Source organism: Phaseolus vulgaris, chromosome 8, assembly GCF_000499845.2.
Source record: "Phaseolus vulgaris cultivar G19833 chromosome 8, P. vulgaris v2.0, whole genome shotgun sequence".
Taxonomy (NCBI): Eukaryota; Viridiplantae; Streptophyta; class Magnoliopsida; order Fabales; family Fabaceae; genus Phaseolus; species Phaseolus vulgaris.
This window is the reverse complement of record NC_023752.2, coordinates 10,061,163-10,132,677: the sequence shown is the minus strand read 5'-3', so window position 1 is coordinate 10,132,677 and position 71,515 is coordinate 10,061,163. Positions and strand designations below refer to the sequence as shown.

Below are 71,515 nucleotides of genomic sequence, written 5' to 3'. Positions count from 1 at the left end.
TCATAAATAGTAAGTTGTGTAAACTGCTTCTTCCGAAAAAATAAAAATAAATTAGGAGTAGAGTTTGCACTCAACATCATTCGAGTCATTTCTTGTAAATATCCATTTTTCCTCTCCACACAACCATTCTATCAAGGTGTTCTCGGAGTTGAAAAATTATGGTTAGTTTTCACAAAATGCTTGAAAGTTTTCATTTTCAATTTTTTCTCCTTGATCACTTCTAGTAGAAACAATTGACAAACCGTTTTCATTTTGAATATGTTTACAAAATTTACAAAGACTTTGAAAGCCTCATTCTTGCGGTTCAAAAATTTCACACATGTTTATCTAGAGTAATAGTCTACCTTGATTAGATTGTATCATTTACCATTGATAGTTCTGCTAGGACCAAACAAGTTCAAGTGTATCAACTTAAGAGGTCTTTCAGTAGAAGCTTCATTGATGCTTTTAAAAGATGTTTTAACTTGTTTTCTTTTCATATATGTTTCGCAAATAATATTGTCTTTGAATGACATTACTGGCAAACCCGTTATGAGGTTGTGTTTTTTTTAGAGTAACCTCAAACTAACATGATTACACTTTTTATGGTAAATCCAATAATCTTCCTTGATCGTCATAAGTCATGAGACTTTTTGAGTTGACAACTTGTTCATGTCAATCTTATACAAATTACCTTATTTATTAGTAGTAAATAATTTAGTCTCATTATAATATTTAATTACTCATTGATCTTTGTTGAAAACATCACACCCATATCACAAAATTGACTTGTGCTAAGTTATGTTTTACATTGTCTACTAAAAACATTTTTAATAAAAGATAAATATTTCATACTTATTCGACCGATTCATATTATTCATTCTTGTTGAATATTATTCATTCTTGTTGAGTGTCTCTGAATATGACTTTGCCTCCTTTCTCGTTATTTATCGTAAGCATCCACTGCCTATGTACTATGATTGAGGTTATTTTTTGTTATTGAGCTAGTTTGCAAGATGAGTTATTATACTTTTAGACTTAACATGACATATACTATTCATTATGATTTTTTTTTCTTATATCCAATCTCATGGGGTATTTTTATTTTCTTATAAGAAGATTAAGAGACTTCTCACCTATAAGATTTGGGTAGAACTTTCTTTAATGAACTGTTTTAGTTAGTGCTTTGAGTCTTAAGTCCTTGTTTCATATTCGTGATCTCTTTACGTAGTTTTTCATTTTTTTTTCTAAGAGGTTAAGGTTTTCATTGAGAGGATTGTCTATTGTTTCAAGTTTAGTTTTTAAAAGCTCAAGATATTTAAATACATTTTTTTAAATCCCTTTGAAGATATTTCAAAGCATTAGTCTTTTTGAAGTATTGAAAATAACTTCATAATATGCTTGAGTAATGGAATGAATACCATTAAAGTTTACCTTATCATCAAAGTCCCTAGAATGTTGATAAGATATTGTGGTTTCCATGAAACAAACCATGAACTTCTTCCTTTCTCTCATCCTCAAATTCAGAGAAGTCATGATCTTCTTCTATCGACATAAAGCTCCTTTTATTGAAGATCTTTCACTTTTTTTCCATCTTGATCTAGACATTATGATTTGAAATGTCCTATTCTCTTGCAATCATAGTAGATGGCTTTCTCCTTTTTCTCCTTAGATTCCTTTGGGTGTATCTTCACCCTTTTCTAAATCTACCATGCTTTTTTAGCATCTTTTTGACATTATGCGTAAGGAAAGAAAAATTGTCATTGTCATCTAAGGAATCGTCTAAAACTTCTAGATTCTTAGATGATGTTCTTTTCATATGATTTACTGTGGACTAGATATTTAGCTTTGTTTCTCTGCGCATCTTGTTGAAGCACTTTCAAGACTTTTGAGTTCTTCCAAGGAAAACTTGTCAAGATTCTTGGAACATTAGTGCAAAAAAGGTCAAAGACAACAATTCTTTTAGCAATTAGACAACGATTTCGAAATCCTTGTCTATCAATCTCAAGGTGATGGAAGCGGCGGTGATAGAGGGCAGCGACAACAACGGTAGGGGGCAAACAGAGCAATGATGGAACAATGAACATGAACCTTAAAAACTGAACCAATGGAAGAATGAGCAATGAACCAATGGAAGAATGGAGGAAAAATAAGATGAGAATAGAATTGGAAAAATAAGCAATGAAGGTAGGAAGAACTTTCAAAGGCAACGACGACAGCGGTGAAGGGAAAGCAGAGCATGGTGGTGGAGCAATGAACAAGAACCTTAAACAATGAACCAATAGGAAGAATGGAAGAATAATAAGCAATGGGTTAGGAAGAACTTACAAAGGCAATGAGTGAAGAGAACATTCAAAAGAGTTACTGAGAGAGCACAAACAAGAAGAAAGAAAACATAGAGAACAAAAGCGTAAGTGGCGCGGGGCTTCGAATTAGGGTAATAACGAGGGTATATATAGCGGTTGTAAGAGGAACTACTGTCTATTTAAATTTGTGATTTAAATAAACAACAGTTGTTGGATTAGAATCGTTGTCTATCTACCCGTTTTAATTTAAAAAATGCCACCACATTTTGATAGACATCATTTGATAGTGAAACGATATATATTAGCTGTCATAAATAAGCGTTTTTGCACTAGTGGAAGCTCGTAGGCTGTTTGTTAAGATCTTCATTGCGGAAAAGAGTTCTTAGGATTTTTTCGAGAACATTATAGTTATTGTTAGAATAATTTTTCTTGGTTATATAACTTAACTTGTTTAAATTGGTTAAGTAGTCTTCCCTAAAATGTTGTTTTGCTTATTAGAATTAATTACCAAGATATAACCTTTTCTTGTACCTCTTTGTATTCTTGATATAATTTTCTTCTATAAATAACAAAGATTAGCAAAGAGATAATCAACCTCTCATGTTTTTTTTTATCATATTTTCAATGTATCAGAGTGTGAGTCGATCCGCTATGCTAATTTTGCAGTTTCCACTACCACACCATCATCCTTCGTTGCCACTATTTCTCCTTAGTCATTGTTTTGATTCGAGGAACACTTAGTTCTTTTCATTGAGATATAGTGAATACAATGCGTTTTGTCACCATTAGTCATCGTTCGTTATCGTCGTTTTCATCCTTTTTCTCTGACTACCACCGAATGTAGTGCATCTTGTTGTGCAACGTCCAACCCACCTGATCACGTCCCTTACTTCTTCGCCATGCCACATGCGACATCTCCATTCGTTGCAGTGAAGGTCATGTTGATTAGTGTGCTAACTTGTTGATTTGGGTGTTGATCTAGACCTTATTTTTTTGCTATAATTATGATTATTGGTGGATTCTTCTTTCAATATGTCTTCCCTTTCTCAATGCTTCTTTTGTAGGATAATTGAACAAACTCAAAATAAATGTTTCTCCTTACATGATTTTCATAACAAGACAACAACCACATTTCAATCTAATAAGGTGAAACCACATTTTTTGATAGAGTATCAAGAATATCCCAGTTTGAAGTCTGTTAGCTAAGTACAGTCTTTCACTGGTTTTTCGGAAGCTTGCATCTCTCAAACCTTGAAATGTCAAAGTCCATGAATAATTGACTTAGTTGCTAGAAATTATATTTTTTGTTAATGCTTCCTTATTTTTTTTTCCATTTCTAATGCTAAAATTATCCATGTTATTATTACTTTAGCTAATGGATCCAAAGTCACTTCTCATGGAATTGGTCAAATATCTCTTTCTCCATCTTTGAACTTAAAACATGTTCTTTTTCCCTTATTGTACTTTTAACCTAATTTCCTCAAGTCAATTAATAAATATTTAAATTGTTTTGTTATACTATGTAGAACATGTCGACTAATTGATGAAAGATATAAATCTTAGGGACTCAGCTATCTAGGCACTAGACCGTCAATGTCTTGTTTAGCATCCTCTTCTCCCAAGCTTCTACATGTGGGTCATCCACATTTATCAAAATTAAAAAGGATGGTTTCCAAACTTAGCAAACTCCAAGTGTTAGAATGTGAGTCATGTCAGTTAGAAAAACATATTAGGTTTTCTTTTTTGAGAAAACTAAAACAAGAAGCAACCTTATTTTTTTTATAATTTATTTTGACATTTGGGGTCCATGCCGAGTCTCTTGGGTTTTTTTTATTTTATCACTTTTATTGATGAATGTTCTCATTGTACTTAGGTTTACTTGATGAAAGATTGTTTTGAAGTTTTGAATATCTTTGTGTTTAATTAAATTAAAAACAAATTTCGTCAAGCGATCAAGAATTTAAGGAGTGATAATGCCTAGGTATACTTTTCTTTTGGTCTTTTTACTCTTTCACATAGAATTTTACGTCAGATCATATGTCCTTATACACATTAACAAAATGATGTAACAATGAGAAAAATAAATACTTAGTTGAAACTACTCGTACATTGTTGTTTGGTGCCAGTGTACCTTACCATCACTGGGGTGTTGCTATTCTTATTTCCTATTATCTTATTAGTAGAATGTCCTCTTCTTATTTGGACAAAAAGTTTCATATTCCATAGTGTTTCCGAATGAACCTATGTTTCATATTTCTCATCTAGTCTTTGGTTGTGTGTGTTGAACATGATGTGTTTATAGGCTTGGATAAACTCTTAGCCTGAACTATCATATGTGTCTTTTTAGGATATTCTGGTCTTCAAAAGGGTATCATTGTTATTCACCTGACACTAAAAACTATTACATATATGCAAGTGTTACCTTTTTTTTGAAGAAACTACTTTCTTCTCTTCCTCTGCATAAGATGTTAACTTTGTCTAACAGATCTTGCTTATGACTTTAGTTAATCCCTTTGTGTATCCTACTCCTAACATTGTTCCAACATCTCCCAATAATTCAAATTTCTCTCACTAGTTTAGTTCACCTCTACCATCACTTCCTCTTATCACCTCCCAACAACAGACTCAAATGGTTGGTCCAATACCATATGTTGAGTCTTCACCATCGTGTTTCCATACTACATAATACAAACCACCTCGATAGGCAGATGACGAAGGACACAACAAACACTTCAAAATTAGGTCAGTCATTTGAGCATACAAGACCAGGCCCCACCAACATCAGAAGGACCTCAACAAAAGAAGAAATGACATAGGCCAGAACATCAAATATTCTTTCTTCTAGTCTTTTTACAAGACAAGTTTATGTAAATAATTTTGGCTCTTTTTGGAGGTTCCAAATAGAAGAATAAACAAGAGTAGGGTGTGCTTAGTAAATTAGGCTTGTGCCAAGCCCATAGTTGAAAGGAATAGAAAGAAATAGATGAAATGTATTTCTGATGTGTATTAAAAATGTGATTACAGTCTCTATTTATAGACTGTTTTACAACCTAATTAAGGAAAGAAATAATAGGTAATGAAAGACAATTATAATGGTTGTTTAAAGCTATACAAATCAAATAAAATAAAATCACTAACAAATTTGTCCTAATAAATATAAAATGAAATCTGCATTTAATTACAACATAATTCTCTTGATTATGCAACACTCCCCCTCAAGTTGGTGAATGTATATCTATCATTCCCAGCTTGCAAGTAAGATCTTCGAATTGTTTTGTGGGAAGTCCTTTAGTAAACATATATGCCAATTGTAGTCTTGACGGGATGTACTCAGTGGTTATAAGACCATCATCCAACTTCTCCTTAATAAAGTGTCGGTCTATCTCTACGTGCTTCGTTCGATCATGTTGAATCGGATTGTGTGCAATACTGATAGCGGACTTATTATCACACGCCAAGCCCATAGGAGCTTCATATTTTATTTTAAGGTCATCAAGTATGATCTTCACCCATAATAGTTCACACACCCCTTAAGCCATGACTCTAAATTCTGCCTCTGCACTTGATCTTGCAACTACATTTTGCTTCTTGCTCCTCCATGTCACCAGATTTCCACCCAAGAACATGCAGTAGCCTGTGGTGGATCTCCTATCAACAATCGATCCAGCATAGTCAACATCAGTATATACTTTCATGGATAAGTTTTCCCCCTTTTTGAATAACAATCCTTTTCCTGGAGAGGCCTTTATAAGTACTGAAGAATTCTATCTACTTCCTGTGAGTGTCTTTCCCTTGGATCATGCATAAATTGGCTAACCACACTAACTGCTTAGGCTATGTCTGGCCTAGTGTGTGATAGATAAATGAGTTTTCCCACAAGTCTTTGATATTGTGTCTTCTCCACTTTTGGATTTTCCTCATCATTCCCAATCCTATGATTTTGCTCTATTGGCACTCCAGTGGGCTTACAACCCAACTTACCAGTCTCTTTTAGAAGATCAAGGATGTATTTCCTTTGAGAAATAAAGATGCCCTGTCTTGAGTAAGCAACCTCTATCCCAAGAAAGTACTTCAGCTTCCCAAGATCCTTCATCTCAAATTGAGCAGATAGTCTCTCCTTCAAATTTTGTTTTTCAATCTCATTATCACCTGTAATAATCATATCATCTACATAGACCAAAAGTAGAGTGAGTTTACCATTCTGAGAATGTTTTATAAACAGAGTATGGTCACCTTGGCTTTGTTGGTACCCCAAAGATACCATAGCTTGAGTAAACCTTCCAAACCAAGCACGAGGTGATTGTTTAAGACCATACAAGGCCTTCTTAAGTCTGCACACCTTATTTTCTTCATTAACATTACCATAACCCAGTGGAATCTCCATGTATACTTCTTCCTCCAAGCTTCCATGCAAGAAGGCTTTCTTAACATCAAACTGATGCATCTCCAAATTAAAGTGCGATGCCAAGGAGAGAATAATTCTGACTGTATTCATTTTTGCTACTGGAGCAAAAGTTTCCTCATAATCGATCCCACAGGTTTGAGTGTACCCTTTTGCAACCATCCTTGTTTTATATCGATCCAACGTGCCATTAGACTGATACTTCACTGTGTATATCCACCGACAACCCACTGCCTTCTTATCCTTTGGTCTCTCTACAATCTCCCAAGTCTCATTGTTTTCTAATGCCTTCATTTCTTCATTCATGGCTCGAACCCAATTCTCATCCTTTAAGGCTTCTTGTACTGATGTAGGGATTCTAATAGAATCAATAGCTGAAAGAAAACTCTGGTGCTGCAGAGAAAGTTTTTCTGTAGACACAAATTGAGATATAGGATATTTGGCACAAGATCTTTTTTCTTTTCTCAAGGCAATAGGTAAATCATCTAGGTTAGTTTCATTTAAAGTCTCAAAAGTCTCATACGTATGAGTTCTTACCTTCGGTTTAGACAATTGAAGTTGTTGTTCGATCAGGACGGGTTCTTGTTGCCTTCGTTGGTATTGTTTCCCAAAATATCTATCCTCATTATTCTTCTCTGGTAATGATGTTGGCATAGGGTCTTTGTCATTCTCCCTAAGAACGAAATCCTGCAACAAAGGAAAAGGTGGCAACTCAAGGTCCTCAGTTTCTTGAATACTCTCCCCCTGAAGCTGAGAACTAGGAAAGAAAGACTCTGTTTCATGGAAGGTGACATCTTTGGAAATATAAACTTTACGACTTTGAGGATGATAACATTTGTACCCCTTTTTGTTGGGGGCATAACCAATGAAGACACATTTGATGGCACGAGGATCTAACTTACCTCGATACGGACTATGAACATGGACAAAAGCTGGACAACCAAAGACACGACTCTGAAGACTAGTTAACATGGGAATAAAAGGATAGAATGTGGTCATAAGTTGAATAGGAGTAACACCCTCTAGAACCCGAGAGGGTAATCTATTAATCAAATAAGTGGCAGTCAGGACGACTTCCCCCAATAAGATTTTGGAACAGACATTTGGAAAAGTAAATCTCTAGTTACCTCAAGGAGATGGCGATTTTTTCTTTCATAAACCCCATTTTGTTGAGGAGTCTCCACACAGGTTAATTCATGAACAACTCCATTTTCCTGAAGAAACTTTGAAAGGTTTTGGTTCACATATTCTCTTCCATTATCAGAACGTAATCTCTTAATTGGACTTTCAAATTGTGTTTGAACCATTTTGTAAAAATTTACAAACAAGTGAAAAACTTCAGACTTATCTTTCATGAGGAATATCCAGGTAACGCGAGTACAATCATCAATAAATGAAACAAACCATTTTGCACCCGAGATATTAGGAATAGATGAAGGTCCTCATACATCAGAATGAATAAGATCAAAAGGTTTTGAACTTCTATTATTATTCGAAGGAAAAGTTGTTCTATGGTGTTTAGCAAACTGACAAACATCACAATGAAAAGACTCAACCGATAATTTTGTAAATAAAACAGGAAATAAGGATTTTAGGGTACTAAAAGGAGGATGTCCAAGATGTCTGTGTTGAAGCCATATTTGAGAAGATGACCAAGATTTAGTGCCTTGCTGAAGACTAGAAGTGTGTGCCTATAGTTTAGCACATTTTTTAGTTTCTTCCTATTGTAAGTAATATAACCCGCCCTGCTCTTTAGCAAGTCCAATTGTCTTCCCCGTGGCAAGATCCTGAAAAACACAATGGGAAGGAAAAAATGTCACTGCACAATTTAAATCTTGGGTAATCTTATGAATAGACAAGAGGTTATTAGATAGGTTGGGAACATGAAACACATTTTTTAAAGGGAAGGAATGTTGAAGGTGGATATTACCACGACTAGTAATGGGGGTATTGGAACCATTAGCTACAGTAATATGTTGGTTATAAGATAAGGCATTGTAGGATGAAAAATAAGAGGAATGAGGTGTCACATGATCAGTAGCACCAGAGTTTATAATCCAGATATTCTCAGTACCAGAAGCATTAAAGGATAAGAAATTAGAACTCTTACCACTCATGGTTAAAGAACAAGAGCTAGTCTTACTAAGAGAGTTCATGAGAGCTCGTAAACATTCCAACTCTTCTTTGCTGAGTGAGGGGACCTCCTCTGCTATTTAAGGAAAAGGTAAGGTCGTACTTTCAGAGTCAGATGATGCTTGATTAGCATGCCTTTGTATGGTACCTTTGAATCCTCCAGTATGTTCCAAGAACTTCTCCTTTCCATGAAGTTTGAAGCACCTTTCCTTAGTATGACCTGTCTTTTTACAATAACTGCACCAACGATCTTCACGATTAGCCTTTGTGGGAGGCTTTCCAAATGAAGGAAATGAACCTTTTATAGGGCCCTTGCCAGTCGCCATAGCTAAACTATCAACAGAGTAGTTAGTACTTAGAGCTGAACTATCAACGGAGTTGCCCCCATCCAACATTACTAACCTCCGAGTTTCTTCCCCTCGTACAATGTGAAAAACCTCTGAGAGAGAAGGGAAATTTTCCTTTCCCAAAATCTGAATCCTAATTGGATCAAATTCAGGATTTAATCCAGAAAGAAATTTAAATATGCGTACCCTTTCAAGAAATTGTGCTAGTGCAATAGAGTCATCTGTGCACTTCATCTTCAAATTTTGATATTGATCTAATTCGATCCATAAACCATTCAACATACCATAGTAGTTTGTTACTGAAAGGCTCCCTTGGCTGGTATGAAAGATCTTGTTTTCTATCTCGTACCATGCTGCAATATCCTTTTTTCATAGAGTATGTTTGACAAAGGTTTTCCCAAATCTCCTTAGCAGTGGAGAAGAACATACAATTTCGGCTAATCTCTGGCGTCATAGAATTCCATAACTAGGTCATGATAAGAGAGTCTTCATCGTCTCAGTCTTCATATTTCGAATCAATTTTGGCCGGAGGGTTCCCTTCTAGGTGACTCAATTTCTTCTTTCCTTTGAGAGTAGCACGAACCAACTGGGCCCATTGCAGGTAGTTGTTTCCATCGAGACGATAACTGCTTTGCAACATCAGCAAATCAGTGGAGCTAAGAGAGGTTGTGTTGTTAGTCGACATTGGTAAGAGTTGACCGAAATACGACAAAACTGGTGGTGATTCTGTTTGGAAAAAAATGTTGGAAAAAAAAATTCTGGCAGCAGCGGTCAACGTCGGCGGAGGTCAACAACGAAGGTCGGCGTCAGCAACGGTCAACGTCAGTCGGCAGCGAAGGTCGGCATCAGAGGTCGGCATGTCTATCAACGTCGGTCGGTAGCGAAGGTCGGCGTCGAGGTCGACTACGTCGGTCGGCAGCGGAGGTAGAGGTCGGCATCGGAGGTCTGCAACGTCGGTCAACAACAAAGGTCGTCGTCAAGGTCGACTACGGAGGTCGGCGTCAGAGGTTGAGGTCGGCGTCGGAGGTCGGTGGTAGTCGACGGTCGGCAATGGTAGTATTTGCAGCAAGCAATGAAGGTTGCCTAGAAAAGTAATTGCAGCAATGAAGGTTGCCCAGAGAAGTAATTGCAGCAATGAAGGTTGCCCAGAAAAGTAATTGCATCAACGAAGGCTGCCAAAAAATTGCAGAAACAGCGTCTCCCATATCAAGAGCTCTGATATCAAGTTGAAAGGAATAGAAAAAAATAGATGAAATGTGTTTCTGATGTGTATTACAAATGTGATTAGAATCTCTATTTATAGACTGTTTTACAACCTAATTAAGGAAAGAAATAATAGGTAATGAAAGACTAACAAATCAAATCACTAACAAATCTGTCCTAATAAATATAAAATGGAATCTGTACTTAATTACAGCATAATTCTCTTGATTATGCAACACCCACCTTTCATGAGATCTGCACCTTCTAGAAGGTTTCTCACAAATGACACCCCTACCCCTCTCACTCTTGCTCCCCAAGTTACTCTTTCCTATATAAAGCGTGTCTTGCCTCATGTATTTTTACACTTGAATTTGAATTAAGAAGAGGAACTCTGTTAGAGTGTTTAGTGAGATGAATCTCCTAGAATTTGGGTCTTATCTTGAGTGATTTACACTTCAAATGACGACTTTTCACCACTCATCTTGGAGTCTCCTCCCCTTCTAAGTGGCGTGACCACACCTTCATCATCCTAAGCTTCATCTTTTTATTTTTCCATTCCTTTATGTTCTTGTGTTCATCTTTTTCTATTAAGTTTCCATCTTATTTCTTTCCCTTATATGCCCTTTAATTCTGCACCTATTCATCATCAACACCATATAATTGTGTTTTCTCTTTGTCCTCTAGAAGTGAACTTTCACAATTAACCACTTGGTTAAGTTCGTGTCTAGTAAGAATCTTCTTTAGGTTTTTCACCATATTCTACTTAAAATAAAAATGAAAAAACCATAAAGAAAGTGCAACCCATAAAAATGTGCAATTCTAAAATCAACTCACATCACTACATCTCTTGGTACTCAGTCTACACGCAATCTTCTTCCTATTTACATTTTTCTAAGCTATGATTGTTTGTCCCTTTCCTATTGTTCTTTATCTCCATTGCATCTTTCATTACTACTTGATCATCCTGGATGGTGGCAAGCCATGATTGTTGAAATGCAGGCTCTTGAACATAATGGTACTCAAGACATAGTTCATCTTCCACCTAGACAGAAGGTTATTGGTTTTCATTAGGTTTATGCCATTTAAGTTGGGCCAAACAGTGAAGTTGATCACCTCAAAGCTAGACTGGTGGACAAATGATATGCTCAAATCTATGGCCTTGATTATGGTGAGATATGTTTTCTCCCATAGAAAAAATGACTACTATGCATATCTTCTTTGTCATGTCAGTTATACGTCATTGGCTTTTCCATTAATTAGATATAAAAAATGTTTGCTTCATGGTGATCTAGAAAGGAGATATAAAATAGGAGATTTACATGGAGTAATTTCTTGGTTCTATTGCTTAGAGAGAGTATGATTTAGTTTATAAGTTACATCGATCTTTTTATGGCCCAAACAATCTCCTCATGCTTGGTTTGGAAAATTCAGTCACATTGTTCAAACTTTTAGATTTAAATGCAATGAGGCAGATCATTCAGTTTTTTCTATCATTATACCTCTCATGGATAATGTGTGTACTTCATTGTGTATGTTGATGACATAGTTACTACAAAAATCGATGCTACTAGAATTTCACAACTAAAGGAACACTTATACAATAACTCTCAGATCTAAGACCTTGGAAGTCTTACATACTTTCTAGGCATTGAAGTAGCTTGACCAAAGGAAGACATTGTAGTTTCTTAAGGGTAATATGATTTAGATATCTTGGATGAAACAATCATGATTGAGTGTAGACCAATGGATAATCTTATGGACCCAAATAAAAAAATTAATGGCAGATCAAGGTCTTTCTAACTCGGAGAAATATAGAAGACTTATTGGGAACCTTTTTTGTTTCACCATTACTAGACCTAATTTATCTTTTGCAGTTGGTGTTGTTAGTCAGTTTATGCAAAATCTTTGCATTTATCATTGGAATGTTATGATCCACATTTTAAGATAGCTCAAAAAGGCTCTAGGGCAAAGTTTGTTGTATGAAAATAAAGGAAATACCCAAAATTTTGGGTATTGTGACGTTAAGGGTCTCCAATGGATAAACGTTCCACTACAAGGTATTGTATTCTCATTGGAGACAACATTATTTCTTGAAAAAGCAAGAAACAAAATGTGGTTTCCCAATCTAGTGTTAAAGTTGAATATAGGACAAATGATAGAACTTGACTTTCATTTCATTTGAGAGAACATGTTGTCCAAAGAACCTTGTGTTGAGTTTGTTGGATCCAATGATCAACTAGTGCATGTATTAACAAAATCTATAAAAGATTTTTAGATTCTATTTATATGTTTCAAGCTTGGCATGTACAATTTTTATGCTACAACTTAAGAGGGTGTTAAAATAATTTATATTGGTTATATAACTTATCTTGTTTATATAGGTTAAGTAGTCTCCTAAAAGGTTGTTTAGCTTATTAACATTAATTACCTAGATATAGCTTTTTCTTTTACCTCTTGGTATTTCTTATTGTAGCTCTTGGTATTCCTGACATAATTCTCTTCTATAAATAGAAAAGATCAACTAAGAGATAATCAATCTCTTAAGCTCTTTTTATCATATTTTCAGTTTTAAGTGTTATCAATATTTCTTTCAACTATCAGAGTCCATTGATGACTATATGGAATATGTGAAACATATCTTGTATACTTTTGTTTTTTTCCATACTAAATAACTCATACTAGTGTATATGCAAGACCAATGTAGCAAGCAATTTATATTAGTTTACCCACAATTATTAGGTTACAACCAATTCTCCTTTACGAAATTTTTCAAAGGAATCACTCGGTCATATTTCTCAATCTCCTGCTAAGACTGAAAACTCGAGTATTCATTAGTTGTCACCTCTTACAATAAACATTTGATGGATAACAAGAGTAACTCTTAAAGGAGAATATGGCTAGTAATCTCATGGGTGAGTTACTTCACAAAGTGAAGAATACATATTTTAACACTTTTCCACAAAAGAATAGATCGTTTTTGTTAGAATTAGAGGCCTTAAACAAGAGGGGGGTGAATTGTTTATGAAATATTTTCGTAAATATTGAAGGTGGATTGAAAGCCTTTGAGAAACAATCAATTAGAAATTTGTTCAGCTGATTTAAAAAATAGTTTTTCACTTAACAGCAGAAAATCAACCGGTTGTTTTTGTGAAACAACCGGTTATTTATATCAACAGTTATAAAATTTAAGCAAAAACAGATTTAAAGAGATAAGAGATAGAAAGATTCACACATGAAATTTATACTGGTTCACTCTTATCCAAGAGTTACATCCAGTCCCTAGAAAATCTCTGAGTATTCCACTAAGCAATCAAACATATTGATTACACAACACACACCAAAGTGGTGATCTTGAACCCTTCAAGAACACACATCACCTTTAGAAAACAACACCAAAATTCACAGAACAGTCTCTGGATCTGCACAACAACAGTTCTTACAGAAATACAATAGTCAAGAGAGAAAAGTAATGATAACACCTGGTACAATCACATATTGAATAGTAGAAGTATAATGCAATCCTATTCCACTCTTAGAAAGAATCCAAAGCTTTAAGCAATTTTGGAAAAACTTGATCTAAAGTATTCTCATGAATTAGTAACAACCAGGAGCGTAAAACAGATTATATATACTCCAATTAGTTGTTAAAAACATTTAATAGAAAAACCAAATCAATTTTAAAACAAACATAATAGATAAAATTAGTCTAACTGAATTTTGTTAAGGATTTTCAAAATCAACTGATTGAAAACACGAAACAGTTAGTTGAATTGGCTTGACAGCAAGGTCAACCAATTTTCAAGCTTTTTCAAATTCTTTTCAAAAATACTGAGTGTAAAACAACCGGTTGAAACGACAATTCAACAGGTTGATTTTTCACTTCCTTTAGAAAACATATCTTTTTTCAAAAGAACTTGAATCAAGCAACATTGGATCATATCTATGAGTGGATTTATAAATTCAAACTACACAAAACTCACACAAACAAACAACAACAAAGTCTTCAAGCAATCTTCTTGAATTTGAAGACATCAAAGTCCATGTTCAACAAAACTTTGAGCTTTGGATTTGAGCTTTGGATTGTCGTTTCAACAACTTTGAGCTTTACATCAAAGCCCGTGTAAACTTGGTTGATGAATACTTAAAAGTTTTGACCTATATGTAAATCATCAAGAATTTAACTATTGGTTGGTATAATCTTTATTGATAAAATCTCTTTATCATTGACAACATAATCATTAATCTTTGTATCGATGTTGATTAATATAGCCTCTTATTTTATGTCCACCATTAAGTATAAGAGGTTGCACTTCCTTACTTGTTCTCCAAGATTTAAACAAAGAAACAATGGTCAAATATATAACAAATAATGTGTAATAATATTATACATGCTCTACATTATTTTAGATTGAATTAATTCTATACGTGGATTTTCAAACATTAGTGAAATCACAAGTTTCCTTTTTGATAAAATAACACATTGGAAGTTGATTACACAAACCAAGTTTATTTGAACCAATTTGAAATTAATATAATTAACTTTTATGTACATACTTTGTGTGATTACTACTTTAATGCATACTAGATTTATCAGTTAATGATTAAGGAGTACAAAGTATTAGAAGATTTGGCACAATTTTAGTTTCATAGAATACAGATTAGGAAACTCAAACAATATAAGATATTGTGTAATACATCACATTTATATTAGTTATCATTAAAATTTATTCACAGAAAGATAATCTATTAAATTTTATACTAGTAGCCAAACTCATTCACGGCTCATCCATACCATTTGATAATTAGTATGGACTACTTGGTTTTGAAAGTAGATACTAATGTTCATCACACCCTTTTGAATCTTACAACTTTTGAGAAACAATAATTTTGTTTTTCGTTTTTGCCAACCTAAGACTTGTCTAACCCTTTATTTTCACAAACATGTCTGAAAACGAAATATTGAACAACATAAGCATTATATGTACAATCTCTGGAACGAGACTACACAAATATTTACTTTTGAATTATATCACAGGAGACCACACAAACGTGGTCTTGAGCAGAGATGTCTTCCATTAGCTTTGACAATTGCCATAACACCAGCAGTTATTCCAGCACAGAGTACAGAAGAAACATAGTGGTTTGGATTTCGGCCAGCTATAAAATAAACATAAAAAATAGGAAAATGAGAAAAAAAGAAGAAAAGGAAACTAAAACATCTCTTTATTCAGATGCAAGAAACACAATTGTATACCTTGCTGTAAAGTGAAGGTTGTTGCTGTCAAACCTCCAATTATCAAAGCTGATGCAACAGGGAGATACTGCATGTATACAGTTTTCCATAAAACATGTCAATGAAGTGTGATGCAATTATCTGTCCATAAAACGAATTTAAATTTACATGTGCTGAAATGGCTTGACAAGAATTTAGCAGTGTGTATTCTTTCCAAAATTAATTAGTACACAAGAATGTATAATGAAACAATCTGTTTTGTCATCAAATCATAACATAACTGCGCCAAGGGAAGATGATCATCTCATTTATGCCAATCGTACAAAAGCACCACACATGCCTTGTCATCTAGGCAGAAACAGCTACATGGATCAATCTCTATCACAATCCATATAAGCCAAAACATGATCTCCAAAAACTGAAACAACTTCTACATTATTCCATCCTTCTACCATTTGGGTGCTAGGCGAGATCATTGACATCCTAGATGACAAGGTCTCAACTGAAGCCAAATAGGATTATTTGATGAATAAGGGCAACTATGTTTCTTTTCAACCAGGTCAAGGTTGTCTTGTTTGCTTTGCAGGACGGGGAGTTGGTAGAAATAGAAAGATGAGGACCTGAAACTACTCACCGTTAGAGGTTCAAAGTTATTTGACTGGAAAGGAGAAGGAACGTTTCTGCTGACACTATAGTGACCGCTTATCAGATCCAAGGCATCCTGCAAAAGATATGGAACTTACTAAAGACTTTCTAAGATTGAATGCCCTCTAAGAATAATGCACAAAAATGAAGATTGCCTGCCGAATTCCATCATGGAAGTTATTCAAGTAATATCGGGAAAGCGCGCTCAGTCCATCTTTAATCATTCCAGTTATTGTTTGTTTCCCATATCTGCACATTATTTGCAGAATGTATCAGTACCACAGAAGGGAAACATAGCAACACAGGACTTTCAGAACCAAAAGTTCCATACCTAACTAAGTCGCCTTTTAGGGCATGAGTCCCAGCATACTCAAGGCTTATCTCATCACCTTGCTCTGCCCACACTAAAGTATATAGAGGTCAAATAAGTAGGGCAATGATATACAGAGAATGCAAGAACTATTCTGGAAACTCCTTACATATTCTAAATTTTCCATATTCCTCTTCGAACATTGAAATGCACTCAGAGGAAGTCAGCACTCCAATCCTCTGCAACTGAAGATTTAATGATTTCTGGGCCAGATAACACTACAAATAACATAAGGATAATCATATCAGAAATGGATTAAGAAAAGAACAAGTCTTAGCATTCACTAATTCCTATCAACAAACCTGAGTAACATTTGTTCGATCAAGGGAATCAATACAGTTTGCTCTGAAAAGTCCTCTTTGCTCCTCTAATACATTTCCTTGTCTATCTATCAAGAAGTATCTGCTCAGCTGAAATAGCAATAATTAAAAACCTGAATTATAGATTTGCCAGTATACCTGGATTGTGGCAACTAGCTATTGAATATATAAAACTTTATTTTTTTTTCCATTACCTTTGTTTTTCAAAATCCTCTGAGATTTCATCAAAGAGGATTTTCAGATTATCAAAGTTTGAGCTCCCACAATAGTGATGAAAATCAAAAGCAACATATCTGCATTAATTCATTACGTAAAAATATAACCTTAAAAGAGAAAGGAAACTAGGACAGAGAACACTCAAGAACAATGAAACAGTTTTAATACAGTCAAAGCAAACTTCATAATTTCATGGATATAAAACAAGTATATGCAGAAAAAAATTATGTTTAAATTATCACCCCGCGTGTTGCTGCTTTTGCATTTCAGCAGCATATGCTGCACTTAGTTGACCTTCTTCACCATGCTACAACAGGAAAATTAAAATGAATTTACTCAACATAATACACAAAAAGTAACAAGCACTTAAAAAGGGAATATTGGATATGATAACTGGCTGATGATTATTAATATCCGTAAGGACATAACCAAACTCAGCCAAACTTAAAAATTTGGAGCAGAGAAAAGGGTTACTGGAAAGAGAGAAAAAAATCTTTCGACTGGCAACAAATCTTAAAAATCAATTTATTGGTTTAAGTAGAAAGAGAGAAGAATGAAGCCATACTTTATCAGTAAGATCAAGTGCTACAATCTCTCCGTATCTTTGCATAAGATCATGGAAATGACGCTCCACAATCTTGGGCTGGAGTAGGAGTGGAAGGGGAAAAACAAAAAGAAACATTTATTAATTTAAGTCTCATGATAAAACTGTTAAATAGCAAGCAGAATTGAGAGGGTAAAAGTATACTGTTTCCTCATGACTAATAACCCTAAGGTGTGGTTTATAGCTAAGATCAACGATCTGCTCCCAAAGAATAGGAATTGAACCTCGAGCCTGTGAAACAATCAATTGGAGTACAAATCACAAATTGGGAGACTAAAAATATTGATATTTGTTTGTGTGTGTGAGAAAAGTGGAGCATCCCTGGGATGGAGAGGTTTTCAGTAGCCATTGCAGCCAAAAATAGCAAATTTTCACGTCCTACTGCAGTGCTAACATGATAGGGTTCAAAAACTCATTGTGCCCCCGAAACAACATTGTTTAGAAATATTTGGGCAAATTGTTAATCTCCCATTTTCTATGTTACCTGTATTTTAACCACAGTTCCAAGACCATCTTTTTTCCTGTGTTTCTGTCTTCCTTCATCCTTTAGACTTCCTAGTTCACTTTATGCTAATTTTTATCTATTTTGTTATGTTCTTTTTCTACCAATTTCATCATCATTCATTTTTTAATTCATTATGTTCTTGTTGCTCCAAGATTAATGGCGATTGTGTGTAAACTGTGGCTTATTATTTATCATGATTTTTTCAGAGTATTTATATGTGCAGTATAAATTATTTAGTTTGTATTTTAATAATTATAATAGCATTCATTCTGCTTTCCACTATAACAGCTTCAGAACTGGTTGCTATATGTAAATACACATACTTCTATTGGTATGAATACAAAAGCACTGTTAAATTACAGTTATTGGTTGATATTTAATTCCATTGGCTAACGATACCTAGAGGAAGTATGAAATCATTATCCCTACTCGAAACTAAGAAAATTTTAAAATCTCCAAATACACAAAACTATATTTGTAAAGCAAATAAAATAGTGAATCTATACATTCTGCACATTATATTACTTATTATCTATATTCAAAAATTTGAAACTTCATGAAAATACAGCATTCAAAGTCCTTCAGCATGTTTGACAATAGTACAAATTTTCAGAAACACTCACAACATGCTAGTTAAAGCAACATGTATAATAATACCTGCAAAAATGAGAACTTGAATTCTTCAGTTTCAAGCAACTGTTCGGTTTCAATAAAATTAGCAGTGTCACCTTCAAAGTTAGCTCCTCTTCTCCACATTCTTGTTCCTACATCAACATTATAATGAGTTTTTTCTAAAAACATAATAATCTCATTATAATAAGCTTTTTTGGACATTGTACCTAGACGCCGTGTACATCTCCTTGAAAATAATGTTACGATAGCATTTGAATCTTTTAGCTTTAGCTGTGCTCTTTGGAAGCTTAAGCCCAGTTAAGGGGGAACATAGCTGGCTTCTTAAACCAAACAAATGCCTACATTTTATCATATTATTGGCAATGACAGAATGCGGACACACACACACATAAAGAGAAATGGGGGAGGGAGAGGAATGGAAGCAGAGGCAATTTAAACTTCAGGATATTCCCTTGCACTATGGGCACGATGAATCTGTCAAGCTGCCATAAAAAAGATAGTTGTTAAGGAGACTACCTAATGATCATGCTAAGAATGAAAAAAGGGAAGTTCATTAAAACTTCAAACCCTTTTTCTTCATAAACAAAATATTTCCTTTTACTAGTGAAACTAAAAGTACTTTTACTTCATCATATATAGGAAGAACTGCCAAATAATCTAACCTTATGCTCAATAAGCTCTTCGAAAAGATGTTTGTTCCAGACAAATCGAGGATCAGCCTGAAATACGAGTAGAAAATCAGAACCTAAAACTTTCATCAAGTTTCTACTAATAATTTTTGTTGTAAATAGCAGATGATCAGGATAAAAAATATTCTCAATATCTCCATAGTATTTAGGAAAAAAATATCTTCAGAATCTTCCTATTTATTTCAGCATATTTTTATTTCCTTTTTTTAAAGGTTTTTGTTATTGCAAATAGAGATAATGAGAATGTAATTAGTGTAATTGATATCAATAAAATAATTCTTTATTTTCTTACATAGTTCAAGTATTGCATTAAACAGTACCAATGAGATCAAGATGCCTTTATTTGATCTTTCCTATTCTACAATTAAATGCATCGGAGAAATGGTCCAACAAAAGCATGATATAACATGTCGACTCCCCAAGGGTCAAGAAGCGTGGAAGAGTACTACAAAGAAATGGAGCTCATCCTAATGAAAGCCAAAATTGAGGAATCAATGAAAGCCAAATTGAGGAGTCAATGATGGAGGCAGCCACGACAAGGTTCATCCATGGCCTGAATAGGGATATTCAAGATGTGGTGGAACTTTATGACTACCACCACACCTTCGAAACCTAGTTCACCAAGCCACAAAGGTGGAGCTCCAACTTCAAAGAAGGGGGGAACACAAGAAGTCCTCTCATCTAAGAACTTTCCAACCTTGGAAATAAAGAGGTATGAAGGTAATCACTCTCCTTCTAAACCTTCTTCCCCATCATGTCCTTTAAATCATAAAAAGAAAGTCAACCCAGGCAAACCCAACTCCTCCTTCCATCAACATCATTATTCTTCTCAACCTTTTTGTAAGACTTATTCAACAAACCACCCTACTATTACTAGCTCTATTAAATGCATAAAAAACTATTCGATTATGAATTATCAGAATGTTGGAGAGGAAAGCCTCACTTTATGGAGATATCATATGAAGAAGTAAATTTCAAACCACTTAACAATGGATTTGATTACAATTATTCCCAGAAGATCAAGAAATATGTCAACTAACCTGCTTCCAGATTGGCTTACTTGTCCACCCATCTACTAACTTGCTTCTTCTCTGCAAGCTGGTGGACATGATAAATTACATTTTATGAAAATTTCAGCCTTGGTATGATATGAATAAGATATGACTTAGGGTCACAAACTTCTCCAAAAACCCTTATAGGAAAGAGAAATAAGAGAAAAAACTAAATAAGTTTCCCATAAACTAATTTGTAGAAGTTCTCATATAACTTATCTAAAATATAATTTTTAACTTGTGCAAAAACCTTATTTTAGCTTACGAAGAAACTTATTGTATTTTTTCTAGAAGCACTTCTATACATATTTGCCCAAATAATCCCTACGATGATAATAAACCAGCAATAAGTTAGTGATTCTTACTTTAATGTAATATCTGTTTCGTATGAATAGTACAAGCCTGGCATTGACTCCACTACTTTTAATAGGTTCACGAAGTAAGTCTCATCCTTTTTCTACAGAAAGGTAGTATACGAAAGATGTATCATGTATGTGGATCACATTTACAGAATTTTAATAATGCATGAATGATTTCTGACTTTATAAATCCTTACTTCTTGGGCAGTTGAATACCTCAAAGCATCATTACATGCAAGTACTCTCATGGACATCAAGCGATATACTGGAAAACCAAGGAAACTTCCAACTTCCTTCCGAGAGGTTATTACAACAGCATAAGTTCCTATGTCCATGCACAAAACATTGAGCCTAATTGAGTATAAAGGAAGTTATGTTGTCAGACTGAGTGTTTACTGAAAAAAATAATTGAGAGTTCATCTCAATTCTTTTTGCTTGCTCAACTTTTTTACTCCAAAGCAGATCAATGAACATGATTTACTCATGAAGAAGGTAACATATTAGACATGCATGCTTAAAAAGAAAGGTGAAAGAATAACAATTGTATGAACGAACGGCCTCTTTTACCAAAAAAGCATTCCTATGTACAAATATTGATGTGCAAACAGGATTAGATTTATTTCTTCCCTGGCCAACAAACATCTCAACCAAACAAAGATCATCAGAAGGAACAGGACTAGGTTTAGATGTTAATACCATCCAATCTAGAGGATCTTCACATGCAAAGGACAAATGAATCAATGTGACAACAAATGCAAATGCAAGTATACATAAAAATTCAACACGGTAAAGGACAAAAAATGTTCTCCAATTCAAAATAACCATGTTTTGCAAGACATATACAGTAGTGCCATTGCACGGTAAAATTTGTGGCCAAGAACATTGGGTCGCAGGCTTCTGGAACAGTTTCATTATATACGAACTCAAGATAAAAGTGTACAAGCATATCTACCTACAACCAATCTTATGGTTCCCACCACACCATAAATTGTAGATTTCCTCAATGGACTTCCAGAAAGTGTGTCACCTGCAAAAAAAAATAAAAAATCAGAACAGAAATAATTGCAACAAAATGATCAATTTCAAATACTCTTTTCATAATTTGCAATCTAGCATACATGGAGCTGAAACTAAATAAACAACAAAGATCCAACCAAACCAGAGAAGGTAGAAACAGTAACATTTGACAATAACTGATTCATAAATGTGCAAATGTTTATACTCAACATATAACACTACACATGGCACGATCTTCCCCCTTTTCCACAATGACAACCAACCAAACTAACATCCACCAACACACTAAATAAACACCATATCCACAATTAAACAATATATTCATAAAATTCCAAGCACCCTCAAAAAGGTTTCCACTTTCAAAATAACTGAACTTTCAAACTTATTTTCTCTGATCAACAAGCTGTAAACTTCATAGACATTTCCTGCATTTTTCTAAGCAACCAACCACTAAGTGAAGAAACTGAAGCTCAGAAAAGAAGATTACCATCATCAAGTAAATTGATGTTGCCATCGATACGGTTAATCAGGAAGCCCTGGTTGGGGGATAGACGTGATTTGATCACGAACTTGTCCTGAAACTCGAGCAGTTCCAGCTCATCGTAAAGCTTGAATCTTTCGAGTGAACCCGAAGAGGGTTCATTGTCCATTATCACAGAATTGCAGAAACAAGACAACCCCAGAAGGAATTTGGCTGGACAACGTTATTAAGACAATATTTTGCAATATGATGAGAAAGACACAGGGACCAAAATGAGCATTTCCTCTTCAACAACCAAGAACAATTTGGTGACTTTTTATAGTAAATTACTATCATACCCTCTCAATATTCGTAACCCAATATCTTATTCGTAAACCAGATGAACAAGTGACGTGTTGGATTTAGTTTATTACAAGATCTAATCATGCATTACCAATTAAGATAAAACAACCGATTAACAACTAATTATATTAATATTTTAAATATATTTATTCTATTTTTAGAATTGACTATTAACATTCACTACTATATTAAAACAAAGTTGTCAAATGATTTTGTTTTATGAATTGTCAAAAGTATTGTTGGTTTGTCAAATGTTTTTAAAGAAAACCTAATTCTTAACAAATAAATGTTTTCTAAAAAAACTGAACTTAACAAATAAAACAGAAAAAGAAGAATTAGCATACCTGAAAAGTTCTTAGGAAATAAGTTATTAATCCTAAAATTAATAAGCTATAATCTAATAATAATAAGAGGTATTATAAATTTACTGTTTTGCAGAATGGAAAATTATTAATAATACATACATTGTCTATGTAAAAAAATTTTATTGTTAAAAATCACACTGTGACTTTTATGTTAGTTATTTGAAAGGTTTTTTTTAATAAATTGATCATTCAAAATACCAATGGATATAAATAAATAAAAAATTATTGCTCTCAATAGATTAAGATTTTTTTTTTAATTATGTTCCATGTCACCTTGATTAAATTTTTAACAGTGTTTGGTGATTTTTTATTAGACCCTCATATTTGACACTATAAACAGTAAAAACATATATTTAACAAACAGATAAATTAATATTTTAATCTAAAATGTTATAATATTATTATGATGGATTGTTGAATAGTGTTAATCACTATGTACAGTGTGAATAAAACTTTTTTCTTTTTTATATATAAATTTCAAGTGCACAAGTAAGCAAATTGTGTAAACTTTAGAAAAGTAAACTAAATATCATATTGCATAGAAGTTCTATCAAAATTTACTTCTAAAGTATTAGTATTCATAACAATAAAACAGTCCTCTGATTTCCAACGAAATTCTTCTACAATTATTATCGACAATTATTCTTGTGAAGGATAATTTAATTTAATAGCATTTAGAATTTTCCTATAAAAAATATTGCTAACATGGATAGCATTTTTTTTATAACATTTATGTTTTTGGATTATTTTAAAAACATATAATTATAACATAAAATGTAGTTTTCTATATTGATTATAGTTATAACTTAGAAAATCAACTTTCCAGATCAATTATAAATACAACTAATTTCTACATTGATTGTAGTGTGATTAAAATGTCTTGTTTCTTTATAGCACCTGCAATTAAATTGGTCCTAGTTGGATGTAAAAAAAAGTAAAAAATTAAGCCATTTTAAAGTTTTTATGAACTACTATAATTTTTCTTGGTAATATACATATTTTTTAATATAATTAAGATAAATTAGTCTGATATTTTTTTTAAACATTCAAGAATGTTCATATAAGAATAAAAAAACTATGACATGTATGACAAATCACTTACACTAAAAGAAAATTATGAAATATAAAATTAATTTTAAAGACAAAAAAATATTATATTGATTAAATTATATATTATTTTAGAGACTAACAAAAATATTTGTATCTAATTTAGTTTTTATTATTGATAAATAGTTTTCAAATTGATATCTAATTAACTATCAAAGTTTTAGCTAGATATTATCAATGTTATGGTTATCAACTTCAGAATCTAAGTAACTGATAACTAAAACCTTGATTAGCTAATCAGATACAAATTTATAAACTATTTATCAATAATATAAACTTAGATAGCAGTAATTTTTTAGTCTTTAAAATAGTTTCTAATTTAATCAATATAGTATAATTTTTTTGTCTCCAAAATTTATTTCTATTTAATGATTTTCTAGTACAGTAATATATCTCACTTAGTAAATTAATTGCATACATGACCATAACAGATGCTTTAATAAACTTTTTTAAACCTTTTGTTTGATATTTTATTTCATCTTAGAGTTATTTTAAATGCATAAAACGTGTTCTTGTAAAAAATAGAGAAAAGAAAGAGATAAAATTGTATTGTATTCAAGTATGCATATGTGAGTGTATAAAGGAAGAATATAAAGGCACCCAAAACAATAAAATATGTAACTGATAAAAAAAATAGATATATCAATTACCTAGCATTTCCTTATGAACTTATGTTGAAATTAGGAATCACCATAAATTTAAGAAACATAGATGAAGATAGAGGTTTGGTTAATATGTCAATTAGCTGAAATCTTCTAGGAATATGAACAAGATGAGCTAGGCGTTGTTGCATCCAATTATGCACAAAAAGAGATCTAATTCAAAGTGTTGGAACTTGGATTGCATGACAGGATTAACAACCAGATGAACTGAATCAAGATTGTCAGAGTAAATGGTTGAAACAACTGAAACAATGCATAACTCTTGTAGGAGAGACGAAATCCAAACAATGTTACAACCAAGGTAAATGTAAAAACTTGTGGTAGACTTGCAATCATCCAAGTTTGAATCCCAATCAGCCTTACTGAAACCAATGCTGGATGAAGAGCTCAACTGTTTAATAAGTAGACCATGAGTAACCGTCCTTATAAGATAAGATTCACTTGATTGTTTTCTAATGATGCTCTTAAAGGTTATGCATGTACTGAGAAACTTTGTTGACATAGTAAATGTGTAAGGCACCAACGATAGATCTCTAAAGAGTGGGACCTTCAAAGGTTGTTGATCCACCTTAAATGAGATGTAGAAAGGTGACCATAGGTGATGGAGATCAAGCTCAAGAGAACATGGAGGCCAATCAACAAGATTAAGAAGAGGTAGAGGCACAAATGGAGGACGCCCATGGAGGTCAAAGCCCACCTCAAAGGCTTACAAGAAGCATGTTCAAAGCTTTAGGAGCTAGGGGACATTTATTTTCTCTTTTTGTAATTTCTTTAGTTGAAGGTGCTTAGAGGGAAACATTAGAAACCTCTATTGTTATAGCATCTTTTAGTCTTTAGTTAGGAGCTTTAGGGGGGGGGGGTGTTAGTAGATAGGTGTAGAAGTAGAATAGGAGGTGCCAAAGTGAAGGAAGGAGTCACACCTTCCTCATGCTTGGGTTTTGGCGCCGATTCTAGATGATTCTTAGGAGGGAATTTTTAAATTTGTGTTGCTTACATTTCAGCACCTTAGGCTATAAATAGAGGTGCTCTCTTTGTAAAATTCAGATTTGAATTTATCTAAAGAAACTATACTCAAAATTGGAGTGAGCATTGGAGAGCCTTTGAGCCTTCTTCTCTAGTCTTATCTTGAAGGATCCATGGTGTCCTCAAGTGGCGGCAGCACTCTCATCTAGGAGCAACCACACTTCTAGTGGCGAGATCATTCATCATTCATCCATCTTCATGAGCAATTCTCTTCTCCTTCCTTTCTTCTTTGTTAATTCCATGTCTTAGCTTGTTCCTTGTTGTTTTTGGTTCGGCAATTTCAGCTTAATTTTGTGTTGCTTCGGTTCTTTCATCATGCTTTGTTGTTCTTCATCTTTCTTCTTCATTTTCCAGCTTTTTGTTCGGTTCAATTTAATTTCCAGCATTCAAATTCAGTTTGCTTAACTTTTGTGCCTTTTTGTTCGGTTCAATTTGACAATAATTGGATCTTCTATATGAGTTTGTGTTTTGGCACTAGTTTTGGTGAGTTCTTGTTCATAGAACCTTGATCCATTTCTATGAGAAAGTGCCTAGCTCTTAACCAACTCAAGATGATTCCTAAGAATGTCAAGAATCATTCTAATTGTGCTAGTGGAATCACATCAATAGGAGTGGGTTAAGAATTTACATTTAACAAATGTGCTCTATAAAGAAGTTCTTCAATGTACTTTGTTTTGAAAAGATGGAAACTTATACCTCAATGCCAAAAAACTAGTATAAAGAACCAAGGTATTTCAAAATGAAAAGTTAGTTTAACAAAGAAATAAGAGTATGGATATCAAAGGAGGAATTCTCAGCTATTATAATATCATCAACGTATATTAAGAAAAAGATAGTAGAAGCATTAATAAAATGTGTAAACAAGAAATGATCGCTCTTGGTTGGAGAAAAATTGAAAGACATAAGAGCTTGACTGAGCTTATGGAACCATGAACGAAAGACTTTTTTGAGGCCATAAATAACTTTGTTAAGCTTGTGTACCTGATTAGGATTGGAAGAAATGAAAACAAGTGATTGTTGCATGTACCTAGTTTCTTCTAGGTCCTCTGGAAGAAACACATTGTTAATGTCAATTTGGTTTATTTTTTAGTTTGATGAAAAAGCACATGAAAGAATGATAGGAACAGTGGTAGGCTTAATCATTGGAATTAAAGTTTCATTATAACCAATCCCAACTTGCTGATGAAAATCCTTGGCAGTCTAGCTCTATACCTTTGAAAAGTGTCATCAACACTATATTTATTTTTGAACACCCATTACAGCCAATAACAGTGACACAAGAAGACAAATTGGTTAGATTCCAAAGTCTGGTTTTGAAAGAGAATTGTTTACAACTTATGTCTTACTTTTGTTATATAAATGTAGTAGGGAACCAACCACCTATCGTGGGGGTGAGGGTGATGATGTAGAAAAATAATAGTTACAATGTATTGAGATAATATCAAGCGCATAACAGAAAACTTAATTTGCTGCAAAATGCAATGTAGTCCTCAGTAGCTAGAACACGTAGGAATCAAACCAATATCGCACATAATATTGACTGATAAAATCTGAAGTGCATAACAAAAAAACTAGCATGATGAAAAGACAAAGTCAGATCTCAATATCTATAACACACAACAATCAAACTAATTCACTCAGAGAACCACTTGGAATGATTATTGTTCCTACAAGATCTAAACCCTGCAGAACACTTCCTCTTGTGATGATCTTCTCATCTTTTCGGCCTTTCGGTTAGTCTTCTTTCAGCTGGATCTCCTTTGGTTTGGACACGATGGGGGCAGTACCTGCGAAGACAATCCGACGATCAAGTCAGACCGAGAGCTAAGTACCAGAAGAGTGGAGAGTGAATGGTTACCTTGGGTGTTGTGTCTCTTCTGCTATTTATACTGCTCTAGATGGGCTATGGCTGCTATGCGCCTGCTTTAGGGTCCAAACGAAGACCCAATTGTGCCTTAACCGTGCTTATCACCTAAGTTGGCTTGTTTATACCTAATTACGTGTTTAGTTTTGCATCTTGTCGTCTAGTCGGCTTTGTCGTCTGGTCGGCCTTTCGGCCATCCAGTAGTACATATGCCCCCCAGGCTCGAGTGAGTTGGTATAAACGTAATGTAGAGTCGAATTGTCGTGAGTGTTCGCAGGCCGAGTGTGTTCGTGATTGCTCTGTTGTTGGATGTCGAGTGTGGTGAAAGACGTACGATAGATGTAATCTTTGGCCGAGAGGTTTTCTTTCGAACTCTCTTGGCCGAGAGGCCGAGAGGCCGAGAGACTTTTCTTTCGTACTCTCGGCAGGGATTCACTTGGGTGAATTCTTCCTTGGCCGAGAGGTTTTCTGCGAACTCTCTTGGCCGAGAGGTTTTTCTTTCGTACTCTCGGCGGGGATTCACTTAGGTGAATTCTTCCTTGGCCGAGAGGTTTTCTTTCAACTCTCTTGGCCGAGAGGTTTTTCTTTCGTACTCTCGGCAGAGATTCACTTGGGGTGGATTCTTCCTTGGCCGAGAGGTTTCCTGTGAACTCTCTTGGCCGAGAGGCCGAGAGGCTTTTCTTTCATACTCTCGGCAGGGATTCACTTGGGTGAATTCTTCCTTGACCGAGAGGTTTTCTTTCAACTCTCTTGGCCGAGAGGTTTTTCTGATGAGAATCAAAAAGATGTTGTTAATAGGAAGAATGGACAAGGGCCAAATCATTTAAAGTTCTTCTTATTAGTCTTTTTAAAAGATGAGGCCCAAGCCCAAAGCTCAAGCCCAAGAAGGAAAAAGCCCAAAGAAGCCCAAGGCCACGCATTAAATGAAAGAGCATCATTTGAATTAATTTTGTATAGTTGTAGGAGGTGTGAATATTAAATAAAAAGTGTGAATAGTTGGAGGGGGTGCAGACACATTTTAGGAGGTGCTGAAAATAGGAAGCGGGTCACACTTACTTCATGACTAGGTGGCACCAATTTGCATTTGAATTTGGAGGGAACTTTGAGTTTCATTTCAGCCCTCTTCTATTATAAATAGAGAGGTTAGGCTCTTGTAAATTCAGAATTGGATAATTGATATAAAGAAACTCTACTCATTTGGAGAGAGATTTGTGTGAGATTTGGATCTCCTTGCTTAGTCTCATCTTGTGAGCTTTTGGAGAGCTTCAAGTGGCGGCTTCCTTCACTCATCTTGGGACTCCATCACCAAGTGGCGTGAGCAACTCCAATTCCCATTCCAGCCGATCTTCAATCACCTAAGTCTCATTCCTTTCATCTCCATTTCTGTTTTCAATCGGTAGCCTAGAGTTCTTAAGTGTTCTTCATCTTTTCACCGTTTAATTTTGTGTTCATATGCTATTTCTTAAGTTTCTGTTCGGTGCTTTGTATTCTTGGTTCAATTTTGATTTGTAATCTTGTTCCATGGATTTTCACAAGGAGATAACACTCTTATTTGAGTCTGGAACATCATTTGCACGGCTATGTCTCCATTGATGATTCCTTAAGCTTCTTTGAGTCCAATTCTGTTTTCAGCATTCTGTTTTGTTCTTGTTTTCCTTTCAATTCTGCCAAGTGTTTGTGATAAGGACATGGTACTCATTGTAAAATGAGTTTGGCTTCTCTCTTGGATGGCATTATCCTCCATTGAGATGACCTTAAGTCTCCTTAATGTTGTGTGTCTTGTTAAAGTGTCAATCCAACTCATATCATTTTCTTTCGTACTCTATGCAGGGATTCACTTGGGGTGAATTCTTCCTTGGTCAAGAGGTTTCTTGCGAACTCTCTTGGCCGAGAGCCTTTTCTTTCATACTCTCGGCAGGGATTCACTTGGGTGAATTCTTCCTTGGCCGAGAGGTTTTTCTTTCCTACTTTCGGCAGGGATTCACTTGGGGTGAATTCTTCCTTGGCCAAGAGGTTTCTTGCGAACTCTCTTGGCCGAGAGGCTAAGAGGCTTTTCTTTCGTACTCTTGGCAGGGATTCACTTGGGTAAATTCTTCCTTGGTCGAGAGGTTTTCTTTCAACTCTCTTGACCGAGAGGCTGGGAGGCTTTCTTTCCTACTCTCGGCGGGATTCACTTAGGTGAATTCTTCCTTGGCCGAGAGATTATCTTTCAAACTCTCTTGGCCCAGAGGTTTTTCTTTCGTACTCTCGACAGGGATTCACTTGTGTGAATTCTTCCTTGTCCGAGAGGTTTTCTTTCAATTCTCTTGGTCGAGAGATTTTTCTTTCGTACTCTCGGCAGGGATTCACTTGGGTGAATTCTTCCTTGGCCGAGAGGTTTTCTTTCCTACTCTTTTGGCTGAGAGGGTTTTCTTTCGTACTCTCGGCAGGGATTCACTTGGGTGAATTCTACCTTGGCCGAGAGGTTTTCTTTCGAACTCTCTTGGCCTAGAGGCCGAGAGGTTTTCTTTCCTACTCTCGGCGGGGATTCACTTAGGTGAATTCTTCCTTGGCCAAGAGGTTTTCTTTCAACTCTCTTGGCCGAGAGGTTTTTCTTTCGTACTCTCGGCAGGGATTCACTTGGGTGAATTCTTCCTTGACCGAGAGGTTTTCTTTCAACTCTCTTGGCCGAGAGGTTTTCCTTTCGTACTCTCGGCAGGGATTCACTTGGGTGAATTCTTCCTTGGTCGAGAGGTTTCTTGCGAACTCTCTTGGCCGATAGGCATTTCTTTCTTACTCTCGGCAAGGATTCACTTGGGTGAATTCTTCCTTGGTCGAGAGGTTTTCTTTTGAACTCTTGGCCGAGAGGTTTTTCTTTCGTAATCTCGGCAGGGATTCACTTGGGTGAATTCTTCCTTGGTCGAGAGGTTTTCTTGCGAACTCTCTTGGCCAAGAGGTTTTTCTTTTGTACTCTCGACAGGGATTCACTTGGGTGAATTCTTCCTTGGCCGAGAGGTTTTCCTTCGGAGGAATTGATACGTAGCTGGTAAGTCTGATTTCATGAAATGTGGTGCCTCGTTAAAACCTTCTTCAATAAAAAATCCTTGGGAAAAAGGATTGAAGGTAGGAAAGAGTACACCCTTAATACATATTAGCTAAAATACATTTTCAAATGACTGGCTTCAACTGTTCTAGGCGGTATGCGCCGTTTTGAAGATTTTCTCTGACCTTGAAGGGTCCTTCCCAACTTGCATTGAACTTTCCTTCTGCTGGGACTTTGCGAGCTTCTCCTTTCATCCTCCACACCAGGTCTCCCTCTCGGCATTAAGGGCTTCTTTCATGACTCTCGACCTTTCGACCGTGAGGGGGTGTAACGGGTGAAACGCGATCCTTGGGAAAATCTCTAGGCTTCCCGAATTGTGTTTGTCTGCTCCTGTCACCCCTCCTCTCGGGTTCATCAGGTGCCTGAGCCTTGTTTCGAAATTCTTTCAATTCCTTCAGCTGCATGTATTTGGTGGCTTTTTGGCGCAACTCATCCAATGTCGTGGCCGGCTGCATGCATAAACTATCTGAAAATGGTCTCGGCTTTAGTGCAGTTACCATGTGGTGCGTCGCCACTTCGGGACTTAGGATCCGTATGTCCAAAGCCATCTTGCTAAATATGTCCATAAAGGCTCTCAACGACTCTGACTTCTCTTGTCGGATATTCACCAAGGCGATCGAAGTGAGGTGGTGTGGTCGGCTGGTAGTGAACTGAGCTCCGAACATAGTTGCAAGTGTGTCAAAACAATCTATGGACTGAGCCAGTAGTCGGGTGAACCAGCTTAAGGCTTCCCCCTTAAGAGAGGTGGGAAATATTCGGCACCATAGCGCGTCTTCTGTTGTGTGCAAGTCAACCTGGGTTAGGTGCACGTTCACATGTTCGTTTGGGTCTGTGGTTCCATCATATTTATCCAACGTGGGATTGTTCCAAGTTCCCGGCAAAGGAACTTCAAGGATGGTTTCGGTAAAGGGGCTTCTTCGGGGAGTCATGCCTAACGCGTTAGTTGAGGCCAGTCTGATATTTTCTTGATATGAACTCCTGACCTCATGTATATTCGTATTCGCGTTGTCCCCCGGGGGGATATCATCCACGACCTCCAGGATATCCGGCTTCTCAGCGAGCTTTTGTTTCATCCGGGCATTCTCCTTTCTCAAAGTTTCCATCTCCTCCTCACTCCTTCGCTTTACTCCTCTAATCTCTTCTTCGCTTTTTCTTTTTTAGCAACTCCATCTCCTTTTGTATCTTCAAGATCAATGCCATAGGGTCTGAGTAACTGGTTTCCTCTTGCGCATTCCTATCGTTGCCCGTCATGTTCCTCGTAGTTACCATGTGGGTATTTCGTGGGGTTTCCTTCTCGGTCCCACGGTGGGCGCCAAAATGTTCCTACAAGATCTAAACCATGTAGAACACTTTCTCTTGTGATTATCTTCTCGTCTTTTCGGCCTTTCGGTTAGTCTTCTTTCAGCTGGATCTCCTTTGGTTTGGACATGATGGGGGGAGTACCTGCGAAGACACTCCGACGATCAAGTCAGACCGAGAGCTAAGTACCAGAAGAGTGGGGAGTGAATGGTTACCTTGGGTGTTGTGTCTCTTCTGCTATTTATACTGCTCTAGATGGACTATGGCTGCTATGGGCCTGCTTTAGGGTCCAAACGAAGGCCCAATTGTGCCTTAACCGTGCTTATCACCTAAGTTGGCTTGTTTATACCTAATTACGTGTTTAGCTTTGCATCTTGTCGTCTAGTCGGCTTTGTCATCTGGTCGGCCTTTCGGCCATCCGAAATGTTCCTACAAGATCTAAACCCTGTAGAAAACTTTCTCTTGTGATTATCTTCTCGTCTTTTCAGTCTTTCGGTTAGTCTTCTTTCAGCTGGATCTCCTTTGGTTTGGACACGATGGGGGGAGTACCTGCGAAGACACTCCGACGATCAAGTCAGACCGAGAGCTAAGTACCAGAAAAGTTGGGAGTGAATGGTTACCTTGGGTGTTGTGTCTCTTCTACTATTTATACTGCTCTAGATGGGCTATGGCTGCTATGAGCCTGCTTTAGGGTCCAAACGAAGGCCCAATTGTGCCTTAACCGTGCTTATCACCTAAGTTGGCTTGTTTTTACCTAATTACGTGTTTATGTTTGCATCTTGTCGTCTAGTCGGCTTTATCGTCTGGTCGGCCTTTCGACCGTCCGGTATTACAATTACAATTGATTTTGAAGCAATACACAACAAAAGAAGACATATCATGATTATCCATCTTACCTCGAAGATCTGGATGATTTGTAACTGCAAAATAATTTTCTTTAAAAATTTAAACAATCATGAAAATGCATCAATTATGTCATCCAAATGCAAGAGCAAGCAAAGACTGGATATACCTAGTAAATATTTTTGTTGAACAAAAGAAAAAAAAAGGCATGAATGTATTTTGAAAGTTAAGTTCTTTTTGGAGAGTGTATTTTTTTAATACAAAATTGAAGGTGGGTTAGCTTTTGCATGATGTGGAAGCTCTTTTGAACATGTATATTTTTTTATAAATGGATTTGACTACTCTAAATACTTTATTGTTAATATTTTTTTCAATTAAAAGAATTTCATATATTAACTTAAAACAATTATCGTCCATCACTCAATATAAAAACATTTTGGTTGTTACACTTTAACTCACATCTTAGATCTAATTTATGCAATAAACTTAATAGTGTTAGACAAGTGGAAAACGCATTAAAAAAAATATTTTGACAAAAATAAATAAATAACATCTAATTGACAACTTATTATAATAATATAATAATATTTTAAATTAAAAAATAAATTAGAATATTAATTATTAAGATATTTAGAGAATGTTTTTTTAGTGTGAACCTATCACCATCCTAAAAAATTAAATTAAAATTAAATTTTACATTAAGTAGATGTATTTGTTAACATTAGTGATACCGGACGATAGCGTTGTGCCCCTAGACGATAGGTTTCTCTGTTTCGTCTGACGGTTGTTTCCTCTTTTAGTATACGATAGCCTTTTGTGTTAGATAGACGTTTCGTTTTGTTTTGTGTTGTTGTAGGTGCTTGACACGTGTGCTACGTGTTTCTCTATTTCGTGTGACGCCTGTTTTGGCTCATGCAGCCTCGGCTATATGTCTCTGCGCTGCATCTGTCTTCAATCAAATCAATTTCTCTGTTTTCTATCACTGTTCTCTGCTTTCGCTGCGCTCCTATCTAACTTACATGGTTAAAATAGAGTTTTTAAGATCACCAACTTTATTTTATAGTGAAAATTTACATCACTAGTAGAAGAAATTTGAGAATCAAATCCACGTGAAAAATGGGCGGAATTCGGGACTTATGAAATGTGCCAACTTTATATTATTTATTCCATCTTAAATTGGTGGCAAATATGTTAAATTCAAGCCTTAATTCAGAAGTACTTTCAAAATACTCGACAACCTCTACTTTTTATAGTTGGACAATAACTTACATTGATCAAAATATAATTTAACATCATAAACCCATAAACCATGTTTTATTCATTCAAGTAGCACAAATTGCAAAGTATGAACTCCAAAAGAGAAAGATCTTGCATGGTTATTTTATGTGGCATTATGCAGTTGAGTATCGTGTGACAAGACATTCTTCTCAATTTCTTTGATCTTTGAGTCCATAGGCTTCCCTTTAAGAAAATTTGAGTACCATTCAGCAGAGAGCTTAGGTTGCCTCCTTAAGTTTGGATCATTCATATCAATGTAATATAGGCCATAACTTATCTCAAATCCACCCACTAACTCGAATGCATCCATGAAGGACCATACAAAGTAACCTTTTATATTTAATCCACTCCTTTAGATGTGTCAAGAATGAAACAATAATAAACAAAAATCAGCTTTCACGAAACAACCATGCACCCGTTTAACTTGGCTTCAAAATGAAAATCAAAGTAAAAGTACCTTAGAGCATGAACCAAACTTCCAATGTATCCTTGCAAGAACTTCACCCTCGACCAGTCCTTTAATGATGAATTATGAGGTGTTTGTTGGCCTGAAAAAATAAAAAGACTTACCATACAACTATATAGTAGGATGCTGAATATGACAATGACAATAAAAAAGAAACATGGAAGTTTTGAATGATGATTTCAAGAGAAAGATAATGGACATGTTTGTCCACGGGTAATGTAGACAATCCACATTTTTTATAAAACCACATTATAATTCAAAATACTATTATTTTAATATTTTTCATATCATTTAATTTTAAATTTATCATTTATTATATATATTTATTTCTAAATCCATCACATCAAAAATTGTTTCCAACTCATGGTTGTCAAAGTATATTTTTTCTTTGTACACAACTTTTCACACAGGCCATCATAAGATGTGATCGTAGCCACAACTTACAACCTTCAATACAATACTATGTCATGAATAGAAAAATCAACGTACCATTTTCATGTATGTATATTGGTATATTTCCATAAGCTTTCTTTATTGAGTGTAGCACCCCTAGGAAAATATCAGGAGTAATTGGTACCTATAACAACCAGCTGGGTTAGTGGAAAATTTTTCATATTCTTAAAAAAAATAGAAATACATAAAGGAAGCCCCGTGTTCATTCTATGTTACCTCATCTGGAGCTGTGTCCTCTCCACGAACTCCTACAATCAGACAAATAACAATTAGCTATTTCAGTTCCACAAACATTGGAAGGTTTGCTAAACAATTCTCAAGCAATGGCAATTTAAAATATTAAAATTTAAACAGGATTTGTTTGATGACATGAACTATGCTATGGATTCATGATGAGATTTATATGTTAATATTTGTGTTTGTAGAGACACAAGATTGCATACAGAAGAAATTCCATCAGGGTGAGTGACCGAAGGTCTACAAAAAGTATTAGCAAAGTCAGGAAGGACAAGACATATTGATTGTTAATCAAATTTTCTGTCCCAAAATATAAATATTTAACTTATAAATTCAATTATCCAAAGGAAAAAGAAAAATCACAACTATTGACAGACGAACCCTTTAGAACCACAGTTGCTGAAAATCAAATAGCAAGTAATGAAGTAAACTTCCTTGCATGAGAATTTGTTAAGGATGAGAAGCCACAGAATAAATAAATATTTATACATGAGTAACTGGTTGAACCTCGATATAGAATTTGTTATGCAATTAAATTTGGTCAGGGAAAAGGCTTATATCATACTTTCAGTTTCCATTGCTATATCTGCTATGAAATCTCTATCCTCCTTTTCCAGGTTGCCAGGATTGTTTTTAACATAAAATGAGAAGTAAAAGTTTACTCCTAAGAAGTCAATTGAGTTCCTGATCAAATTTGATTCCTTCTTGGTGAAGGAAGGAAGCCTTGAGCCAGCATTCTTTCTCATTGTATCAGGGTAATCTCCGAATGCAATAGGATCCATAAACCTGCAATAAGATCATAGACAAAAAGTCCACTGTAGAAATTAATGTATAAATTAAAAGCTATGCCACTTTTTTGATTGGGAAAAATGTCGGATTTTTATAAAAATCCTTTACTGCCACCTTGTATGAAATGTAAAATTATTCACGACATTTAGAAATGACCCAAGAGTTTAATCATTGTCAACACATTCTTTATAGCTTAACTTACATGCAAGGCAAAGTGGTGTGTGTGCCATCATGATATAAGTTTTAGGGACTGTTACACAAAGGAAAACATTTGAGCATATAGAAATCTTGTTTCCTCATTTAGTAGTTTATTTGTTTATTTTGAAGATCTAGACTTGGTTCTTTGCAATCCCAACATGCAAATTTGTTGATGTCAACAGGTATTAGAAAGAAGTATCGTGACTATATTGTTACTTACCACCCAATATTGAAGTCTCGGGCCCTCTGAGCAGCCCTTATATCATCCGTAGAGTTAGTTTTTGGAAGATAACCAAAAGAAATTATATTTAACCCAATAATGCCATGCTGCATGGCCTGCATCCAAAAGAGATTGTTGACTGAATAAATAAAATGATGATTAACCATTTCAAAATGACATGATGATGATCATCATCATCTTTAATGATATCCTTCCTGATTATGGTTCAAAATGCCATATAGTAGAGTGGTACATTTGTTAGACAATTTTTACCTGGTATTTCTTCCTATACAGCCTAGCAGCTGAAGCATGTGCCAACAGTATATGATGGGCTGCCAAATATGGTTCAGTTGAGGAATTTCCTTTGGAGCAGTTAAATAAAGAAGAGGGAGAACACCGCTGAGGTGGTGAGATTCCTACATCATAGCCAAAAATTGCATATGCATTGGCCTCATTCACTGTAGTCCAATGCTTAACTCTGTCACCAAATTCTCTAAAGCACACATCCGCGTATGCTGTGAAGTCTTCCCTATAAGCATACACATATAAATATGTTAATCACAACAAAAACCATAGCTCAATTTTATAACTGATGTATTTGTGATGATCTCTATCTAGGACAATTAGAGATTTGAAGTTTGGGAACCATACACAACTCTTCGACTAAGCCATCCTTCATATTCATCCTCCAATGTTTGCGGTAAGTCAAAATGGAGCAGCGTAACATGTGGCTGGATTCCTACAAGATGAGGAATTCAACGAAAATAAATATATATAACTTGGAAGAACCTTTCTAAGGCGTTAATCAAAATTTATTCTAGTCTTCACAACCATGGCTTATCAGTTCATTGATGAGGTTGTTATAATACTGTAGACCCTTGGGATTCACTCGTCCTTTTCCATCTGGTAATACATGAAAACAACAGCATGGAAATAACAGTTTGATCAATTGGAGTCAAAAGTCTATTGCGCCTAAACAAAATCAATTCCGTATGTTTGATACACACGTATATAAAACTTTTATTATTTTAGAAAGTGATTTAAGAATGTTCCTAACAATATTTTGAGTGATAACCTGGAATAAGCCTTGACCATGATATGGAAAATCTGTAGGCTTCTAAGCCCATGTCGGCCATGAGCTGAACATCTTCCTGTAGAAAAATCAATGTATGATATTAGCTCAGAACAGAGAACAAAGTTTTTCAGGTGAATTTAAAGCCAGTGGTATATATACATATAAGATGCATCCTGTGTGCATGCCTGCATATATACCAAAATTTCTTTTGGTTCTCTTGAGAGTGACAGACCTTATATTTGTGATAATGATCACACGCAACATCTCCATCACCTACATTCTCATTCACTGAAAATATATTTTGATAATCAATTATTTGAACAAAAGAATAGCATTAAACACTGGAAAGAAAAATTGATGTCAGGAAATGTGAATAGAAGATACTAACCATTTGTAGCATGAGCGAAGGTGTCCCATATGCTTGGCTTCCTGCCATCTTCATTCGCTGCACCTTCAACCTTTCATATATATGTATACATGGTTTAAGACATAATCAGAAGCAGAAAGAAAAGTGTAGGTAGGACAATGAAGTGTGTAGTAGTGAATGGCGATAGATGAAAAGGAATAATGAGAGAGAGTGAAAGATGAACCTGGTAAGCTGAGGTTGATGCACCAAACACAAATTCTGGAGGGAATTCATCTCTGCGCAAGGCATGAACAGCAGGGAAAAGCGCTACGAATAATATTTGTAGAAGAGCAAACACCTTCACCATCAACTGCATAGTGTGTGCTTTTGCTTTTCGTTGTGTATGCTTTGGAAGAGACAAATTCAGCAACATTTATCCTTCTTTTTTCTCTGCGCTACTTCATTTATAAGTAAATTAGCCCTTGGAGAAAGTTGATAGTGGTCAGACACAACTTGATTGAAAGTAAAGAAAATTTCCTATAACTATATATCAAATTAGTATAAAATTTAAAATGAAAAGTAACTTAAATAATAATAATAAAAATGATAAGGTTTAATAGTATTTTCTATTAATACTTTTTTAATTTGGTTTCACTACTTTTAATATTATCAATTTAATTTCATTTTTTTTAAATCAAATTAATATAATATTTTTATGAAATTGATAAATAATATGTTATCAGTCAAAATTGCAAAAATTAACACATGAAACAAATAAAAATTGTTACATATTATAGCAAAATCTGTCAAACTTAAATTTGATAGAAGAAATTAAAAACATTTAAATTACAATGAAATTAATTTTTTTTATCTAAATAGTGAAAGCGAAAAAGCTATTAAACCTAATAATAATAATAAATAGTTAAGTTTATAAGCATTTACAACATAATAATAAATGTCACAAATAATTTTCTAAGACAAGTTTAGAACTAACATGAAGGAAATTATACTTTCAACAAAATAATGTTATTTATTTTATGACCCTTAAATCATAATGTAACGTGATCCTGTAGCAGGGATCCCAGATTCTGGGGAAAGAAAACAATTTATGGTTAATTGAATATAGACGTTGGAACTGTGTTGTACCACTGTTATTATTATTTTTTAAATTGGCGCAAGCACGTTATAATTTGCTTGCCCTTAATAAATTGAGAAACCTATATGATAAGTTTTGTATAATAGAATAAGGCAATAAGCAACAAAAGAAATTGGCAAACATGTATAATCATTAGAGTACGAGTAATAGAACAAGGCACGATGGTGGAAGACCTCTAACATAACTTTGGTCAAATTAGTGGAACATGTTCGTGCGATACACGTTATAAACAATTATAATCATATTATAATTTACAGATTTAAAAGCGTTATAATATTATGTAAAAAAAATAATCGTAAAAGTTTTTTGAATACGCCTACACAGAGAGAAATGGTCAAACAAAAACTGTCTCTGAATGAGTTGAAAAGAAAATTTGCAGAAGAAAAATGTTTAGGGTGAAGATAGATGCATAAGAAACAAATTCCCAAAATACTTGTGCGTACTTACAGTGTGATTGATTCTGGTGTTGTGTGAGGATTCGAAGGCGCCGATCTGCGAGAGAGAAATGAAATGGAATCCTTGGAAGTTGCGAAGAAAGGTGGAGAAGTTGAAGTCGCAAAGAGAAACCTACCTTTTTCTTTCAGCTTTAGACGTACCTACTACTGTCGCCACCTGCGCAGAAGCTTTTGACTTGTGGCCATGGTTGGACTTTATACAGCCACCTTCGACGACAAGGAGATACTCATCACTGCAACACCAACAAAGAGCAGTAGAAGAAAAGTCTTCCCTGATATCAATAACCTTTCTCGCGACAAGAGCAACCATCACCGTCACCACGATGAGAAGACGAAGGAAAAAAACATAGTAGGAATATGCGTAGCGTAGGCGTAGAAGAGATTGATGGCAAGACTACTAGAATCTTCGATTAGGTTTTTTCAAAATCAAAATGCTAAGATGGAGGCAAATAAACCTTCAATAGAGAACATTTTATGTATTTTGTGCATAAAACTACTCATAGAGAGCACAGGAAAAAGTTTTGTTAAGACTGCACTAGTAAATAATACTATTCAACAACCCTTTGTAATAATTTATTTGTTTGCTAGTGTATTATTAGTGTACCATTCAACAACCCTTTATAATAATTTATTTGTTTGTTATGAGTATATTCTTACTGTGTGCGCAGTGTGAAGGTATCAGGGTCATAAAAACCAACGTAAAATGCATTAATAATAATTCATTATAAATACACATTTATTTTGTACTGTACTCCACCAGACAGATTTTGGATTCAAAGATATGCCAACATGGAATTTTACTATACTCACTAGCCCATCAAATGAAGGCAGAATTTCTCAACACCTTGAAAATTTGGTTTTAACATCTTTATAAATTTTAAATCACTCAAGGCATAACATACTTTTTAAATAATATTAGTTGCACCCGTACTTTAGAACCTTTTTTCTAACGCCAACATTTTCATTCTTATTCAATTTTCATTCTTCTTCAACTTGCAAGCGTATGTCAAAGAAGTTACATCATTTGATATATTTTAGTTTACATATGATAAATTCACACTTATTTCAGGGTTCGAGTCTTTTGTAATTAAATTTTTTTTTACAACATTGCAGAAATTCTCTCAAGAAAATAATTATTGTTGCACTTGCAATAGTTTCATGCAATGAACTATTATTGCAACCTAAAACAAATTTTGAACCATGGGAATCAAAAGTTTCTTCTAGAGTCAGAAGATATATTCTTTTTTTACTCCATTTTTACACCTTATTGATTTATTTTTTTTCTGGATTTTGTAGCTTCTGGATTGTACAATAAACGAACAAAAACACAGAGTCAAAAGACATGTACAATAAGTTATTAATGAAAATACTACAAAACTTATTTTAACCATCATTTGAAAATGAAAATGAACGTGTCACACTCTCCATTATACTCATAAGGATATTGTTGGAATTTAAAAAAAATATGAAGGTGGAGAGAAAGAGAAGCCTTACAAAAAAAATTGAATAATTTTTTTATTGGAGTGCGGATATATTAAGAACTCTCTATCATATTAGAAAAATAAGTAATTTTTTATTAAAATCGAACAATTTTAAAATTACATTGAACAAATATCTTTTTTTAATTTTTATTTATTTATTTTTTAATTTTTTTTTTTTACATTGAACAAATATCTCGATTTGTAATATTTTCCTTTCTTACTATTCAACATATTAATGGAAGAAGTTCAAAAGAGCAATGATAATTTGACACTCTTTGTTCCAAATTACACCTCTTTAATTGACAAAAATACCCTTTTACATTTCATAACCTCTATAATGTGGAAGATGTAATTTGGAGCAATGCAAAAAGTGGGTGTCAAATAATATTTGTCCAGTTCAAAAAGCCTATAAATGGACACCCAGGAATACTTAAACAAGGACTGTTTCTTCCTACACCTCCATATCTTCTTCTTCCACCTCCATACACAACATGAAAATACATTTTTATCCTTTTCTTGCCACCCCATAGAGTAACTTTCGGATTATGTAATCCGGAAACGCATTTGAAAAAAGACTTCCGGATTACATAATCCGGAACCTAAAAAGACTTCCGGATTATGTAATCGGAAAGTAATCATGCATCTGAAAAAATTCATCCAGATTATATAATCCAGAAGCTAATTACAATTTTGAAAAATGACTTCCGGATTATGTAATCCAGAATATTACAGAGGGGCATTTTTAAAATACGAAAATCTGTGGAGGTGAGAGAAGAAGGTATGGAGGTGCAGGAAGAAGCGGTCTTAAACAAGTCTCTTACTCCCATACTATTATTATTCTCAAGTTACAAGTGACTTGTATATGTAGACCTTAACTCAATAATCAGACACTACAATCAAAACTCCTTAAATAGTTCATCAATTCAACATAAACTTTACTCCTTTCACAACTCATCTAATAACTCTCCACCATTCAATAGGAACACCCTGATTATTACTTTTTAATTTGATTTAGAAAAATAATTTTTATTGTCAGTCTCAAATTTTTAAGCATGGGTTATATATTTGGCAAACACCTACGCTAAATACCAATTGGTTTTAGATTATATCTCAGAGCCTCTAGCTCATCTTAGTAATAACATATTCCGGCAAGCTCACTTAATTCGATAGACATCATCAACTTATATATTATATGCTTAATATCAATTAGACAAGAATAAAACCTCATTAAATTCTACGAAGTTCAAGTTACTAGCATCCATTATTCAATGATAATCTTCCCAAGTATGGGACCACTGCTCGTGTATGCCATATTTCTGCATGAGAACAGGAAGTTGTTACATTCAACAAAATCTAAAACTTTCATATGATTTTGACATCATAAACCTTATTCGCTCTGAATTTCAAACGTGTTCTGATTGCTTTGTGTGGCACTATGCAGTGAGGGGTTGTGTGAAAGCACACTGGCATTCTTCTCAGTTTCCTTGGTGATCTTTGTGTCCATAAGCTTCCCTTTCAGAAAATTTGAGTACCATTCTGCAGAAAGCTTAGGTTGCCTCCTTAAGTTTGGATCATTCCTATCAATGTAGTATAGACCATAACTTGATTCATATCCAACCAATAACTCGAATGCATCTAAGAAGGACCACACAAAATAACCTTTCACATTTAATCCACTCCTGTCATTGTGTCATAAACAAAGGAATAATATACAAAAGTTAGCTTTCCTGACACAATTGGCCATTATTTTTAAACAATGTGCACACCCTTTTTACTTTCCCACTTGAAAATGAAAATAAAAGGAAAAGTACCTGAGTGCAACAACCAAGCTTCTTATGTATGCATCCAAGTAATTCACCCTCGGCCAGTCGTCTAATGGTGAATTATGAGGTGTTTGTTGGCCTGCAAATCTAAAAATGCTTACCATACAACTACATAATGGGACAGCTGAATATGTTGATAAAAAAACATGGAACTTTTTAATTCCAAAGGAGATATGCAAAGAGCATGTCATGAATTGGAAAATTTCATACCATTTTCGTGTATGTAAATGGGAACATTGCCATATGCATCCCTTAGTGAGTGTAAGATCCCTTGGAGAACTCCTGGAGTAATTGGAACCTAAACCAATCGGCAGGTTAGTGGAAAGTATTGAAGCTACATCCTTAAAAGAATACACAAATACATAGACAAGAATAGCACAATGTTGTTGCTATGTTACCACATTGGTAGATGAATCATTCGTATACATTCCTACAACCAGAAAGAGCATTAATTAGTGGTTTAACTTCCAAAAATTTGGAGGAACATGGATGACATCACAGACTGATTTCATCTACTAACTAAACATGCAATAACAGGAAGTAGTATTACATTTTACAAAGGATTTATTAACCTTTGATGGTGTAAATTATAGTAGTTTAGGGGAAGACTTGAACGGAGAGGTAAGAAATGAAAATGAAATTGTGAATCTGATCTATATGTTAAAATTAATGTTTGAGAAAAAAAAATTGCATACAGAAGAAATTCCATCAGGATGTGTCAAAGTAGCACAGGAAGGTCTTTAAAATATATTAGCAAATATTCAAGATCCAAAAAACCACAAAAATTCTAAGATGAATGGCCAAGCATGACATACTTTCAATTTCCGCTGATATGTCTGCTATGTAGTCTCTATTGTGCACCGGCAGGCTGCTAGGACTGTTCGTGACATAAAATGTGTAGTAAAAGTTTATTCCTAAGAAGTCGATTGAGCCCCTAACCAGATTTGATTCCTTTTGAGTGAAGGAAGGAAGCCTTGAACCAGCATTCTTCTTCATTATATCAGGATAATCTCCAAACGTAAAGGGATTCATAAACCTGCACTTACAAAACGAAGACAAAAGCCCATTGTATCAACTAATGTATAATTGAAAGCTATGCATTTATTTGCATGAGAAAATTATATCGGATTTTCACAAAATTTCATTACTAAATGTGATGTATGGGCTTTAAATCATGATCATTTAAGGAAGAGTAGAAAAGATCATCTACTAGAGAGCATCTAGTAGTATTAAGTTTAGTTAGATCATTTACCATCTACTACCTGTATCAAATGGTGTTTTCTCTTAGCCGTCGTTTTTTATTGTTTCCTTAATTTATATGTAGAGAACATGTAAAAAATGTTTATGCAATATACATAGTGTCGATACGTACTCTATGTATAGAACATTTCACTATAATTAAGTTGTTTTCTTTCATCCTTGTTATTGTGATTGTTGCGAACTAAACAATTGGCACCGCGTGTGAGGAACAAGAGGAAGAAAGAAAAAAAACAAGGTTGGAAGATATGACTACCAAGTTTGACATTGAGAGAGAATGACTTCGAATTATGTAGAATCAAAATTGAAGTTATCTTAATACAAATTGGATGTATTGATGCGACAAGGGACGAGATGAACATGTTAATGTCTTTGTTTCAAAAGGAAAATTCTGACATGATCAACAAAGCCAGAAGCACCATAACTTTGTGTCTAGGAGATACGACACTTAGGGAAGTTGTGAAGCAGAAAACTGTTCAATGTAGATGAAACTTGAGTAATTGTATATAAATTGATAGAAATGCAAAGGAAGCGATTCACTTTTCACCAGAGTAGTGTTGCATATAAAGAAAATCTTTGACACATAGACTCTATTTGAAGCAACAATTGTACTTGTTCAAGATGACAAAAAATCAAGAATGATGATAAAGCAGTTAGCAAATTTTAACAACATACTAAACGATTTGGAGCACATTCAAGTGAAGCTCGAAGATGAAATTAAGACTTTACTTCTTATTTAACGCCTTGCACAAGACATTTGGCATTTTTAAAATGCTTTGTTTCTTCACTTTACAGTTAATTTATTTGAAAGAAATACCATGCACAGATGGTTACTTACCACCCAATGAAGAAGTCTTGGAACCTTTGAGTGGCACTTACATCTTCAGTAGAATTTGTTCGTGGAAGAAGACCAAATGCAAGGAGATTAAACCCAATTAAGCCACGCTGCAAGCCCTGCAATCAAAAGAGATTGTTTTCCGAACTAACTATATGATGATTATCACCTCTAACTCTGTCCAGCTAGACTATGGTTCAAAATGCAAATAGAAGGCCCTTTGAGTGACAATGGAGTGGAACAGTTGTTACATTATTTTTACCTGATATTTCTTCCTATATATCCTAACAGCTGAAGCATGTGCTAACAACATATGATGGGCAGCCAAATATGGCTCAGTTGAGGAATTTCCTCTGGAACAGTTAGCTATAGGGAAAGAGCACCTCTGAGGTGGTATGAGTCCTACATCATAGCCAAATGCTGCTTGCACATTGGCCTCATTTAATGTAGTCCAATACCTAACTCTGTCTCCAAATTCTCTAAAGCACACATCTGCATATGCTGTGAAGTCTTTCCTACAAACATATATATAAATGTGTTAATCACAATAAATACCATTTTTCAATTTCATGCCAGATGTATTTTGCACAATCTCTATCTTGGACAACAATGGAACACAGCTAGAGACTTGAAGTTGGGGAACCATACACAACTCTTCGACTAACCCATCCTCCATATTCATCCTCAAGTGCTTGTGGTAGGTCCAAATGGTTTAATGTAACATGTGCTTCGATTCCTACATTATGAGAAATAAAAAAAAAAAGTAAATGTTCATCAGATAACCTGGAAGAACCCCTCTTAGGTGTTTAATCAAACTTTAAGAGAAAAATCTTGTTTTCCTACTAACCATGGCTTATCAATTCCTTAATAAGGTTGTTGTAATACTGTAGTCCCTTAGGATTCACTAGTCCTCTTCCATCTGGTAATAAATGGTAATAAGATGGTCAGAACAGTTTGATCTTGGCAAGTATATTCAACTGGAGTCAGAAATTCATTTCCCCTAATTTAAGTAAGTGTATCTACACCAATTGCTTTTGACGTTTTATTTTAGAAATTGATTGAAGAATATCCCTGACAAAAGTTTGACGATCTCACCTGGAAAAAGCCTTGACCATGATATGGAAAATCTGTAGGCTTCTAAACCCATGTTGGCCATGAGCTGAACATCTTCCTGCAGAAACTCAAGGTATGCTATTCACTCAGAACAAACTAAGTCTTTTCAGGTGAACAACATGAATATAGAGCAGTGGTGAATATAATTCATGTTGTACATATATGTATGTATTCAACAGTTTCTTTTGGTTCTCTCTAGATATACTCCAGGATCACTGACCTTATATTTATGATATTGGTCACATGCAACATCTCCATCACCAGCATACATATCCCCTGAAAAACATAATTTGTTCGTTAAATTTCTCTGATCAAATAGTAACATTAAACCTTAAAAAAAGACATGATTTCAAAAGAAATGAAGCATTTTATACATGTGAGTGAGAGTAGGGTAATACCATTTCCAGAATGGGAGAAGGTGTCCCATATGCTTGGCTTCCTTCCATCTTCATTTGCTGCACCTTCAACCTATCAAACCACCCCAATTACAAATTCATAACATATGAATACAAAATGAGCAACAGAATGAGAAGACAAGAACAATGAAGTATTATAGTACTATAAGAGGAGAATAGAAGAACCTGATAAGCTGAAGCTGATGCACCAAAGACAAAGTCAGGAGGGAACTCATCTCTGCTCAAGGCATGAGCAGTAGGGTGGACTATGAACAATACTAATTCTATAACTGCAAAAACCTTCAAAATCAAGTCCATACTCTCTATGCTCTTCTTCTTTATGCCCTTTGCAATGTGTTAGTTTGTTGACAACCAAACACACTTCTTATGTTGCTGCTTTCTTCTTTGGATACAGTTAAAATAAGTAGTTAAGGGAAGACTGGTGAGTTAAAATATTTTTGAGAGGGAAGAGATAGAATGAATAATGACAAATGATGAAATGAAAGAATGTCTCTTGTGATAATTTTAAAATTTAGAAGATAAAATAATAAAATAAAATATATTAATAAGGATAAAATTTAAAAAATTGTGTAAAAAAAATAAAATTGTTATGAGTAGAATTCTCATTATATATATATATATTTATAAACTACTCATTTATGATTGTGTGTTCGATTTTATTAGAAATTAAAAAATTATTTATAATGTTAAATGATAATTTGGTGAATTCTCAAAATTGAATTACGGATGTTTGTTCCTTTATTTTTATTTAAAAATTATAACTGAGTATTGTATAATTTTTATTACTGACTATTTTCTTTTTAAAAAATATTTTAATTATAATAACATAAAAAAAGAAATGAGAAATCTCATACACTGTTGCTACTTGCTACTGTATTAAAAAAACCTCTAGATACAAAATGTAACCTTCATATATAATTATTTATTATTTCTAATATAATATTTATATTTCTTCAAATAAATGTTTTGTTCAATCTATTTTAAACACAAGTAAATAGTCTCTATTTGCAGATTTTAAAATTTATATTGTATTTCTAAATGAATCCATGCGTTGCACGGGTCGTAGTAATTCTTATACATAAAATAAGAATATATTTTAGAGTGTCGATTGGCAACTTTTTAAATAAAATATTAATTTGTGTCTCTATTGATTTGATCTTTCAGTATATGATTACTTCAGTTGATTTGTCAAAAAGCAAAGCTAGTTTGACGAATAGACAAATATACTCCGTGTTTTGTTTGTATTGCATGGTGCTATGAAATTATTATTTTCCTTAAAATTTTAAAATATTCAAACGCATTAAAAAAAGTCACATTTTATGAAGAAAAAAAAGTTGTATTTGTATTGATAGAGGGTGTGATGACTTATTCTTTATTTTTATTAGTATTTTAATTTTATTGTTATGTAGAATTTGATATTGTTATTAACAAAATATTTAAACAAAATATTGTTATTAACTAAAGATGTGACCCTTTAGTAGATTGATATTTTTGTAAATGTTTACTATTCGTTGATTATAAATTCTATCATGTATACATTAAAATCATCACTATATATTTATTAATTATTTTCCTAGTAATTGAATAGAAAATTATTAGCATTTTTGTGTTTGATTGAAATGTTTATTAGTAACAAAAATAAATGAGATAAATGAGATAAAAATGTTTAATTCATTATTCATTGTTGATAAAAAAAACAAAAATAAATGAGATAAATAAATAATAAAATTAATAAAGCAAGTTATTTAAAAAAAAGTGAAAGTCTTGAACCAAAAATCTTACTTAATTCACATATTTTATGATTAAAAAAATAAAAGGAAGTTGACAAAAATAAAGAAAATTATACTTCCCTATTTTAAATAACACTCACACAATCTAGTTTAAAAATAAAGTATATCTTCTTCATATATTTAATAAAATGATAACCACATTTCGTTCTAATTTTTAAATGAACATTTATCTTCCCTATATGTTTTCGAATAAATATTTCTAATGTTTTTAATAAAGTGACGTTCTTTGCCTTATTTTATTTAAAAATAACATATATTTACTAGAACTTATATATAAAAACTAAAAGCTAAAGTAATAAACATAAAAGAATTAAATGAATTAATAATAGAAAAATTCTTTTAATTTTCTCAAATGATATTCATACATTGTTGGAAAATTCATTTAAATGAAAGTTTGTATTCAATGAGTAAATAAAACATTACTTATTATATATAAAGATTTTTTTTTTCTGTGTCATATTTATTGAAAGAACTTTTTAATGGGTCTCTCCTCTTTCGAAGTTTTTATCATCTCTTTTCTAAGCTTGATCTCTATATATATGGTCTCATTAATAGAACATTTTTTTTTTTATCTCACTAAATAGGCTAAAAGTTACATTAGATGTTTGGTTTATTATGTCATAGTAATATATTGATAAGATATATACTAGTATACACCGGCATAAGTAAAGAATCAAAATCTCACTTATGTAAGATTGATTAGAAATGGTTTGGGTAAATAATATTGTGTGAGAAACAATTTCTTCCTAGATTAATGAGAGTGTTTAATGTGGTATGATTTTTAGTCCAGAAAAAATTATTCCCTCCTTCTTATGTTGTTGCTTTTATAGATGATTTTGTCTTGAATAAAATTTGGAATTGTCCAAAATTTCCAAGTAACAGTAAAAACAAATTAAATTTCAGATATAAGTTGTGAATCTTGTTAGAATCTCGGTAGCTCCACGAATATAGCTGAGATTGAAGGAGTTCATCCAGAAACTAATTCTTACTAACCACATGGTCATCTAGGACCGATTCACTTAACTCACCACTTGGTCGTCTAGGGATCGATTCTCTTAATTCGCTCATCTTTTGGATATAATGCTCACAAAGTGATGATGACGTCTCAAATTATGTGTAATAATTGATCGCTAGAAACTTAGATGTCACACAATCTTCAACTTCGAATTGAGTAGGCGAAGATGCTTATCTAACAAAGTTTATGAAAAACAAATCATATACATTAAAAATAGTAATTACAACTTTACTTATTTAAATTTCAAGCTCAACTATACCATGTTAAAGGTTGAGAAATTATAGTTTTCTAAGAGTAATCTATGTGGTTAACATAAAATTATTTAGAAAGTATGATAATTTGTAAAATATTTTTATTTATTTGTCAATATTAAAAACTTTGAGTGAATGTATTTTATAGTTATTTTTTATGAAGAAAAAAAGTTGTATTTTTTATGAAATATTTTTTCTTTGTTCAAATCTTGTAAAGACATTAGTAAAAAATTCAATCAAAAAATAATTTTATTAAAAAAAAACACATTAATGATAACTAATGAGAAAATAATGAATATGATTAATGATTTTAAGAAAACCAATTAAATTTGTATATTTTCACAGATTTGTATAATTTTATTTAAAGAAACAAATATTAGAAAATATAAAGAATAATGTTCTTCCTTTAAATAGAATAACTGGATTTAAGAAGACATAATCTATCCTCTATATCAAAACATTATATTATTGTAGTTTGGCAGATAAAAGGATGTAATCTAAGAAAATGTTCTGCCTCTAATTTGCAAGTCCCACATTGAGCAAAATATAAATAAGTCAAATCTTTATAAGCATCTGACAAAAATGTCAGCTCGCCGAGTTGGGTAACGCCAACTTGTGACTCATGTGAGGGCAATATGGTGGTGGGATAGAACTATGGCTTCATTTGGTTGGGCTTTGATTGCAAAATGCAGGCCTGCCCACTCCAAGTTGAGAGTTGAACCATGGGACCTAAGCGAAGGCTTGGGTTTCTTGGTTCCTAAAATGGAGGGCACAGCGTGAGGCTGGATTCACAGAGCAGCGAAAACTTCCCTCTCCCGACAGTGGAGGGATAACAGGCTGCTGCAATCTCTGCCCTGTATGCCTAATGAGCCTGGTTTCCTTAGACCATCACTTTTTTTTTAATTTTTTTATGAACTCATCACAGTAGTGGTCTTCAATTCATAAGGTTAGTTGCGTGTATGCATTCTTTATTGATCTTCCATTTATACTTTTGTGCCTTGTTCTGTGTATGTGGTAATTTCTGAGTAAGAAATTTTCAATTCCAAATCCCTTTTCCTGACAGTGCATGCAGGGAAATTTAGTTTTGGGACACCCCCTCATAGCTTGTTGTTGCCATATAATGAAAGGGAAGTAGCATTTTTGAATATTCCGTTCTTCAGTATTTCACCTTCAAAATTATTATATGAAAGATTTAGATGCTTGAGCTCAGTGAACTCCCCAAGAAACTCAGGAATCTTACCAGACAAGTTATTTCGTGAAAGATCTATGTCAACTGAACCTCTCAAATTCTTTAAAGTTTGGGGGATGTTTCCATCAAAAGAATTTCCCTCCAAATGCAACTTTTCCAAGCTAATGCAACTGCCAAGAGAAGATGGAATGACTCCAGAAAAGTTGTTCTCAGACACTGAGTTTGTTGCTATAAAGGCTGAGTACCAATAAATTTTGGCAGTTTCCAAGACTATAAGGGTTCTTCCCTCAAAGTTGTTCTCCTCTAGAAAGAGTTTTATTAATACAGACAAATTTCCAAAGGAGGATGGGATTCTACCTGAAAATTTGTTGACATTCAGATACAATTCTCTCAGATTTTTCAGCCTACCCAATGCATCAGGAAGACTACCAGTTAGACGGTTTCCTTCCAAAGCTATGAGGGCCAGGTTATCAAGATTGCCAATTCCAACAGGTATGTTTCCATGTATTCCATTGGAATTAAGGGCAAATGTGTTCATTTGGCTTGAGAAATTAGCAATTGCCTTAGGCAATACTCCACCAAAATTATTTACTCCTAGACGTAAAACTTGTAGAACAGTGAGCTAACATCATCTGTTTTCCCAGTTCCCAGTCTGCTGTGTTCAAAGCTAAGTCTAGTTAACCTGTTCAAGACCCCTAAGTTCGTTGGCAGTGCTCCAGTGAGACCATTCAAGGAGAAATCAAGAATCTCTAGTTTTGAAGCATTTAACAATGATGCAGGGACAAATCCTGTGAGATTGTTGGCCGCACCAACAAATACTTGAATGTAGGAAGAGTAATTCCAACATCATCTGGTAAGTTCCCATGAAGATGGTTTTGAGTAAAAGTGAAATAGTATAATGAAGATTTGTTGTAGATTGAAGAAGGAACTGAGCCAGACAAGTAATTCCCATATAGCACCAGATATGTCAAGCTTGATAAAAGGTCTATCTCGTGTGGTATGCTTCCAATGAAGTTGTTTAACCCAAAGCTAATTTGAGACAAAGAAGAAAGGTTTCTAATCCAAGTTGGGATTGTTCTTGTAAGATTGTTAGCTCCTGCAGCTAGTACTTTCAGTTTTATGCAGTGACTGAGATTACTTGGAATACTCCCACCAAAGTTATTATAGCTGAAGTTTGGATGTTGCAGGTAGAGTAAACGACCCACCTCATGAGGAAATTCACCATGGAAGCTATTGTTTAACAAGCTTAGTCTGTTGAGGAATGTGAGGTTTTCTATGAATGGTGTAAGAGTGCCTCCTAGTCTCAGTTGCTCAAGGCTAAGGTCCATGATCCTTCCATTGGAGATGTTGCATGTGATTCCTTTCCAACTGCATTGACGGACGGAGTCATTCCAACTTCCAAGAGCTCAAAATTTTGAATGGATCTTCTACTATCCTACTCTTGAAGTCAACTTCCAAGAGCTCAAAATTTTGAATGGATCTTCTACTATCCTACTCTTGAAGTCAAGTAAGGATTGCAAATCAGTTTCATTTCCTGCAGGAGTTGCTGCAAATCAGTTTCATTTCCTGCAGGAATTGTTTCAAGAAAATATTATATATTAATTATGGAATTATTTGCTACAACTTTTTTTTATAACATGATATTTTTTTCTTGAAATGTAATTAATACAAATTATAGTTAGTAAAACTTAAGTATTCCAATCTATTACTGTAAAAACTTACGAAATTTATTTTAATTTTCTATATTTATAATTAATTATTTTGAATATATTTATTATAAAAATAAAAAATAAATAAATAATATTTATGTAATTTTTTAGAACCATATATAATATATAAATTAAATCAATTTATAATATATAATTTATAATATATAAGTGAAGATAATTCTCTTTAAATTTGTGAGAAAGTTAGACTTTAATAATTTTAACTATAAAATCAAATTATTTAATTTTAATATGAGTTGAATTGAATTTCATATGTTAGTGTAATTCAATTTTAACATTATATTATTATTGATTTGTTCTCTAAATTTTAATTTTTATGTATATTTTTTTAATGTTTGTAGTGTTTGAAGAATAGCTAGTATTGTTGTGGAACCTTGATGGACCATGGACTCTCTGCAGATCAAATTTAGTTTCAACAATCTGTGAAAACTCATTTTATGAAGCTGTCTTCTGCTATCATTTCTAGCCATAGATCTTTTCTTCTTTTCACAACAAAATTTAATTAAACTAGTTTAATAAATATATAATTAACTTATTCATAATTTAGTCACATTTACTTTGTATATTTACTTAGATTATATATATATATAAATACTTTATTGTTATAACTTTTAGACGTATAAAATGATTATTTAAATAACTTAATTTATAATAATAACTAAATAAGAAATTTAAAACTATACATTTAACTAAAAATATAATATAATTTTAAATAATATTTTTTTATCTATTATTATAATTAAAATATAATATACCACTTACTATATACTTTATTTAAAACATGGATGGTAGTTAACCATTTTGAATTATTTTGCAATGTCATATTAACGTAAGTAAATTTAAAGGAAAAAAAAAATTTACGAAATTTCTTAATAATTAGGAAGATTTTTTTTTATATTTGTGATTAGCTTTCAATTGTATAGTTCAAAAGTCTTTTCTGGATATGAGATTAACTTTCAAATTATGTAATCTTGAATATATCTAATCACAAGCAACTCTCAAATTTAGAAAAGATTTCTCAATTATGTCATCCAAAATACCATTTTCTATAATATCTTTCGAATTACATAATTCGGAAACTATTTCTGGATCTGAGATTAGCTTCTCAATTATGTAATCTGAAATATATATATATTTTTTTAAATTGCTTCTAGATTTTATAAAATTGGAGAACATTTTCATATCCAAAGATATCTTATGGATTCAAAAATGTCTTCTAGATAATGTAATTTGGAATGTTTTTAAAAAATGAAAAAAAATGAAAGACATTCAAATCAGTGACAAACCAATGTAAGAAAAGAATGAAGGTTCTTGGGGTGAGATAAAATGGAAGAAGAAAGAAGGTGTGTGAGATTTTAAAAGTTAATTTATTTTTTTATTGAAGAACAAAAAAGTGTTTTTACATTTAGTATGCCGCAAAAATGTATGGAGGTGCACGAAGAAGCAGCCGAAATATCGGTTAAATAATGAAAGTGTTGGGAGTGAGAATATTAACATGAGGAGTTCAGGTAGGGTCCAACGTGAATATAATTAGTACATGTGTACTGGACAGAGTGCTCGGGTGCTCGGACCTCGATGCACGGACGTGGGTAGGTCAACTCGGTTTTTGGGTCCAAAGGGTAGGTGATGAAGACCAAGTAGAGGAGGTGCCTGAGGCCCAAGCCCAAGAAGCCCAAGCCCAAGAAGCCCAAGCTCAAGTGAGGGCCCAAGCCCAAAGAGCTCAACATCCTTCATGCCTCAAAGGATTACTAGAAGCAAAGTCAAGGCTTTGGGAGATGAGCATCAATGGATGTCTCTTTTTGTAATTTCTTTTGAGTAGTTTTTAGAAGAACATAAAAGGAAGGTGTAGATATAGATATAAGGGGTGTCAATGTACAAAGATAAGTCACACCTTCCATGTGACATAAAAAGAAGGTGTAGGTGTAGATTTAGGAGGTACCAAAGAAAGAAACCAAGTCACACTTTCCTTGTGACTAGGAAAAGGTGCCGAATTCAAACACTTAGTATTTTGAATTTTCCCTCTTCAAATTCATCCCTCTCACACTATAAATAGAGGTGTCATGCTCATGTAAAATTACATTGAATTTTAAGTAAAGTTACTATACACAAATTGTGTGTGAGTTGTGAGAATTGTTTCTCTAATCTTGTCTCATCTTGTGAGTGTTTGGGAAGCTCTCAAGTGGCGGCACTCTTGCACTTATGTTGGATCAATCACCTTCCAAGTGGCGTGTTCTTCCCTCCCATGGCTTCAACCACATAAGTCCTTCTTGCTTCATCTTCCATTTCCATTTTCGCACCTTAATCTTCAATTCTATTCGGTTAATTGTGTTTGTTCTTCATTTCTTTTCGGTAGTTTGTGTTCTTTGTTCAATTCAATCGGTTCATTTGTTTTGTGTTGAGTTTTTAATCGGTTCATTATCTTGTTCTTATCTTCTTTAAGTTTTTGCACCATTACCTTGTTCTTGTCTTCTTTAAGTTTTCGCACCATTACCATGTTCTTTTGTTGTTCTTGTGTTTTTACTTTTCAATTGTTGTGTAAGGAGATGACACTCATGTTCATGACTTTGGTTCATCATTTGGAAGACATTGAACTCCATTGATGTTTCCTTAAGCCTCCTTGTTGTGCCGCATCTTGTCTTAAGCATTCACCATCTATAATTGTGTTTTTACCTTTGGTCTTTGGAAATGAACCTTCACATCTACTTAACACTTGTTAAGTTAATGTCCAGTGGGAATTTTTCTTAGACTCTCCACCTAAATTGCTTAAAGAATTTGATCCTAATTCTAAGAAAGTGTCACCAAATTAATGAATCTAAAATCAACACACATCAGTAGGTCATGAGTTTGGCCCAGTTATATTGGTAAACCTGTTAGAGAATAACTAAAATAATATTCTTGTTATATATTAATATAAGGATATTAGTAGAATATTTCGTAACCTAAAAGATAAGTGTGAGTGGTTGTTAAGTTACGTAAATACATGCATACAGTTGTTGGTTGAAAAGATATAGTTGTTAAATAAGAGAAGCACTGCGTAAACAAAATATTTTCCTACTGTTAGCACATGAAGATAAGTGGTGCCCCGTTAGCAGGTGGTTTTTCTGTTATTATTTTATGCTTTCAGTAGAGATAAGATTCTCATGAGAGAAAGCTGTTACAAAAGTAGTTATAAAAGGGGCATGAGACCCTAGGTAAAGGTACATTGTTTCTTAATACTAGATTGAAACTGAATACTTCTCTTGTTTTGTATGCTCTCACTGACTTGATCATCAGAGTGTGATCAATAGGTAAAGCCCCCTCTATTTCAACGGAGCCACGTTCCAGTGCAACGAGAAGACGTAGAATAGATTCTAGAGGAGACAAATCAGAAATGGAGCTTCTCACCAGAGTAAACCGGTGAGAAAGTCAACCAACAAGAACATTTGGCGCCCATCGTGGGGCCCGATAAAACCTGATCCCACCCACATTCATGTTTAAAGCTTTCAAACGTGATGAGGAACACTAGATAGTGACCTTTTGGATCCGAAGGAAGTGAAGCCCCCACTTTACAGCAACTCATGGAGACCATGAGGTCTCTCCAGGAAGTCAATGAACAGTACAGGCAGGAGAAGGAATGGATTCAACAAGAAGCTAAAGCCGAGCAGGAGAAACTGCAGGCAGAGACCCGAGCTGAGCAAATGCTTCTGCAGGATCAATTGATGGCAGAGATAGAGGCTTCCCGAACAGCCAATGAGGAATTGTGCAAAACCAAAGAGGACTTACGCAAGACTCTACAACAGCGTGATTGACGAGGGTTGAATTTTCCCTTGAGGGATCGTCCCAAGTCATTTTTGCAAGCGATCATGAATGAGCCTATGCCACGACTCTACATTATGCCTAAGATTGTTTTTATAGGGGTGGAAGACCGTGAAAATCATCTCGCGAAATTCAATGCCCAGATGATTGTTTCTGGAGGAACGGACGTTGTTCAGTGCAATATGTTTATGAGCACGTTCACAAGTACAACCTTGCAGTGGTTCAATGTGTTGAACATGGGAGCTTTGATGTTTCAAATCCACATGAAACTTGAAGTTGTGCTGCTTTCTGAGTTTGGGTTTAGATTAGGATGTTTAGAATCTTTGTTTAAGATAAGTTCTTAAGCCTATGCAAAGCTTGATCAAAACTGTTTTAAGAAACCAAGTGTTCTTCTAAGCAAAGGGAAAACAACTGGTTGCATTGTCGAAATAATCGGTTATTGGTCACTTAGCTGACTGGATGTTTTGAAACTGCTTTTTGAATCAGTTGTGCAACTGCTTGACTCATTCAACTGGTTAAATTGTGGTTTCAACCAGTTAAATGTGTGTTTTCATAACAGTTTTTTGAAAACTTGTTTTAACTGATTTGGCTGTTCAAAACTGCCTACAACGGCTGCTTTTCAAAGGCTATAAATAAAGCTTTCGTTCAAATCAATTTACATACAACAAATACAACAAGTATTAATTCAGATTTGAGAAAGAGATTTGGTTTTGAAAGTGTTTTCAAAAAGAGCAAGATTGCTTTTAAGCTTTGCTGTGGTGACAAGTGTTGATCATAGGATCTCTGGTTCTGTAAATCCAGGTGTTTTCTATCCTTGCTTAGTGTCTTGTAATTGTACTTTGTTTACATACTGTTTGTTGTTGAAATCTTGTAAAGACAAAGGTTGTTCTGTCTTGAGGTGTTAAGTGTTACAAAGGGGGTGAGTAGGCTTTGTGGGATTCCAAGTCACCTCTTTGTGGTGTGTGTTGTAATCTGTGGTAATTGTTAGTGGAAACTCAGAGGATTGTCTGAGAACTAGATGTAGCTCAGGGATTGAGTGAACCAGTGTAAAACCATTGTGTAAATCTTTCTTTCTTTCAAACTTTCTAATTGTTTGATCATTATGCTGCTATAAACAACCGTAAAATTCTGACATCTGATTCTTTTGGATTGTTTGATTGCCTTCCTTAAGTGCTTATATGAGTTGTTTGTTAAAGATTCATTTTAAACCAAGTATTTGTGAAACTCTTTTATAAAAAATTCACCCCCTCTTGTTTAAGCCATAATTTCTTACATAGTGGGTTTCCCGATGGCGACATCACCTCTTTTGAACATTTCACCAGACTGTTTAGAGAACAGTTCTCTGTTAACCAGGTCAAGCCTCCAGTATTGTATGACCTTTTCAATGTGAGGCAGAAGGAGGGGGAGTCATTGAAGGATTACCTAAGTCGATTTTGGGCACTTATGGTAAGACTCCAGACCCAGGATGAAGTTGTAATGGTCACCGCTTTCAAACAAGGGATCGCGACAGGACCATTCAATGATTCGTTGATCAGGAATCCGGCTAAGACATTCTCTGAGGTGCGAAAACAGGATGTTGCCCACATCAATACGAAGGAGGTTGTGGCCACAAAGTGTGACAGCTCGTTTTCAAGGCAGCCAAAGCCAAAGGGGAGTAGCCAAGCTCGACCTTTGAGGGTTAACGAGACCTCAGCGGGGAAGAGAACGAAGTCGAGGTACGTACCATACCCAGCCAGGAGAAAAGTGCCCAAGGCGATGGCCAGAGGGGATTATCATTTAAACCCAAGTTTCGAGTATCCTGTAAGGAATTGCTAGGCGTGCCAAGAGTTGTGGAAAAGCTGAAGTTTCCTCAGAAGACTGATAAGAATCTGGGACCACGAAAGGAGGTCTGGTGAGAATTCCACAAAGGATTTGGGCACGACGTGAAGTAGTGTATAAGTCTGGGTCACCAAGTGGCGAATTTGTTGAAGGAAGGATTCTTGAAGGAATACCTTGAGGCCGATCAAGAAGAGTCGAAGGGAGAGGTTGCTCTCAGGGACCAAGCACACAAGATATCGGTTCATGGAGAGTTGAACACCATATCGGGAGAATTTTCTAGAGGAGGGAGCTCTTCTTCTAAGCGTAGGCAGTACGCGCGAGCAATAATGTCCTTGGAGGCGAGGAGGCCCGACCACCCACTAGAGTCGGCTCTCTGCTTCACGAGCTTTACTTGGAGGACGTGGTTCCTCACAAGGATGATCCAGTGATGATTTTTGTTGACACTGTGGGAAGGAAGGTACACAGAGTTCTCATTGACCAGGGGAGCTCAGTTGACGTGATGTTCTGGTCAACATTCAACAGTTTACAGTTATCTCCCGACCAACTAAGGTCGTACAATGGGTGCTTGATTGTCTTTGCGGGAGATTAGGTGGAGGTACGGGGGTACATCGAGTTGATAACGACTTTTTCTGATGGCACCTCATCTCAGACGATTTTTGTAATGTACATTGTTGTTAATGCTTATTCAGTCTATAACTTGCTTTTGGAGAGACCTTCTTTGAACAGGTTGGGTGCGGTAGCCTCCACGAAGCACATGAAAATGAAGTTGCCTTCTTTTGAAGGAGGAGTAATTACCATCAGGTCTGATCAGAAGATGGCGCAAAAATGCTAAAAGAGTAGCCTGAAGAGCAAAAGGGTGTTGGTTGGCAAATGTGGTGTTGGTGCAGAAGGCCAACGGAAAGTGGAGGACGTGTGTCGACTTTACTGATCTGAACAAGTCCTTTCCCAAGGTTTCTTGAATTTTTGCTAACTGAGAGGGGTATAGAGGCGAACCCCGACAAATGCGTTGAGATTATAGGGATGAGAATTCTTGTCAATGTGAAAGAGGTTCAGCAGTTAACTGGACGTATTGTTGCCTTGTTAATAAGTGCCTAATTTCAGTAATATTTCATATTAAAATATAGGCGCTTATGAGGATTTATTGCTAATTTACATATAAAATAATCTTTAATTTATGAATTTATACCTTTTTACATTTTTTATGAGCTTTATTTGAATAAGAGCATTTTATTCCCAAATTTTGTGTTAATTGCAAATTTCTAGGGAGGATTGAAGATTTGAAGTAAAGTGGAATAATTTGAGCTAAAAAGAGAAAGCTGGAAGGTCCCAAAATGGAAAAAGATGCAAAGAAAGATTGGGCCCTTTTTATGTTTTATCGTTTAGCCCATTAGTGCGACACATGAAGCAACCTAACCCTAGAAAACTAGGATAAATAGAGGGTTAGAGGCTCAATCCTAGTGTGCCAGATTGAGAGGAAGACACCATAGAGTGAATTGTAACCCAATTGGGAGAATGGAAGGTGCTAGAAGTATGCGTGACTAATTCTACCCTTTGGGATTGGGAGTAATATGTTCAAACTCTTATGTATTGAGGTGATATTTTATATATTAATATTCAGTTCTTGATTGATTATTGGTATTGTTGTTTTACTTTTAACTTTCCGTGACAAATTGAGAATCTTAAATCTGACTGAGAGGTATTTTTAGGGTTCATACCTAAACATCAATACTTAGCATATTTGAGTGTTAGAGATAGACTTGAAATGTTAATTGCCATTAACGTCTGATTGAGATTTCTAAGTTGTTTTTATAAGTATGCGAGAGATCGATATTTAGGAAACATTCTTAAGAATTTTATATGCGAGAGATCGATATAAATGAATTTTCTACGGGCATCAATTTCAATCAAAGAACTTAATATTAACATGTTAATCAAAATATGTGAGAGTGAGAGAGATGAAACCTAAACCCTAGTTTTCCAATTGAAGCAACTAATTCTTTGTTTGTTTTCTTATTGATCAGTGTCAACATAATCACTTCAAACTCTTTTTATTGTTATATTTAGCGAATATTGTACTCGATAATTCACTGTTTCTTGTGGGATCGATATTCGTCCTTAGGGACAATTATTACTTTTGACAAACGCGGTGCACTTGCCGTAAAAAGTCATCACCTGTCTCGATTCTTATCCTCTAGTGGAGATAAAGGGTATCCATATTTTTAGTGCCTCAAGAAGAACAACTATTTTGCATGGACTGGTGAGTGTGAAGAAGCCTTCATCAAGTTAAAAGAGTACTTGGCCAGTTCCCCTGTTCTTTGTAAGTCGCTTCCAGGTACACCCATTCTCCTTTATTTTGCAGTCATAGATTGATCAATCAGCTCAGTCATTGTGCAAGATCAAGATAAGGTCCAGAAATTGGTCTACTTTGTAAGTAAGGTACTGCAGGGACCAGAAATGCGATACCAAGCCATTGAGAAGGCTGCTTTGGCGGTATTCACAGTTTGGCATATCTGCCACTATTTCCAAAGCTTCACTGTGATTGTGATGACTGATCTGCCCATTCGCAAGGTCCTCCAGAAGCCCGACATAGCAGGTCGAATGGTCCGATGGGTAGTTGAGTTGTTTGAGTTTGATGTGCAGTATGAACCCCGGGGACTGATTAAGGGCCAGGTGTATGCTGATTTCATGGTAAAGTTGTCACCTGAAGGTCCCCAGCCCGATCTTAATGATTTCCAGTGGGTCCTTTCGGTGGATGTATCCTCTAATCAACATGGGAGTGGATCTGGGGCCATCCTAGAAGGGCCAAATGGGTTGTTAATCAAGCAACCTTTGAGGTTCGCTTTCAAAGCTAGCAACAACAAAGTTGAGTATGATGCCTTGATAGTCAAGATGTTGCTAGCCAAAGAGTTGGGTGCTCAGAGTTTGTTGGTGAAGAGTGACTCATTACTTGTTACTGGGCAAGTCATGGGTGAAAACAACTTTCTCTACGTTCGAGTTAGTCGATGTCCCTAGAGAAAAAAACTCCCGAGTAGACTTGTTGTCCAAACTAGCAAGCTCGGGGAAGGGAGATCGACAGAGGTTAGTCATTCAGGAGACCTTGAAGTCGCTTAGGATTGCAGAAGGGGAGCCAGCCAAGGTCAACCGCGTGGAGGTATTGGGGTAAGCTCGGAACAAGGAAGAGGGCACTGATTGTTGACTCAGGAGACCTTGAAAGTTCCCAGGGTGACCACCTATAGGTGGTTGGGAGGTGAGTCTCTAGAGGTGTTGCAGGTCGGCACCTTAGAGGCTTTGATAACTCCCCAACAGTTTTACTTAGCTGATGGTTTTCTTCATGCAGAACCTACGGAGGCTAAGACGGTTAAGAGGAATGTGAAGAAGTATACCCTCATAGATGGCAAGTTGTTTTGTCATGGTTATACCCATGCAATCCTCACAGGTGTAAGTGGGGATCAGTGTACTCGCATCATGGAGGAGCTCCATGAAGGCATTTGTAGAAGCCATGACGGAGGAAGAGCTCTCTCGTTGAAGGTCATCCGAGTTGGGTACTATTGGCCGACTATGAAGGAGGATTGCATGAAATATGCACAACGATGTGAGCACTGTCGGAAGCATGTTGATTGGCATCACGCACCAGTCGAGGAGTTGCGGTCAATTTATAACCCATGGCCTTTCCATATCTGGGGAATAAAGATCTTAGGTCCTTTCCCTTTGGCAATACATCAGATGAAGTATCTCACAGTGGCCATTGAATACTTCACGAAGTGGATCGAAGTCGAGCCAGTCGCACAAATAACTGCTCACAAGGTGCAACATTTTGTGTGGAAAAACATTGTATGCCGTTTTGGGATCCCTAGACACTTGGTGTCCGACAACAGAACCCAGTTTGCAAGTAAAAAGTTGCACAAGCTATGTTCAGAGCTCGACATAAAATAGATATTTAGCTCTGTAGAACACCCTCACACGAATGACCAGGTTGAGTATGCCTATAGAGTCTTGCTTAGAGGGTTGAAGAGGAGACTAGAAAAGGCTAAAGCAACTTGGTTAGAAGAAGTTCCCCGAATTTTGTGGACTTATCACACCACTCCTCAGTCAATAACTAAGGAGACGCCCTCTAGTTTGGTATATGGGTCAGACGTCGTGATATCGATAGAGATCTAAGAGAGCTCTCCTCGGTTCCAGAACTTCGTTATTGAATAGTCTAATGAAGGAAGGAATGTGAACCTAGATCTGCTAGATGAAGTGCGCAAACAAGCTCACATTAGTTCTGAGGCTTTAAAGAGAAGGGTGGGATTGAGGCAAAAAAAAAACAGGGTTTTTTAACGAGGTCACCTAATGAAAAAATTGTTCTTGAAAGGGGGTGCATTAGTTTTGTTTATCTGTTGTCAGGTAAGACGACCTGTCTCGGTAAGACTATCAGAGTAGGCTCCTTAAGTGTAAATTGATTATCTTTTGTCAGTTAATACAACCTTTCTCGGTAAGATGATCCAAGTAGGCGCCCTGCATGTAAATTGATTATCTGTTGCACATAGCATGGGACCCTAGGTAAATGTATGTTGTTTCTGAATACTAAATTGAAACTGAATACTTCTCTTGTTTTGTATGCTCTCTCTGACTTGATTGTTAGAGAGTGAACAACAGGTAGAGCCCCATCTATTTCAACGGAGCCACGTCCAGTGCAACGAGAAGATATAGAATAAATTCCAAAAGAGACAAATCAGAAGTGGAGTTTCTCACCAAAATCAACTAGCGAGAACAACATATATGAACAAAACAAACAGAAGAAGTCGTAATGTCTATTTTTAGGCAAATTCTTCCAGCACCTTCATCCCTTCTTCCTGTACATTCATATATTTTTTTAAAATTTTCAACCCTATTCTTCTCGATATATGTTAAGACTTTTTTTTATTGATAGAGAGTGTGATGACTTTTTTTTTATGTAGAATTTAATATTCTTATTAACAAAATATTTAATCAAATCTCTTAATTTTAAAAATGTAAGGATGTGACCCTTTAGTAGATTGATATTTTTGTAAATGTTTACTATTCGTTGATTATAAATTCTATCATGTATACATTAAAATCATCACTATATATTTATTAATTATTTTCCTAGTAATTGAATAGAAAATGATTAACATTATTGTGTTTGATTGAAATGTTTAATAGTAATAATAATAAATGAGATAAATACAGAAATAATAAAATTAATAAAGCAAGTTATCAAAAAAATAAAAGTCATGAACGAAAAATCTTACTTAATTCACATATTTTATGGTTAAAAAAAATAAAAGGAAGTTGATAAAAATAAAGAAAATTATACTTCCCTAATTTAAATAACACTCACACAATCTAGTTTAAAAATAAACGTATATAATCTTTCATATATTTAATAAAATGATAACCAGACTTCGTTCTAATTTTTAAATGAACATCCCTATATGTTTATCGAATAAATATTTCCAATGTTTTTAATAAAGTGACGTTCTTCACCTTATTTTATTTTAAAATAACATATATTTACTAGAAGTTATATATAAAAACTAAAAGCTAAAGTAATAACATATAAAAGAATTAAATTAATTAATAATAGAGAAATTCTTTTAATTTTCTCAAATGATATTCATAGTTGGAAAATTCATTTAAAGGAAAGTTTGTATTTAATCCTCACTGTATGTAAAAGATTTGTGGAGTAAATAAAACATTAATTTTTTATTATATGTATCCATTATCCATTATCCTATTTTTCTTCCTTCTACCTACACCTCCATATGTTAGTGCTCCTAACATTAGAAGCAAAAAAAAAAGTTGGGTTTTTTTTTAAAAATTGTGCAATTCAAGAGCATGAAGGCATTCACTTTACTCAATTTAGAATCTATTATCTCATACTAATATATTGATAAGATATATGTTAAGTATAAGTAAAGAACCAAAATCTCACTTATGTAAGAATGATTAGAATTGGTTTGGGTAAATAACTGTGTGAGAAACAATTTCTTCCTAGATTAATGAGAGTATTCAATGTGGTATGATTTTTAGTCCAAAAAAAACCCTTCCCTTTCTCCTTTTTATGTTGTTACTTTTATAGATGATTTGTGCCTTGAATAAAATTTGGAATCGTCCAAAATTTCCACGTAACAATAAAAACGAATTAAAAAGTTATGAATCTTGTTGGAATCTCGGTAGCAGGTAATTACTCCATGAATATAATATAGTTGAGATTGAAGGAGTTCATCTAGAGACCAATTCTTACTAACCACATGGTCATCTAGGATCGATTCACTTAACTCACCACTTGTCGCCCAGTGATCGATTCTCTTAATTCGCCCATGTTTTGGATATAACGCTCATAAAAAGATGATTACGACTCAAATTATGTATAATGATTGATCGCTAGAAACTTGGATGTCACACAATCCCTAACTTCGAACTGAGTAGGCGAAGATTCTTATCTAACAAAGTTTACCAAAATTTATGAAAAACAAATCATATACATTAAAAATAGTAATTACAACTTTACTTATTTAGATTTCAAACTCAACTATGTGATTAATATAAAATTATTTAGAAAGTATGATAATTTGTGAAATATTTTTATTTATTTGTCAATATTGAAAACTTTGAGTGAATGTATTTTATAGTTATTTTTTAATGAAGAAAAAAGGTTGTATTTTTTATGAAATATTTTTTTGTTCAACTCTTATAGACATTAGTCCAAAAATCAATTAAAAATAATATTTTTATTCATAAAAAAACACATTAATGATAATTATTGATATTTGCAAGTCCCGCATTGAGAAAAACATAAATAAGCCAAATCTTTATAAGCATCTGACAAGAATGTCAGTTCGCCGAGTTGGGTAACGCCAGCTTGTGACTCAGGTGAGGGCAATATGGTGGTGGGATAGAACTATGGCTTCATTTGGTTGGGCTTTGATTGCGAAATGCAGGCCTGCCCACTCCAAGTTGAGAGTTGAACCATGGGACCTGAGCGAAGGCTTGGGTTTCTTGGTTCCTAAAGTGGAGGGCACAGCGTGAGGCTGGATTCACAGAGCAACGAAAACTTCCCTCTCCTGACAGTGGAGGGATAACAGGCTGCTGCATTCTCTACCCTGTATGCCTAATGAGTCTGGTTTCCTTAGACCATCACTTTTTTTTTAATTTTTTTATGAACTCATCACAATTGTGGTCTTCAATTCATAAGGTTAGTTGTCGTGTATGCATTCTTTATTGATCTTCCATTTATACTTTTGTGTCTTGTTCTGTGTGTATGTGGTTAATAGTGCACTTGGTAATTTCTGAGTAAGAAATTTTCAATTCCAAATCCCTTTCAGTAGTTGATGTAGGAGTTTTCTTTTTTGATCTTTTAACTATGGGGAGCAGTTTAAGAAAACATGATAGAATTAATAGTAATACAAGCGCACAAGCTATAGGGATAGCCACCTTAAGAGCAAGAAGTCTTCTTGCCAAAGAAGCTTTCCTGACAGTGCATGCAAGGAAATTTAGTTTTGGGACACCCCCACATAGCTTGTTGTTGCCATATAATGAAAGGAAAGTAGCATTTTTGAATATTCCCTTCTTCAGTATTTCACCTTCAAAATTATTATATGAAAGATTTAGATGCTTGAGCTCAGTGAACTCCCCAAGAAACTCAGGAATCTTACCAGACAAGTTATTTCGTGAAAGATCTATGTCAACTGAACCTCTCAAATTCTTTTAAGTTTGGGGGATGTTTCCATCAAAAGAATTTCCCTCCAAATGCAGCTTTTGCAAGCTAATGCAACTGCCAAGAGAAGATGGAATGACTCCAGAAAAGTTGTTCTCAGACACTGAGTTTGTTGCTATAAAGTCTGAGTACCAATAAATTTTGGTAGTTTCCAAGACTAGAAAGGATACTTCCCTCAAATTTGTTCTCCTCCAGAAAGAGTTTTATTAATACAGACAAATTTCCCGAGGAGGATGGGATTTTACCTGAAAATTTGTTGACATTCAGATACAATTCTCTCAGATTTTTCAGCCTACCCAATGCATTAGGAAGACTACTAGTTAGACGGTTTCCTTCCAAACCTATGAGGGCCAAGTTAGCAAGATTGCCAATTCCAACAGGTATATTTCCATGTATTCCATTGGAATTAAGAGCAAATGTGTGCATTTGGCTTGAGAAATTAGCAATTGCTTTAGGCAATACTCCACCAAAATTATTTACTCCTAGACGTAAAACTTGTAGAACTGTGCAGTTGACCAAACACTGGCGCAGAAATGTAAAATAAATGCGGTTATTTTACATTTACAAATGCGGTTATAAAACCGCATTTGATCAGCACGCATTCGTAAATCGGAGATATACAAATGGGGTCATAGAATCGCATTTATAAATTAGATTTACAAATGCGGTTATTTTAAATAACCGCATTTGTATATTATTATGAATGAGGGATGAGGGTTTAGGGGTTTAAGATTTACGAATGCGGTCTTGGTAATATCCGCATTCGTAAATCACATTTACGAATGCGGTTTTGGTAAATGATCGCATTTGTAAATAGGTAAATCACATTTACAAATGCGGTTTTGGTAAATGACCGCATTTGTAAATAGTGTTTTTTTTTTAAAGTGCAGTTTGTATTGTGCATAAACCATATAAATTAATAACCTACATAATGATCAAACCCAGCCAGACAAATACAGAAATATAGTAATCAATTGAGATCATCAAAATTTACATTTACAAGTAATCAAATTACATATACATAAAACCACTATTGTTTACCTACGCTAGAGTTATAAAAATTTATGAAATATGTGGACCCAGAATCTCTAACATATGAAATGCCTTCCTCATTCATTGGTGTTTCTTCTGTGAATAACTGCATTGCAAAGTTGACATAAATTAGTTTTTAGATATATATATATATGTGTATATATATATATATATATATATATATATATATGTTCAAGAATTATAAAAATGATTTAACATATATAGTACCTCTTTCCAACCAGTTTTAACACCTAGTCTTATAATGGTAATCATCCATTGCATAATGTAATAGCCACACTCATAGCTTCCTGGTTGTTTATTACACTATAATTCAATAAAAAGTAATATGTTAGTTTATTGATAAACAATGATAATAGAGAAAGAAAAAAATTACAAACTTTTATTCTTATCCAATTCAAATTATTTGAACTTGATCGACCTTTTAGGATGTTATATCCACGCCATGAACTGGTTAATACAAAAAACCTCGTTAGTAGATGGTTAATTAGTAACATATACAAAGTTTAGTTTATAATGTACTTACGTATCAATGATATCCTTAAATTTTGTGGGAATCTTCTTGTGTAGGGAACAAAACCACACAGCAGTCTTATCAACCATTGATAAGACAAGTAACTGCCAATGATGCCTATATCATCAATGAAAAGAGTTAGTAAATATTTAAAACATGAAATAATAATAATTAATGACATATAATTAAACTTACTCATTAATATAAGGGCATAAATAAATTTGTTTTCCCTCTTTTTTCAGGGTGTTAGTGATGTATGCTTGAGTCTCAGATGAGTTTGGTCCAACGGGATTAGTATATGCAGGATCTAAGAATCCATACATATTTTCCTTCCCCTCAGTGATACAGACTCTATGCAAAAACCTACAAGTTTTTAGTTAAAGCATAATCAATAATAATTTAACATAAAGTAAATTGAATAATAGGTAAAGATACTTACATCATAAAAAATTGAACTATACTTATATTGAGCTCCTGTTTCCCAGATATAAATTATGATAAATCTGTGTTGTAAATCATCAGTGGCAGTTCAGTGTTTATTTTGAAAAAATGTATCATCCCACGGAACTGGAAAAGGTTCATTGCCAATCTGACTAGCAATGAGACGTAAGGAAGCTAGAGGATCGTCAACTGGAACCTCACACTTCTTTTTCGGACTTGGTGGCCGAAAAGGTTTCTACAAGATAAACAACATTTGTATTAAATTATATGTAATATATAAATATAAATAAAAAATAATATAATGAAATGAAATTATTACATGAGGTTTGGGCATAGATCGAATGAGCTCTCCGGGTCAGACAACGAATGTCTAAAATGCATCGGCTACAGTGGTTACCTCATATGAAGGTAGTGAAACGAGCATTAGGAAATCGTACTTTTTCAACTGTTACCTTCGCCACATCAGGGGAGAGAGGAACGTTATGTAAGGTGGTGGCGTTTTGATAGACTTTTCCAAGGGCCACCACCCGAGGAAGTTTGCCGCCCACTACCAGTAGCTCACAATCCTCCGTCTGCCCATTGATATCATCCCCTGATGTTGGAGGATCCACACAACTCCCCTTTGTGCTCTTGGGAGTGGGACTAACAAGGGGTTCAATCGGCTCAGCACAAACTTGTTGCGATAGAAACTCTTGTCGCATTCGATCATTCTCATTTTTCATCTCTAGCCACATCAAATTAGTCTCCTTTCTCATCTCCTCCATTAATTCTTCATGTATCTTAGTCTTCATTTGAGTTTCGTTCTCTTTGGAGGAGGAGGATGATTGTCGTTCTGATACTCCAAAATATAGTTTAATTTCGACCCCTTGTCCAGCTTCACGAACACGACCAGAATGCTTAAGTCGTCCAATTGCTTCAACTAGGATATCGTGACGACCTTCAGCAACAAATTTACCGTCGGATTCCAAGGAATCCTGCAAGAGTACACAAAAATCATATTTTCAAGCATTAATATAATTAATGCTTTAAAATAAATGAAAAAAAAACTAAAAATAACTTACAATTTTTTCGATGATAACCCCGGATTGCTCAGAACTTGGTGCACCCGACTTTTTAATTCGGTCCCTCTTCCATTTTACATGGCGAAAAGGTGGTGATGGAGGAGAAGTGACCCCTGTTTCAACATTCTCAGACAACGTCCCCTGTTTAAATTTCTCCTTTTCCACTATCAGTGTTTGCTTAAGTTTTCGATACCCCGAACGAGACATAACGTGCGGGGTAAGATTATTCAAAGCTATCTCTTGAGCTTTCTTCCGACGATCCTGTCATAATTGAAATAAACAAACTGAAGTAAATAAGATAAACTTATTAATGTTATATAAACAAAAAAGTTACTTCACTTACCATCCAAGCCTCATTTTCATGGCTTTCTTTAAAAAGACGCCATGTCTCTTCATCAATATGTTTGTACTTTAAACATGGATTTTCGTCTTTAAGGTCGCCAAAAATGTATCTCGAAGTCAGTCTTGACTTAAAGGTACGAAATTTGAGTCCGATATTGGATATAATCTTTGATCAAAGCGGTTCCACATTAGGAATTTCAAAGATTGTCTGCAAAATAACATCAACAAATTAAAATTAATCAATGAATATTAACAAGCATTATATCAAAATGTAAAGCTTACCAGAACATCCTCCCAGATCATGTTACGGTCGACCTCTGACACCTCATCCCATCAATTAATCAGAATGGAGAGCCTCTCATGAGAAACAACTCCAAGATAGCTCATAAACTCATCTGCCTTAGGACCAAAAGTCACTCCAGTGTTGACGTCAATGTCAACACGTGTCTTCTCACCAGCAACACGTCTCAATGCGAGACACTTCAATCTAGTAGGTCCTCTGCTGCCTCGTCCGGATTGAGGTTTGAGTGGGGTCTGATCGTCATCCATGTCTTTGTTAAAAAAATTAGGTAACAAACATTAGTTAATCTGCATCGAATTAAAATCTTATAAAAATAATACATAAAAATCTAAATCTAAAATGCTTATTTACAGGTTGCATGGGGGTTGAAAATTCATATGTAAATTCCTTCACTGTGGTCTTTACGGGTTGCATGTACATCATCAACTACATCGTCATCTTTATTAATTATCTTTGGTGTGAATGAACAGGAGTCACCATTTTCAATATCATATATGGTCTCCCCTTGTTTTTTGCCGTGTAAAACGACATACCAATGTTCTGACGTAGGATCTTTCACGTAGAAAACTTGAGATGCTTGTTGAACCATTATAAATGGCTCATCTCGATACCCTATCTTTCGAAAGTCCACTAGTGTGAATCCTGAATCATCAATTTTAACCCCACTTTTATTGTCAACCCATTTACACTTGAAAACTGGAACGGAAAACTTAGTGTAGTCAATCTCCCATATCTCTTCTATAAACCCATAGTATGCCATTGATCCAAGTACTGGATTTGTATCTTTCGAAGTCGAAAACTGCATTGACTCGGCTTAAAGAGTAACACCAGAATTTTGAACTGTACTCTTTTCATCCATGGACTTCGTGTAAAATATACAATTATTCACTTCGTACGCTGTACATGAGATGACATCAAACTTCAATCCAGCAGCCAACCAGGTCAAGGTCTCTGATGCCGTTGAATCCTTGAACACCTCGTCTTTAAACCAAGGCATGAAAGTTCTATTATGTTTCATCAAGACTGATTTCTCTGCTTGTCTTGGGTTATTTGCCTTCACAATGGCTTTATGAGCTTCTATGTAAGGTACAACTTCATTTGTGTTATTCAATATGTACAAATGTGCTTGCAAGACTTCTGATCGAGATTTGCTTACAATATTCACACCACGTAAACATTTACTTGTAGAACGCCTGTGGTGCCATGAATTAGCTGGAACACCTATTGGATTTGCTTTTGTCATGTACTCTGAACAAAATTCAATACTTTCTTTAGCTATGTACCTTTCAATCATTGAAGCCTCTGGACGATAATGATTTTTCACATAACCTTTCAAAATTTTCATATACCGCTCAACAGGATACATCTATCTTAAGTACACTGGTCCACATAATCTAACCTCTCTTACCAGATGCACCACTAGATGAACCATGATGTCAAAAAAAGACGGAGGAAAAAACATCTCCAATTCACACAAGATAACAACAATTTCATTTTGAAGTTCATCTAGTTTTGAGGGATCAATGACTTTACAACAAATGGAAGAGAAGAATGAGCACAAACGGGTTATGGTATGTCTAACATTTTTTGGTAAGATCCCATAGATAGCTACTGGCAACAACTGTTGCATCAAGATGTGATAATCATGAGACTTCAACCCAATTAACTTCAAATCTTGCATTGACACTAGGCTCTTCACATTTGAGGAATGTCCTTGTGGCACTTTCACACCTTTTAGACATTGACAAAAACTAATTTTTTCATCTTTTGACATTGTGTAACAGGCTGGGGGCAAATATGTACGCTTACCCATTTCTAT

The 71,515-nt window shown here is 34.6% G+C and overlaps 5 protein-coding genes and 1 pseudogene across 12 annotated transcripts; 1 reads left to right on the top strand and 5 right to left on the bottom strand.

Moving 5' to 3' along the window:
• Positions 1-15,093: 15,093 nt before the first annotated feature.
• LOC137823414 (phosphoinositide phosphatase SAC8) lies at positions 15,094-22,796 on the bottom strand. The gene is made up of 20 exons (XM_068628533.1): positions 22,501-22,796; positions 21,949-22,023; positions 21,194-21,321; positions 21,003-21,094; positions 20,626-20,683; positions 19,559-19,615; positions 19,335-19,378; positions 19,103-19,173; positions 18,921-19,027; positions 17,903-17,989; positions 17,720-17,797; positions 17,397-17,461; positions 17,133-17,231; positions 16,921-17,020; positions 16,728-16,836; positions 16,580-16,652; positions 16,404-16,497; positions 16,238-16,324; positions 15,625-15,691; positions 15,094-15,527 (listed from the first exon to the last, which is right to left on the bottom strand). The coding sequence occupies exons 1-20, from the start codon at positions 22,661-22,663 to the stop codon at positions 15,400-15,402; spliced, it is 1,782 nt and encodes a 593-aa protein (XP_068484634.1). The 5' UTR covers positions 22,664-22,796; the 3' UTR covers positions 15,094-15,399.
• An 8,364-nt stretch (positions 22,797-31,160) lies between these two features.
• On the bottom strand, positions 31,161-32,042 carry LOC137824546 (uncharacterized). Its single transcript, XM_068630208.1, has one exon. It carries the CDS (start codon positions 32,040-32,042, stop codon positions 31,161-31,163), a length of 882 nt encoding a protein of 293 aa, XP_068486309.1.
• Positions 32,043-34,308: 2,266 nt separating this feature from the next.
• On the bottom strand, positions 34,309-40,347 carry LOC137825500 (beta-glucosidase 11-like). Of its 8 annotated transcripts, none has more exons than XM_068631179.1 (15): positions 39,871-40,347; positions 39,747-39,791; positions 38,388-38,601; positions 38,186-38,255; positions 38,030-38,085; positions 37,798-37,873; positions 37,554-37,625; positions 37,374-37,461; positions 36,996-37,251; positions 36,723-36,838; positions 36,081-36,301; positions 35,495-35,526; positions 35,315-35,402; positions 34,817-34,907; positions 34,309-34,709 (listed from the first exon to the last, which is right to left on the bottom strand). In XM_068631179.1, the coding sequence occupies exons 3-15, from the start codon at positions 38,574-38,576 to the stop codon at positions 34,463-34,465; spliced, it is 1,602 nt and encodes a 533-aa protein (XP_068487280.1). In that variant the 5' UTR covers positions 38,577-38,601; positions 39,747-39,791; positions 39,871-40,347; the 3' UTR covers positions 34,309-34,462. The 8 variants fall into 8 exon arrangements, with proteins under 8 accessions (XP_068487280.1, XP_068487282.1, XP_068487275.1 ...); XM_068631181.1 differs by having other exon boundaries at positions 39,896-40,343; XM_068631174.1 differs by having other exon boundaries at positions 38,388-38,598; positions 39,871-40,291.
• A 2,094-nt stretch (positions 40,348-42,441) lies between these two features.
• LOC137825502 (beta-glucosidase 11-like) lies at positions 42,442-47,154 on the bottom strand. The gene is made up of 13 exons (XM_068631183.1): positions 46,845-47,154; positions 46,662-46,731; positions 46,484-46,539; positions 46,246-46,321; positions 45,998-46,069; positions 45,799-45,886; positions 45,413-45,665; positions 45,154-45,269; positions 43,874-44,094; positions 43,457-43,488; positions 43,269-43,356; positions 43,047-43,137; positions 42,442-42,914 (listed from the first exon to the last, which is right to left on the bottom strand). The coding sequence occupies exons 1-13, from the start codon at positions 46,974-46,976 to the stop codon at positions 42,623-42,625; spliced, it is 1,587 nt and encodes a 528-aa protein (XP_068487284.1). The 5' UTR covers positions 46,977-47,154; the 3' UTR covers positions 42,442-42,622.
• Positions 47,155-50,718: 3,564 nt separating this feature from the next.
• On the bottom strand, positions 50,719-54,940 carry LOC137824544 (putative receptor-like protein kinase At3g47110; annotated as a pseudogene).
• Positions 54,941-60,718: 5,778 nt separating this feature from the next.
• On the top strand, positions 60,719-62,197 carry LOC137824543 (uncharacterized). Its single transcript, XM_068630207.1, has 2 exons — positions 60,719-61,232; positions 61,602-62,197. Exons 1-2 carry the CDS (start codon positions 60,719-60,721, stop codon positions 62,195-62,197), a joined length of 1,110 nt encoding a protein of 369 aa, XP_068486308.1.
• The last annotated feature ends 9,318 nt before the right edge of the window (positions 62,198-71,515 follow it).

What these genes read in the sequence shown, in the direction of transcription:
- LOC137824546 (XM_068630208.1), bottom strand. Translation starts at nt 32,042, where the DNA reads ATGGAAACTTTGAGAAAGGAGAATGCCCGGATGAAACAAAAGCTCGCT.
- LOC137823414 (XM_068628533.1), bottom strand. Translation starts at nt 22,663, where the DNA reads ATGGACAATGAACCCTCTTCGGGTTCACTCGAAAGATTCAAGCTTTAC. An exon ending in GTAAGCCAATCTGGAAGCAG is followed by an intron (nt 19,616 to 20,625) that starts GTTAGTTGACAT and finishes CTCGTATTTCAG; the next exon opens with GCTGATCCTCGATTTGTCTG. An exon ending in CACTTGATCTTACTGATAAA is followed by an intron (nt 17,462 to 17,719) that starts GTATGGCTTCAT and finishes TTCCTGTTGTAG; the next exon opens with CATGGTGAAGAAGGTCAACT.
- LOC137825500 (XM_068631179.1), bottom strand. Translation starts at nt 38,576, where the DNA reads ATGTTGCTGAATTTGTCTCTTCCAAAGCATACACAACGAAAAGCAAAA. An exon ending in ATGGTCAAGGCTTATTCCAG is followed by an intron (nt 37,626 to 37,797) that starts GTTATCACTCAA and finishes ATGTATTACCAG; the next exon opens with ATGGAAAAGGACGAGTGAAT. An exon ending in AATATACATACATGAAAATG is followed by an intron (nt 34,908 to 35,314) that starts GTACGTTGATTT and finishes TTATTTTTTCAG; the next exon opens with GCCAACAAACACCTCATAAT.
- LOC137824543 (XM_068630207.1), top strand. Translation starts at nt 60,719, where the DNA reads ATGCGATACCAAGCCATTGAGAAGGCTGCTTTGGCGGTATTCACAGTT. An exon ending in TGTTACTGGGCAAGTCATGG is followed by an intron (nt 61,233 to 61,601) that starts GTGAAAACAACT and finishes TTCTTCATGCAG; the next exon opens with AACCTACGGAGGCTAAGACG.
- LOC137825502 (XM_068631183.1), bottom strand. Translation starts at nt 46,976, where the DNA reads ATGGACTTGATTTTGAAGGTTTTTGCAGTTATAGAATTAGTATTGTTC. An exon ending in CTTCTCCCATTCTGGAAATG is followed by an intron (nt 46,540 to 46,661) that starts GTATTACCCTAC and finishes TATGTTTTTCAG; the next exon opens with GGGATATGTATGCTGGTGAT. An exon ending in TATATAGGAAGAAATATCAG is followed by an intron (nt 45,270 to 45,412) that starts GTAAAAATAATG and finishes TTTTGATTGCAG; the next exon opens with GGCTTGCAGCGTGGCTTAAT.